Source organism: Salvelinus fontinalis, unplaced genomic scaffold (genome assembly GCF_029448725.1).
Source record: "Salvelinus fontinalis isolate EN_2023a unplaced genomic scaffold, ASM2944872v1 scaffold_0634, whole genome shotgun sequence".
NCBI classification, from domain to species: Eukaryota; Metazoa; Chordata; class Actinopteri; order Salmoniformes; family Salmonidae; genus Salvelinus; species Salvelinus fontinalis.
Window position 1 is genome coordinate 24,925 of NW_026600843.1, and position 70,212 is coordinate 95,136.

At 46.5% G+C, this 70,212-nt stretch overlaps 4 protein-coding genes and 1 pseudogene across 16 annotated transcripts; 3 read left to right on the forward strand and 2 right to left on the reverse strand.

Moving 5' to 3' along the window:
• The first annotated feature begins 12,034 nt into the window (after positions 1-12,034).
• On the forward strand, positions 12,035-23,985 carry LOC129846875 (protrudin-like). Of its 6 annotated transcripts, none has more exons than XM_055914667.1 (14): positions 12,036-12,361; positions 13,322-13,586; positions 14,326-14,396; positions 14,516-14,702; positions 14,899-14,994; positions 15,182-15,294; positions 15,725-15,846; positions 16,056-16,127; positions 16,519-16,548; positions 17,394-17,414; positions 20,546-20,687; positions 20,811-20,857; positions 21,191-21,272; positions 21,469-23,985. In XM_055914667.1, the coding sequence occupies exons 2-14, from the start codon at positions 13,327-13,329 to the stop codon at positions 21,531-21,533; spliced, it is 1,308 nt and encodes a 435-aa protein (XP_055770642.1). In that variant the 5' UTR covers positions 12,036-12,361; positions 13,322-13,326; the 3' UTR covers positions 21,534-23,985. The 6 variants fall into 6 exon arrangements, with proteins under 6 accessions (XP_055770647.1, XP_055770642.1, XP_055770643.1 ...); XM_055914668.1 differs by having other exon boundaries at positions 17,397-17,414; XM_055914669.1 differs by lacking the exon at positions 17,394-17,414 and having other exon boundaries at positions 12,037-12,361.
• A 2,842-nt stretch (positions 23,986-26,827) lies between these two features.
• On the forward strand, positions 26,828-36,246 carry LOC129846879 (golgin subfamily A member 7B-like). 2 transcript variants are annotated; one of them, XR_008758297.1, is made up of 7 exons: positions 26,828-26,944; positions 28,592-28,717; positions 28,785-28,937; positions 31,010-31,111; positions 31,670-31,925; positions 33,201-33,281; positions 35,212-36,246. XR_008758297.1 is itself a non-coding variant. In XM_055914681.1 (5 exons), exons 1-5 carry the CDS (start codon positions 26,933-26,935, stop codon positions 31,751-31,753), a joined length of 477 nt encoding a protein of 158 aa, XP_055770656.1. In that variant the 5' UTR covers positions 26,828-26,932; the 3' UTR covers positions 31,754-33,171. The 2 variants fall into 2 exon arrangements, 1 of the variants encoding a protein (XP_055770656.1); XM_055914681.1 differs by lacking the exons at positions 33,201-33,281; positions 35,212-36,246 and having other exon boundaries at positions 31,670-33,171.
• Positions 33,503-41,732, reverse strand: LOC129846877 (cartilage acidic protein 1-like). Of its 3 annotated transcripts, XM_055914673.1 has the most exons (14): positions 41,521-41,732; positions 40,032-40,228; positions 39,781-39,917; positions 39,478-39,634; positions 39,249-39,383; positions 38,937-39,073; positions 38,643-38,779; positions 38,431-38,513; positions 37,928-38,028; positions 36,833-37,001; positions 36,240-36,385; positions 35,231-35,270; positions 34,281-34,430; positions 33,503-33,863 (listed from the first exon to the last, which is right to left on the reverse strand). In XM_055914673.1, exons 1-14 carry the CDS (start codon positions 41,730-41,732, stop codon positions 33,757-33,759), a joined length of 1,908 nt encoding a protein of 635 aa, XP_055770648.1. In that variant the 3' UTR covers positions 33,503-33,756. The 3 variants fall into 3 exon arrangements, with proteins under 3 accessions (XP_055770648.1, XP_055770649.1, XP_055770651.1); XM_055914674.1 differs by lacking the exons at positions 33,503-33,863; positions 34,281-34,430 and adding an exon at positions 34,754-35,091; XM_055914676.1 differs by lacking the exons at positions 33,503-33,863; positions 34,281-34,430; positions 35,231-35,270 and adding an exon at positions 34,754-35,091.
• A 780-nt stretch (positions 41,733-42,512) lies between these two features.
• Positions 42,513-56,803, forward strand: LOC129846878 (coiled-coil domain-containing protein R3HCC1L-like). 5 transcript variants are annotated; one of them, XR_008758296.1, is made up of 8 exons: positions 42,513-42,754; positions 43,207-43,726; positions 44,785-44,978; positions 45,284-45,354; positions 45,845-45,940; positions 46,366-46,506; positions 54,296-55,754; positions 55,804-56,803. XR_008758296.1 is itself a non-coding variant. In XM_055914677.1 (7 exons), the coding sequence occupies exons 1-7, from the start codon at positions 42,513-42,515 to the stop codon at positions 54,349-54,351; spliced, it is 1,320 nt and encodes a 439-aa protein (XP_055770652.1). In that variant the 3' UTR covers positions 54,352-56,803. The 5 variants fall into 5 exon arrangements, 4 of the variants coding, with proteins under 4 accessions (XP_055770652.1, XP_055770653.1, XP_055770655.1 ...); XM_055914677.1 differs by having other exon boundaries at positions 54,296-56,803; XM_055914678.1 differs by having other exon boundaries at positions 54,301-56,803.
• Positions 56,804-63,646: 6,843 nt separating this feature from the next.
• LOC129846876 (lysyl oxidase homolog 4-like) overlaps positions 63,647-70,212 on the reverse strand; it is a 25,190-nt pseudogene continuing 18,624 nt past the window's right edge.

Below are 70,212 nucleotides of genomic sequence, written 5' to 3' on the forward strand. Positions count from 1 at the left end.
GCTGGTCCCAAGCCCGGAAGAAAGGAGGAGGGTTGGAATTGTGACATAAAAAAATCCAAGAATCGACAGAAGAAAGCTCATTTGTAGTTCTAAACATATTTAGGCTGTTTTTTACTCACTTTTTGTCTCTCCCACGGCGGTATTCCTCTCTCCTACAGCGTCCGTCACAATTACATGAACATGGCCAATGATGCAAATTTTGTGATGACGTCACTTAGCCAATGGCTGTCCTAAAAGTCGCTACTTTTCTTACTGAGGAGTTGGCAACACTGCTGGGCCGCCTGTGAGTGCTTAGGGACGGGGGTTGGGCCCACAGTAGCACCCGCTGCTCGTTGAGGAGAGTAAGAACGATATGTGCTTTCACGTCAGTCTCCAACAACACCAGAAAAAGTCACAAGATTTGTCGCTAGTCCCTTTTTTGAAAATGCGTTGCTAGAGGGGTCTGAATACTCGCTAAATATAGCGGCAAAGTTGGCAACACTGCGGCACAGTCCTCGTGCAGCAGTCCCTCCCAGCTGCAGTCAGGGCAGGAGATAATCACCCCTCCGCGTCTAGACTGCAAATGAATTGCAAGCCGCCACTGGCTGATCCTGCCCTGGCTTACATTTGAATAAAAAAACATTTATCCTGAATTAGGGCCAGACTAGTTAGCATAATTTTCTCACATTGCCATTGACAGTTTTTTCTATTGTCTCTTTTTGGTCGATTTGGTTTGTTAATGTAGATTGTATGTAAAAAATGTTATGGTTAAAAATGTTCATGTTTTACTGTGACTTAATATAGGCTCCTAAGTAGACCAATGTAAGAAATACCATTGTAATAACACAAGCATATTGCTATTACATTGTTATAACTAACTTCTTTCTTAAACAAGGTTCTCTCACATACTCACAAGCAGAAACTGAGACACACACACACCAGAGACAGATGGCTGACACAGAACATTCATAAACACTGATAAGGCAGGGAAGGCCTTGAGCAAGAGTGCTTGATACGGCTTCCCACGAGATAATGAGACACACACATAACCAAGGACTGAGGGCTGACGTAAATCTTTCATAAACACAGATAAGACAGGAACATCAACGCACACACAAAAACTCCTCTTCAGTCTGAACATTTCTGAAGACAAAGAACTCTACTCAGAGCCAATGGGACAGTGATACTAGCCTGAAGGAGACCTCGCCCAACTCATCAGAACCAACCAGAAGACCAGAACTTCCAGACTCAACCTACTTTCTGTGCTGTATAAAATGACTATGTATTTCTGTTATCTGGGCTCTGTCTGCAGGTTCCTTACGAGCCGAATGAACGAGTCCATGCATGTTTGTATCAGATATCTTTACCTCTGAATAAAACTGCTTTTTATTATACGAATATCCACCCTGTCCAGAGTCTCTACTTCGCCTCAGTTCTCCAGTAAACTTGTGTCATCAACACCAATAAGGTTAAAAACCATACCAAATTAAGAAAACTAAACTACAAAAAATAAAAATCTAAGTAACTCCGCCAGAGTATCTCTTTTGGGTCAGTTTTGCTGGTCCCAAGCCCGGATAAAGGAGGGTTGGAATTGTGACAAAAAAAAAAAAGAATCGACAGAAGAAAGTTTATTTGTAGTTCTAAACATATTTAGGGTGTTTTCTACTCACTTGTTGTCCCTCCTACGACATTATTCCTCTCTTTTACAGCGTCCATCACAATTACATGCACTTACGCAAATTAGGTGATGACGTCACTTAGCAAATTCTAGCGACTTTTAGGGCAGCCAATAGCTACTTTCCTTACTGAGGAGTTGGCAACACTGCTCTGAACTTTAGAGCTGTTACTGGTTGATGGTTTTTAGCTGCTGTTTGGTCGGTAAGACACGTGCGTTTTAATCTGAATTGAGAGCTGTTAGTAGACAGTATTTAGCGGCAGGCAGGTCGATGCAACACGTGTTTTACTCTAAACAGAGCACTGCTCTCTTGTAATTTGTGCATATTTGTGTTGATGCAATTTAAATTTACTTTTTCTTGTCATCAAGGATGCAGGCTGTACGCGTGAAGTACAGGGATTGTCAGACGCACATTTGTTATGAGGGGCAACTGACCATCAAATCTTTTTTGGAATGTGGCGAGTGAAAAGTTTCAAATTTCACACAATATCCTTTGGAACAACATACTTATACTGACACTTTAAATAGACTTACTGTCAAACTGATTGGTGATTTCCTTGCTGATAATGAATACAAAGCAAACTTGCGGCTCCCCAAATCACAGATGAGTCAAAGATTGGTGTATGTTTTAGGGAGTAGTCAAATTATGCTCAATTCATCATATTATTCACTATATCACATCACTATTATTTTGAAAGGCTGTTTTTCCATTGAAAGCCTATCCACCATACAAAGACTTAGGACCCAGTTCACGGTCTCTATGGCTTCCTCTACATGTGTCCAGTCTTTAGGCATTGTTTCAGGCTTTTACACTGAAAAATTAGGGAGATACACCACTTTCAATGAGTGGAAATTTCAGACATGAGCCAAGCGCTTGATCGGGAGCGCGCCTTTCTTGTTTCTCCTTTTCTATTGACGAAGCCTTTGTCCGGTTGAAATATTATTGATTATTTATGACAAAAACAACCTGAGGATGGATTTTAAACATCGTTTGATACATTTCTACGAACTTTTATTGTACTTTTTTTTTTGCTTTTCGTCTGGATGTTGTGAGCGCTCATTGTGCCTTTGGTTTACTGATCTAAACGCACCAACAAAACTGAGGTTTTTGGACATAAAGAGGGACATGATCAAACAAAACAAAACATGTATTGTCTAACATGGAGACCTGGGAGTGCAGGAATTCTGCCACCAGATGAAGATCATCCAAGGTAAGTGATTCATTTAATCGCTATTTCTGACTTTTGTGAGCCCTCTCCTTGGCTGGAAAATGGCTGTATGGTTTTCTGTGACTAGGCGCTTACCTAACATAATCACATGGTATGCTTTCGCCGTAAAGCCTTTTTGAAATTGGATACTGTGGTTGGATTTACAAGAAGTTTACCTTTAAAATGGTGTATTATACTTGTATGTTTGAGGAATTATAATTATGGGATTTCTGTTGTTTTGAATTTGGATCCCTGCAATTTCACTCGCTGTTGTCGAGGTGGGACGCTACCGCCCCACTGGTGCCAGACAGGTTAAGAATGTTCGTATAATCTGATGGTCTTGAAAGTTAGTTATATTTTCAGAGGTTCTTCAGTAAATAGCCCACCAAGTTGTGCTACATTTTGTACAGAATTTGGAACTTCAGAATTTAGGGCTGGTTTGCCGGACACAGATTAAGCCTAGTCCAAGACTAAAATGCTTGTTCAATGGATATTTGCCATTAAAAGTGCTTCTTAGTCCATTACTAGGCTTAATATGTGTGTGGGAAACTGCCCCTTTGAGTTTAAAACATGTTCTCACTGGCTTATTTTTTAATTAATCTCTTTGAGGAGATGGGTTCTGAATGATAAAAGGAGGATAATCCAATGATGATGCCTGAAGCTCTGAGATTAGCTTGATTATGGATATTTGTTTGTGACGCACTTCTGTACCCAGGGGAACAGTGCACAGATAAGGTGTCATGTTTTCCACCCGTCTCCCGGGTGGTGCAGTGGTCTAGGGCACTGCATCGCAGTGCTAGCTGCGCCACCAGAGTCTCTGGGTTCGCGCCCAGGCTCTGTCGCAGCTGGCCGCAACCGGGAGGTCCGTGGGGCGACGCACAATTGGCATAGCGTCGTCCGGGTTAGGGAGGGTTTGGCCGGTAGGGGTATCCTTGTCTCAGTATGTAAAAATGTAATAAAAATGTATGCACTCTACTGTAAGTCGCTCTGGATAAGAGCGTCTGCTAAATGACTAAAATGTAAATGTAAATGTATATCACTAGCTACTGTAGGTGTACAAAATTCACAAAGTTTATTTGACCACTGACAATCCTGTAAAACCGTAGCTAACATCTATATCAACTCAAAGTTGGAATTCTTTACTATTTAATTGTCTTTTCTTTCGTTTTTTGATGGCATGCGTTTAAAGTGTATAGTTGAATGCATTGTATGATATGTGACAACCTGATGGTCATTGGGGGCAAACGTGTCTGTCTATGTAAACTGAATTTAACTGCATATGAAATAATAATCACCATAACCCTACCCATAACCCCCCACTGCTGTCCTTCTCCTAGCAGACCTATCAAGCAAACGTAACGTAAGTTCCTTTATATGTATCTAATACGGTGATGCTGTCACTTGTCACTACACTCATCAGTCATGATAAAAAAAAAAAATTCTTGCCTCCTAAGATGGAAAATCTCTGGCCTCATCTCCCTGTCATGCACATGTTAAAGGCACTGTACAGGTACTGTACCTTTCTGAGTTGAGTTCTGGTGAGGTGTAGGTGGAAGACAAGTCTCTGGACACAATTCTGACGGTTGTCTCTCTCTTAGTGACTGAATGGGATGGATACAAATACAAAACAATGGTTGATGCTGCTGTCTGGACTCCCATACACAAGTATATCAAATCAAATGTATTTATATAGCCATTCTTACACCAGCTGATATATCAAAGTGCTGTACAGAAACCCAGCCTAAAACCCCAAACAGCAAGCAATGCAGGTGTCGAGGCACGTGTATTAGCCTCTCTTCATCACGCTCTGAGCTAACTCACGTCAACAAAAAATGCATTGTACAAAATGTACATGTTCATATTTTCAAAAGACTCACATTTCATTTTATAAATGTTGTACAGAAATAATTTGCTAGTAAATGCTAAATACTTCTTAAGAGTGCACTATTGTACCATTATACTGGAGGTACACTAATGAGGCAACAACGCCAATTTTGACATGCCCAGACAAGTAACAAAATGAACAACAGCTAAGTTAACTAATTAGCACATTAAACATGAAATATCAAATCGTCACATTTCACAACATACCTGCATGGAATGGATACAAAACCAAAGCAAAGGTTGATGCTGCCGTCTGGTCTGCCATACACAAGTATATTTGCCTGATAAAAGACAAAAGAGCGCAGAATTCCTGTCAGAACACTCACGCTGTCTGCACCTGAGACCCTCTCCCGCAAAGGTAACGGTGGCCGGGCAAGCCTTGCAAAGTTGCTATCAAAGTTGCACTCGAACATTATCCCCATTAACACTAATATATATATATTCCTAAAAACTGTAGCGCAACACTAAATCAATGACGATATAATTTTCGACTGTCTTTTGTGGACATTTGCGAACATGTGCATAAATAAGACCGGAGCGTACATAACACATACCTCTCCTCATCACGCACTGAGCAAACCGAGGAGTAAAAGCATGGCTCCCGTTGATGACCTCACAGCATAAACACAATTTAGAAAAGAAATACAATACAATAGTTCACTCTTGAAAATAGTGTAACACAACTCAAAATAACCTTAAAACAATAAATTATAATAAATATGAGGGATTTTCGGTGAAATACATCAAGTATATGTTATACCTGTAATACATACGTAGCATTTGCTTTGGCAGAGGTGTTGTTTTTTCTGGAGTTAAAATTATTTTCCTCTCAAGTAGTGAAATTAAATAATTTTTGAGTAATTATTACCATTTGCCGCTAGAGTGGGAGCAAAAATATAGATTAAATTATATTGGAGTAAAACAGCATGACCATGCCCACTAATGTTGGTTAATTTTAGATTTTGCCGCCATTGTCCATTTGCAAGTGTCTTGTGAATGGACAGAGTGGACAGATCGAGAGCGTGGATCTGCCGAACATCAGAAGTCATTCACAGAACCACAGAATTTCTTAATTTCTATACTTAGTTAGAATTCCAGGTAAATTCACTGTTATTGGTTAACTTTGTGTGCAAATTAAAACTGTTGAGCAACATTGCAGCTAGCTAACATTGTAGTGTAGGCATACTGTTACTGTGCGATTTGCATAGTCAGATGCTAATGTGAGCATCTAGCTAGAGCTAATTAGCTAGCTGGCTACAGTAACATTAAGTTATACCACTTTTAGTGGTTTATGGACAGTATATAAACTAAGTAACTCTGCCAGAGTGTCTCTTTTGGGTCACTTTTGCTGGTCCCAAGCCCGGATAAAGGAGGGTTGGAATTGTGACATAAAAAAAAACAAGAATCGACAGAAGTTCATTTGTAGTTCTAAACATATTTAGGGTGTTTTTTACTCACTTTTTGTCTCTCCCACGACATTATTCCTCTCTCCTACAGTGTCCATCACAATTACATGCACATGGCAAATTAGGTGATGCCGTCACTTAGCGACTTTTAGGACAGCCAATAGCTACTTTCCTTACTGAGGAGTTGGCAACATTTCTCTGAACTTGAGCTGTTACTGGTTGATGGTTTTTAGCTGCAGTTTGGTCGGTGCAACACCTACGATTTTCTCTGAACTTTAGAGCTAGACAATTTTTAGCTGCAGTTTGGTCGGTGCAACACCTGCGTTTTACTCTGAACTTTAGAGCTAGACAATTTTTAGCTGCTGTTTGGTCGGTGCAACACCTGCGTTTTACTCTGAATTGAGAGCTGTTAGTAGACAGTATTTAGCGGCAGGCAGGTCGATGCAACACGTGTTTTACTCTCAAAGCCCAACTCTGGTGGTATAAAAGCCCAGTTAAGTTCTGCACTGTTAGGGTCAGACCTGTTGAATGAGCAATTCTTCATTTATGGGCGCATCTGTAGTTTTAAGGATAAAAATGAATATGAAGATATTTTAACCTGCTCACTCAAACTGAATCATACTTTACTTTGGCCTGCTGGAGGTCATTTTGCAGGGCTCTGGCAGTACTCCTCCTTGCACAAAGGCGGAGGTAGCGGTCCTGCTGCTGGGTTGTTGCCCTCCTACGGCCTCCTCCACGTCTCCTGATGTACTGGCCTGTCTCCTGGTAGCGCCTCCATGCTCTGGACACTACGCTGACAGACACAGCAAACCTTCTTGCCACAGCTCGCATTGATGTGCCATCCTGGATGAACTGCACTACCTGAGCCACTTGTGTGGGTTGTAGACTCCGTCTCATGCTACCACTAGAGTGAAATCACCGCCAGCATTCAAAAGTGACCAAAACATCAGCCAGGAAGCATAGGAACGAAGTGGTCTGTGGTCACCACCTGCAGAATCACTTCTTTATTGTGGGTGTCTTGCTAATTGCCTATAATTTCCATCTTTTGTCTATTCCATTTGCACAACAGCATGTGAAATTTATTGTCAATCAGTGTTGCTTCCTAAGTGGACAGTTTGATTTCACAGAAGTGTGATTGACTTGGAGTTACATTGTGTTGTTTAAGTGTTCCCTTTATTTTTTTGAGCAGTGTAGTTATCTATCCTCTCACTCTCCATGTCTGTCGGTCTCTTTCTCGGTGTGTGTGTATGTGTACAGATGTACTCTGCTAGGGTCTTGGGTGGGCTGTAGCTGACCATGGTTCTGAAAGACAAACCAACGTGCACGGCTGTTACGCACGCCTCTATGAAAAGGGAACGCAACAGCCTGCTACAACTCAACTCCCCGTGAACCGAAAGACGTATGGACTGTAGGTGCAAGTAAGGATGACAAAGGCAGAGAGAGGTGTATTGTTTACAAGGAATTTATTCCTTCACACGGTAATTTTGGGGAGAAGGGTCTGGACGGAACCAAAGCAAAGAAAGTAAATATCAAAGCCCCCTCTCCTACCTTACCTGCCTACCCACTACCTACCTAACTAGCACCACCTGGTGCGCTAACCAAAATACAGGGGATGGTCCGCCCAGGTCTTACCTAGTGTGCCTAGACAGTGAATATACACTGCTCAAAAAAATAAAGGGAACACTTAAATAACACAATGTAACTCCAAGTCAATCACACTTCTGTGAAATCAAACTGTCCACTTAGGAAGCAACACTGATTGACAATACATTTCACATGCTGTTGTGCAAATGGAATAGACAAAAGGTGGAAATTATAGGCAATTAGCAAGACACCCCCCAAAACAGGAGTGATTCTGCAGGTGGTGACCACAGACCACTTCTCAGTTCCTATGCTTCCTGGCTGATGTTTTGGTCACTTTTGAATGCTGGCGGTGCTCTCACTCTAGTGGTAGCATGAGATGGAGTCTACAACCCACACAAGTGGCTCAGGTAGTGCAGTTCATCCAGGATGGCACATCAATGCGAACTGTGGCAAAAAGGTTTGCTGTGTCTGTCAGCGTAGTGTCCAGAGCATGCAGGCGCTACCAGGAGACAGGCCAGTACATCAGGAGACGTGGAGGAGGCCGTAGGAGGGCAACAACCTACGACCCTCCCAATCTGAGGATCTCATTTCAGCATGACCGGCATGACCGGTTTGGCGATGGGTCAGTCATGGTGTGGGGTGGCATTTCTTTGTGGGGCCGCACAGCCCTCCATGTGCTCGCCAGAGGTAGCCTGACTGCCATTAGGTACCGAGATGAGATCCTCAGACCCTTTGTGAGACCATATGCTGACACATGCACATTTGTGGCCTGCTGGAGGTCATTTTGCAGGGCTCTGGCAGTGCACCTCCTTGCACTAAGGCGGAGGTACCGGTCCTGCTGCTGGGTTGTTGCCCTCCTACGGCCTCCTCCACGTCTCCTGATGTACTGGCCTGTCTCCTGGTAGCGCCTGCATGCTCTGGACACTACGCTGACAGACACAGCAAACCTTTTTGTCACAGTTTGCATTGATGTGCCATCCTGGATGAACTGCACTACCTGAGCCACTTGTGTGGGTTGTAGACTCCGTCTCATGCTACCACTAGAGTGAGAGCACCGCCAGCATTCAAAAGTGACCAAAACATCAGCCAGGAAGCATAGGAACTGAGAAGTGGTCTGTGGTCACCACCTGCAGAATCACTCCTGTTTTTGGGGGTGTCTTGCTAATTGCCTATAATTTCCACCTTTTCTCTATTCCATTTGCACAACAGCATGTGAAATTTATTGTCAATCGGTGTTGCTTCCTAAGTGGACAGTTTGATTTCACAGAAGTGTGATTGACTTGGAGTTACATTGTGTTCTTTAAGTGTTCCCTTTATTTTTTTGAGCAGTGTATTACAGGTATATGTATGCCCGCCGGCCTCTTGCCTAAGCACTCCCTAGGTGCCTTCCCCTTCCCCCCTGGGAACAAATGAAACAGAATTACCTAAACAATTTCAATAATCAAAACACTGCGTTCTATTGACACAAAATACATAACCACTCAACCAATACAGGACACACTAATCATCTCCCTCTGAAAACAACCAACACAGTATATCAGCCTCCTCTCTCAGCCATCAGCCTCCTCTCTCAGCCATCAGCCTCCTCTCTCAGCCATCAGCCTCCTCTCTCAGCCATCAGCCTCTTCTCTCAGCCATCAGCCTCTTCTCTCAGCCATCAGCCTCCTCTCTCTCTCTGCATTCTTTTGAATAGAACACTGGCTTTTATATAGCTTCAGAAGGAGTCTAATCGGATACAGCTGTAACTTGACGAGGGGGCGGGGTCAGCTCCAATCATCAATGGGGCTGATCAATCAGCTGCTTGGGGAGAATTCAGGAAGCCATCTCCTGAAACACACACACACTCAAATACACAAACTACAACACAGAAACTGGGGAACGTAACAACGGCGCACATAGGACCTATCACAAGCACGACTTGGATGGACAATGGATTTAACTTATAGGCCCAATGTTGTTGACTGATTGTGCTCTAGTTAATCCATTAGGAATTTCTGAACACCATCAATTTCTAAAATATTTGAGGACACATGCAATTGTCATAGCCTACATATTATAATTAGAATAATGCAGGCTAGTGTGGTGGAGAAATCAGAATTAAAATCAAATACGTTTTTATTGGTCACATACACGTGATTAGCAGATGTTTCGGGCGGCAGCGTAGCCTAGTGGTTGGACTAGTAACCGAAAGGTTGCAAGATCGAACCCCTGAGCTGCCAAGGTAAAAATCTGTCGTTCTGCCTCTGAACAAGGCAGTTGACCCACTGTTCCTAGGCCGTCATTGAAAATAAGAATTTATTCTAAACTGACTTGCCTAGTTAAATTAAAATAAAATATGGGCCTGTCACCTGGGGCCCAGAGAGGGGAGAAGTCAGGCTTGTTCCTTGGCGTACACATCACTGACAAACTGCAATGGTCCACCCACACAGACAGTGTGGTGAAGAAGGCACAACACAATGTGGCTTGACATCTAAAACCCTCAGAAACTTTTACAGATGCATAATTGAAAGCATCCTGTTGGGCTGTATCACCGCCTGGTACGGCAACTGCACTGCCCGCAACCGCAAGGCTCTCCAAGATGGTGGTGCGGTCTGCCCAACGCATTACCGGGGACAAATTACCTGCCCTCCAGGACACCTACCTCACAGGAAGACCAAAAAGATCATCAAGGACATCAACCACTCGAGCCACTGCCTGTTCACAACGCTATCATCCAGAAGGCGAGGTCAGTACAGGTGCATCAAAGCTGGGACCGAGAGACTGAAAATCAGCTTCTATCTCAAGGCCATCAGACTGTTAAACACCCATCATTAGCACATTAGAGGTTGCTGCCTATAGGCATAGACTAGAAATCACTGGCCACTTTAAAGGAATGGAACACTAGTCACTTTAATAATGTTTACATATCTGGCATTACTCATCTCATATGTATATACTGTATTCTATACTATTCTATGGTATCTTAGTCACTTAATGTTTACATATCTTGCATTACTCATCTCATATGTATACACTGTATTCTATACTATTCTACTGTATCTTAGTCCGTCCCACTCTGACATATTTTGTCCATGTGTATATAGTCTTAATTAATTCCTACTTAGATGTGTGTATATGTTAGATATTACTGCACTATCAGAGCTAGAAGCATCAGAGCTAGAAGCATTTCGCTACACCCACAGTAACATTTTTAACTAGGCAGGTCAGTTAAGAACAAATTCTTATTTTCAATGACGGCCTAGGAACAGTGGGTTAACTGCCTTGTTCAGGGGCAGAACGACAGATTTTGTACCTTGTCAGCTCGGGGATTCGATCTTGCAACCTTTCGGTTACTAGTCCAACGCTCAAACCACTAGGCTACCTGCCGCCCCATGTAGCCTAGTGGGAGGAAGTGCAGCTGTCAACACCAGACTCCGAATGGAGACATTAGCTAAATAATATAGATAATTAAGATGTCTTATCTGCAGAATATGCTTATATGATTGAACTGTTGAAACTCTTGTTATTAGAATGTCTCCTTTCGGAGTCTGGTGTTGGCCGCTGCACTTCCTCCCTCATATGGGCCTCAAGTCATCTGGGGTCCAGAGAGAGGAGAAGTCAGGCTTGTCTATCACATGTCCCTGATGCTATGCAGAATATCAGAAAGGGAATATGGCAAAGGAGGTCAGAAGGAAACATTGTTTCCATATGTGAATGTGTCTTTACCTTTTGCAACCCATGTGAAGGGATGGCGTGAGTAATGACAACCAATCACTTGTCACCGCAATGTCTGTGCGTCAGTCACCCTCTCCTAGCAAGGTGACACTAAGTAACAACAAATGTCCTTTTAAGTTCTTAGTACTGAACAAAACAACAAGTTCCTTGTATTTGGGACCTAAAGTCTGACACAGGATGTGTGGGGTTAGTGTCTGGAACCATTGTACTTCATCTCTGAGGTCGCACCTATCCTGACCTATCCTGAGAGAGTATATAAGCTAGAGGCTCACTCCACTCAGTGAGCACTCACTGCATTCATGTGTGTTTGGTGTGACATGCTCCCTTACTAATAAGTTGTGAATAAATGCATATTGTGATTGGTGATTGACCTTCTTTCTCCTCATTATTGATTAGAATTTTCACAACTAGTCACTCTTTTTGTCAATACTATTATATTTTTCATAACACCGTTTTGGGTGAGTATCTTAGTAAAATATTTCATTTAGAGAGAAATGAGTGATGTAGCTCATAATTTCCCCCACAAATGGACCTCAGATTGACGTGATTTGACAGCTACGATATTTTCTCTCATCTACTCTCTCCCTCATCGGTTCGCTCTGCGTTCTATTAGCCAGTCGGATTTTATTGCGGAAGCGATTACTTTTCTCTCGCAGCTAGCAGGCAGGCATTATTTGCTGAAAACAAATACTTTCCCAAACATTTATACAGTACAAAACATCGTCAACTCAATAACCACGATTTGAGAAGCGAATACAGTTGATTGACTTCATAACAAGAAGACTGCGAAAACTGTCTAAACGGGTGTGTGTGACGCGTCTCTCCCTACATTCAGATCCTATCGTGTTGACGAGTAAGGATTGCTTTCACAGTCGCTAACTACGGGTTTTGACACTTTGCCTGCTAGTCAGGTAATGTTGCATTTCTTGTCTTATTATTCATATATATATTGATTGTTGCAAATATTACATGTTAATGTTATGTCAATCACCAGCTGGTTAGTTTAAGTTACAATTTCGCCAGGTGGCTACATGCGATTTGGATGACAGCTGTTGTTGTGTAACGTTAGACACTAACGTTAGAAAACACTAGCTATGTGTGACAACAATGTATTTTCATAAACATGTGATATAGAATCCATATTTAACAACGTAGTGTGTGGCCTGTTGCAGTCATATTGTTTCATGACCCACCCATTTCATGTCAGCCAAACACAAGTCGTTTCTCAGTAGCATTAGAAGATCAATGATTAAATCGTCCTTAAATCAGGTATGGTAGATTTACTTTGATCGTCCAGGTTCGTGATTGCCCCCTTCCTCTTTCCACTGATAGCTAGCTAGTGAGTGAGTGTTTGCACAGCGTAACATATTCAGGAAATGCTAACTAGAGCAACAGACGGACATAAAAATAAAATCTTAACATCTTATCTTGTTTCTCTGTGTTTCTCTGTCTTTTTATTTGATTTTATTTCACTTTTATTTCGCCAGGTAGGCTAGTTGAGAACAAGTTCTCATTTACAACTGCGACCTGGCCAAGATAAAGCAAAGCAATTCGACACATACAACAACAGTGTTACACATGGAATAAACAAACACACAATCAATAATGCAGTAGAAAACAAAAGTCTATATACAGTGAGTGCAAATGAGGTAGGATAAGGGAGGTAAGGCAATAAATAGGCCATGGTGGCGAAGTAATTACAATATAGCAATTAAACACTGGAATGGTAGATGTGCAGAAGATGAATGTGCAAGTAGAGATACTGGGGTGCAAAGGAGCAAGATAAATGTCTCTGTGTCTGTCTGTCTGTCTGTGTCTGTCTATGTCTCTTACTCCCTTTATCCAACCCACCCCCCCCTTCTCCCCTCTAGTCGGGATGAAGCCTGGAGTAGGGGCATGTCAGGACCCCTGTCAGGGTGGTCCGGGGGTGGGTGACAGGGGGGACGACACCCTGGTGTCTCTGCCCCCTAAAGACACCCCTGGCTCCCCCACAAGGTCACCCTCTGAGTTGGGAAGCCCTGGCCCCCGCCAGGTCGCGACCTTTGACCTGCTCAAGATGGTGGTGTCTTACAAGAGGATGGCGCTGTTTCTGGAGCCGCTCACTGACACGTTGGAGCTGGCCCGCTACCTACTGGGGTGAGAGGATACATTTACACACTGATCCAAGATCGGTTTTTAGTTTCTCCAATGGTGATAACGGATAGGACTTGGGAGAGTAGACTGATTCACGCTACCTACTGGGCTAGTGAAGGGAGTAGGATGAGGTTTCCTATGAGCCTAGACACTGACCTGTCAGATTTGAGTTTCTTCACCCTAATGGTTCCAGGGAGGGTATGCTGATCCTAGATCTGGGCTGTGAAGCTGGCACTCTACCTACTGGGCTAATGAAGGGAGGGTATGCTGATCCTAGATCTGGGCTGTGAAGCTGGCACTCTACCTACTGGGCTAATGAAGGGAGGGTATGCTGATCCTAGATCTGGGCTGTGAAGCTGGCACGCTACCTACTGGGCTAAGGAAGGGAGGGTAGACTGGTCCTAGATCTGGTCTGTGGCGCTGGCATGCGACCTACTGGGCTAATGAAGGGAGGGTAGACTGATCCTAGATCTGGGCTGTGGAGCTGGTCTGCAGGTGAGGCTTTTGCTCCAGCCCTGCTCTAATGGGTGTAGTTGTAGATACATGCCATCTTATTTGGTTTACTGTATAGTCATGAGTCAGTGTGTGATTTGTACAGCCTGCTACCTACTGGGGTGAGTCAGTGTTAACCCTAGACACTGATCGGAGTTCCGTTTTTAGTTCCTCCACCCTAATGGTTGAGAATAGGACTTGAGGACGCTAAACTGATCCTAGGTCAGTATGACTGTGTGGTGTATTGCAGGTGGAGGATGCCTCTGTGCTCACTACTGGTCTGTGTACTGCTCAACATCCTCTTCCTCACTCTGAGTGAAGGTGAGCTAATGCTGGTTAACACACACACTGCTATATGAACGACTACCACATACAACTGAGTGTGTATAATAATGTGATATATATCACATGTGACAGTCAGTTTCTCTCCTGCCCTCCAGTCGGGTGGTTCTCTGTGTGTGTTCTGGGGGTGTCTGCCCCGGCTGCCCTGGGTTACCTGCAGGACAGGTGTGGGGGCGGGGCTTCGGAGGTGGAGCAACAGAAGAGGCGGTGCCACGCGGTGCATCGTAAGGACCTGCAGAACGTTCAGCTCACCAGACAGGACGCCATGCTGGAAGTCAAGGACCTGTGAGTGAGTGAGTGAGTGAGTGTGTGTGTGAGTTTGGCCCTCCACTTTATAAAACCAAGTTCATTTATTTACTATCCCTGTGTGTGTGCCTGTTTGCGTGTACGCATGTGCGTGTCCGGGTGTGTGTGTGTGTGTGTGTGTGTGTGTGTGTGTGTGTGTGTGTGTGTGTGTGTGTGTGTGTGTGTGTGTCCACAGGTTAAAGCAGCTAGATGACCTGTTGTCTCATGCCTGCCTGTCTGCTGAGTCTGTCTACAAGCTCCTGTACTGGGAGAGCCACTCTGAGTCCTCCAGGTTAGCAACACTGTCTGTGTGTGTACTTGTTCTCCAGGACAGTAACTCAGCCACTCTACATTCACCATAGATATCATCACACATCTTATCTGTACTTACAAAGCATCCGAAAGACTGGTTAGGGTTGTTTGTGTGTGCCTGAGTGTCTCTCTCTGTCTCTCTATCCCATCTCTTCTCTGTCTCTCAGGTTCTATGGTGGCCTGTTAGCTGTATTGATGCTGCTGTATTCTGTTCCTGTGTGCTGGGTGCTGGCCTGTCTCACTACTGCCCTCTTCCTGTGGAACCGAGACTTCTGCAGGGGTTAGTACACACACATACAGTACCAGTCAAAAGTTTGGACACACCTACTCATTCCAGGGTTTTTCTTTATTTTTACTATTTTCTACATTGTAGAATAATAGTGAAGACATCAAAACTATGAAATAACACATATGGAATCATTATTCAAAGTAGCCACCCTTTGCCTTGATGACAGCTTTTTTGAAGAATCTCAAATATATTTAGATTTGTTTATCACTTTTTTGGTTACTACATGATTCCATATGTGTTATTTCATAGTTTTGATGTCTTCACTATTATTCTACAATGTAGAAAATAGTAAAAATAAATAAAAACCCTGGAATGAGTAGGTGTGTCCAAACTTTTGACTGGTACTGTACATGCAGACACACACTCAAGTGTTGGTTCTGTGTTCTAACAGCCTGGTTCCACTCTCCCTCTGTGTGTGTAGTTGTGTTGGACCTAAGGGAGGTGGTCCAGTCTGGCCAGAACCCATCCTCAGAAGGAGAGATGGACCACACAGAACCGGACCGCGGCAGCCTGGACCGGACTCCCACTGCTAGCAGCTTGGAGGTAAGGACAGAGAGAGAAGTGGTGGGGGGAGAGAAACGGGTAGGGAGAGAGAGAAGTGGTGGGGTAAGAGAAACGGGGGCAGGGAGGGAGCGAGAGGGAGGAAGAGGTGGATGTATGTAGAGTGTGTATATTTGGATTAATGGTGTACATTATTATGCAATAATCCTCTTATGTAACGTACATGTATGTCATTATTGTGTGGTGTGTAGGACCTGTCCCCGGGAAGCGTAGAGGAGGCTGAGGAGGCAGAGCCTGATGATGAGTTCAAAGATGCCATCGAGGTAAAAACTAAATCAACTGTTATCTCGGCTTTATTCCTTTGTCTTGTTATCTGACTGGTTTTTCATCCTGACCTCTCTCTTTGGCCAGGTCTTAGGCCATGTATTTTTGATTTGAAATAACTTTATTGGCAATTGCACCACTCTCACTCCGGCCATGTTTGAACACTGCATCCATTCCTTCCACTAAGTCTTCACAGATCTAACATGGTAGGATGGGAGAAACCAAGCAATCCACTAGGTCCACCTTCCTTTGACCTATCCATGTCATTGTCAAATCAGAAGGAAAAAGATTGTTGGAACACAGCTTCTTATCCTTCTGTCGCTGGCTGACAACTTCCTGTCCTTCTGATGATTCATTTCCTTTTCTGTTTCTACCTACCTCCCCTCTCAGTTGACTCAGGAGCCCCCTATCTCCCTGCAGGTGAGTGGCTCCCCCTGTCTGTCGGGCTGTGGTATTACAGCATTAGCAACAGGATACATTAACAATTGCGACAAATAATTTTGTTTTTATGTATGATAAAGTTCTGTGACAGTTCAACTACTCAGCCCAGTTACTAAGGTGTGTGTGTGTGTGTTACAAGCATTTCGCTACACCTGCATTAACATCTACTAAATATGTGTACGTGACCAATAAATTGTGATTTGAATTGAATATTTAGGACTATCTCAGACAGTTCAGTGTTACACGACGTCATGACCGTGGTCAAAGACCTGTAAGTGTGTGTGTGTGTGTATTGCAGTGGTGTGTGTTGCACAAGAGCTACACGAGGACGTGGAGAGAACCCTAGTTGTTATTAGCTGCTACACTGGAAGCGTAACGTTGGCGTGAGCAGAGCTCAAACCACCTCATCATATTGTTCAGTGAGCTGCACGTTCACATCGACACAATAGAAATAGACCACCAGGTTTCATGGAGGTGAAGCGTCTCGTGCTCTGCAGACGTTATGCATCTAGTGTAGCTGGCCAGTTCAGTATTACCCTCTCAGACAGCACAGTGTGTTTCTGCCGTGTTCATGTTAGATAGATGCGGTGTGTTTGTGTTAAAAATGGTTGTGTTAGATAGATATGGGGGGGTTGTGTGTGTAATCTGCTCCTGTGTGTGTGTTAAATGGATGTGTTAGATATGGGTTGTGTGTGTAATCTGCTCCTGTGTGTGTTTCTGAAGTGTTTATGTCAGATAGATACGGTGTGTTAGATAGATATGGGGGGGTTGTGTGTGTAATCTGCTCCTGTGTGTGTGTGTGTGTTCCTCACCATCCTAACAAGGAGACTCCCTTGGCTTTAGTGGTAAGTCTAGTTCACCCCCTTCCCTTACCCTGTTTGTGGTGAGAGGGAGGAGGGGCGTATAGGTTACACACCTCGGTTGGGTCCTGTCTGCATGGGTAGTGGAATGTCTATACGCCTTAGTGCTGTTGTTACCATCACTGGTTATGTTACCATTATGACATCAGGACTATAACTTCACATCTATACCACTAATGTCATTACATATACCACTAATGTCATTACACATACCACTAATATCATTACATATAGGACTAATGTCATTATATATATATACACCACTAATGTCAATACATATACCACTAATGTCAATACATATAGCACTAATGTCATGATATATAGCACTAATATCATTATATATATATATATATATAGCACTAAGTCATTATATAGATATATAGCACTGTCATGATATATAGCACTAATGTCATGATATATAGCACTAATATCATAGCACAGATAACCAGGTTTTCCAGAATTCCTGGTTCAAGGATTCCTGGATTTCCTGCTTATTATCTCCTGATTCTGCAAATCTTTTAACCAGGATTTTTGGGAAAGTTACTGTAATTTTGCAAACCTTTTTAAAGCACTAATCATCATTCATACAATAGGCCTCATTCTCAATGTAGTCTGGGCGTCTCTGCATTATTCCAGCAAACCATTGGATGAGCATGCTCTGAGCTGGTCACTGCACCTAAGTACACACCCAAGGGTGGTGTTGTAATGTGTGTGTATTGTGTGACGTGTGTTTCTAGCATGGTTGTGCACTTCACTGTAAGGATGCAAATAGGACACATCCATCCCATGCTACGTTGGGCTCTGGTCAAAAGTAGTGCACTAAGACGGCCTACCCCGGCCAAACCCGCTCAACGCTGGGCCAATTGTGCACTGCCCTACGGGACTCCCGATCACCGGCCGGATGTGATAATCATCTCTCATTGTGTAGAGACCAGGGTCTGGCCCTGGGGTCATCTCTCATTGTGTAGAGACCAGGGTCTGGCCCTGGGGTCATCTCTCATTGTGTGGAGACCAGGGTCTGGCCCTGGGGTCATCTCTCATTGTGTGGAGACCAGGGTCTGGCCCTGGGGTCATCTCTCATTGTGTAGAGACCAGGGTCTGGCCCTGGGGTCATCTCTCATTGTGTAGAGACCAGGGTCTGGCCCTGGGGTCATCTCTCATTGTGTAGAGACCAGGGTCTGGCCCTGGGGTCATCTCTCATTGTGTAGAGACCAGGGTCTGGCCCTGGGGTCATCTCTCATTGTGTAGAGACCAGGGTCTGGCCCTGGGGTCATCTCTCATTGTGTAGAGACCAGGGTCTGGCCCTGGGGTCATCTCTCATTGTGTGGAGACCAGGGTCTGGCCCTGGGGTCATCTCTCATTGTGTGGAGACCAGGGTCTGGCCCTGGGGTCATCTCTCATTGTGTAGAGACCAGGGTCTGGCCCTGGGGTCATCTCTCATTGTGTAGAGACCAGGGTCTGGCCCTGGGGTCATCTCTCATTGTGTAGAGACCAGGGTCTGGCCCTGGGGTCATCTCTCATTGTGTAGAGACCAGGGTCTGGCCCTGGGGTCATCTCTCATTGTGTAGAGACCAGGGTCTGGCCCTGGGGTCATCTCTCATTGTGTAGAGACCAGGGTCTGGCCCTGGGGTCATCTCTCATTGTGTAGAGACCAGGGTCTGGCCCTGGGGTCATCTCTCATTGTGTAGAGACCAGGGTCTGGCCCTGGGGTCATCTCTCATTGTGTAGAGACCAGGGTCTGGCCCTGGGGTCATCTCTCATTGTGTAGAGACCAGGGTCTGGCCCTGGGGTCATCTCTCATTGTGTAGAGACCAGGGTCTGGCCCTGGGGTCATCTCTCCCTGGTACCCTATAGATCAGAAACATTACCTCATGCTCTAGAATGTGGTCTCTTTAGGTTTTATCACCCAATCATAAATCTCCTGTCAGTGTTAAATCTCCCAGAGGCCCACTTTCAGTTCACACAGACACAATATTATAAGAACCCTCTATTCTGTTTCATTAAACAACCATTTGATGTTATAATACTGTAATTGCAATCTTGCAATTTTGATTTCATAAAAGTAGTGCACTATACTATAGGGACTAGGGTCTAAAGTAGTGTACTATATTTTAGGGACTAGGGTCTAAAGTTGTGCACTATATTATAGGGACTAGGGTATAAAGTAGTGCACTATATTATAGGAACTAGGGTCTAAAGTAGTGCACTATTTTATAGGGACATGGGTATAAAGTAGTGCACTATATTATATGGAAATAGGGTGTGATTGCGACTGTTATGACTACAGGTGAGGTCTTTTGCTGATTGGCTTCCAGCCCATCTACGGAGACAGGTGCAATGACGTCTGAGGGCGGAGCTTAAGGTGCCCCACCCCTTCCCAATACGTTTCTTGCCTGAGGTGTATCAGCCCTCGTCTTTCAGGGCAATATATAGGCACATATCTAGGATCAGCTTAGCCTCATCTAACACTAACCTTAACCATGAGGGTGTGAACTGTACAACTGATCTGGAGCATGTCTGGTAGCACGTTTCAAACTCATTCCACAGAGGTCCCAGGCTGCAGGTTTTCACTCCTTCCTTTCACTCCTGATTGATGAATTAAGCTCATTGGTTAGTTAGGAACTGGCCTCACCTGGTTGTGTAGGTCTTAATTGGACAGGAAAAACCCCAAAACAAACAGACTCTGGGCCCTCCATGGAAGGAGTTGGATTCCCCTGCCTTGGAGGATGTGTGGTTTTATGTTAGTGGGGTTTTGCTGCCTGTGTGCTCTCGACTCCCCCTGCTGTTGACGTTGAGAAACACATCCACCTAAACCATGAAAGAGAGGGGTTGGTGTTGGAGGAGCAGGGAGCAGGGGCTATGGTTGGTAGTTCCCACAAAGCTGCATCCTTTAACTGCTCTTTAGTAACTTAAACCTTCTCTCCCCCCCCCCCCCCCTACAGGAGGATGGTGACACAACGTCAGATTTGGACACCATCACCTCAGACAAGAACTTAAACCCCCCCCCCCCCCCCCCCTACAGGAGGATGGTGACACAACGTCAGATTTGGACACCATCTCCATCACCTCAGACAAGAACTTAAACCTTCTCTCTCTCCCCCCCCCCCTCCCTACAGGAGGATGATGACACAACTTCAGATTTGGACACCATCTCCATCACCTCAGACAACGGTCTGCTGAGTCGCAACGAGCCAATCCGCAGTAAGGTGTCCAAACTGACGGAGAAGCTACGCAAACGCTACCCCACCAACAACACAGGTCAGTCTACCCTTCATCCCTCATCATCTTCTTCCTCACCTCAGCCCTACTTAAGAGGTGGGTTTAGTATCTAGTCTTCAGATAGAAATTAAATATCCCCCCTCTCTCTCTCTCATCCCAAAGGTAACTGTTCCAGCTGCAGTGCTGTCTTCTCAGTGGTGAAGAGAAGGGTAAGAGCTTTACACCTGTTTTAAACTACCAATAAATACAATCATAAGTAATACTGTAGGTTGTTTAATAACCCTGTGTGGAACCTGGGGTGGGTCACAAATGGCATCCTATCCCCTATATAATCTACCACTTTAGAACAGAGTCCTATGGGCCCTGGTCACAAGTAGTGAACTATGTAGGTTGAGAGGAAAGTTTTGCGGTTAGAGTTTCACTTTACTTCCTGAATTCACCCACTTCATTTCAAATTGGCCCCAACCCTGGAAAAGGGTTCAGTTTAGAACATAACAAAGATGATGATGTCATCGTGACCTCTGTGACCTCTGCTGTTTCAGCGGAGCTGTAGTAATTGTGGCAACAGCTTCTGCTCCAGATGCTGCTCCTACAAGGTCCTCAAGGCCTGCATGGGTGTCACAGGTGAGAGAAACACACACACACACACACACAACATGCTATTATGGTATTTCTATACTGAAATGATAAATAAGGTCTCCGAAGACATCAGTTGATTTTAAAAACAAATTTCTATCTCTTCTATTTTACACCTTCTCTCATTCCCCATCACTCTCTGCATCCCCCTTTCTCATGTAATGTCTCTTTACCTCCCTCCCAGCTCCAGATGCCCAGAGAGAGACAGTGTTTGTTTGTGCTGTCTGCAACTCCACCCTCAGCAAGTGAGAAATGACTACCCCCTCCTACCCACTCATGGAGACCCAGGGATGGTACTGCCCCTCCTACCCAGGATTCGAAGCTCCTTGGCTGGGTAGAGCCCGCGGCAGATCAGCCTCTACCCCCCCTGGGGGGTGGTTCAAAACCCCAGGTTGTCTGGTTCTCTGGCTCCAGCCCAGGTGACCAGGGTTATTAAAATGAACCAGTCCCAAATGGCAACCTATTCCCTATAAATTACACTGCTTTTGCCCAGAGCCCTATGGGATTCCCTATAGGCTCTGGTCTACAGTAGTGGACTATATAGGGTGTCATTTTGGACGCTCCCCCAGACTCCCATCAGCTTGTGTTGCATTGAGATTTATCCTGTACTGTCATGGTGGTCCTGAGAATGCTGAGGTGTGTGTGTGTGTGTGTGTGTGTGTGTGTGTGTGTGTGTGTGTGTGTATTTGGATTGTATAAGATATGCTATAGATTGACCCTGTTATAACATTCATTATGTAATGGTTTTATATGTTGGTCCTAATGTTAATTTAATGGATGTAAAGACAGGATGCTAAATGGCATTCCCTAATCCCCATGGAGCATAACCTAACCCCATGGAGTGATTTCCTGAGGGAACCCAGAGCTGTGTTCAAATACTCATACTAGCTATACTATTTGTAAAGTAAATTGAGTATGTAGTATACTTATTGGTCATAGTATGCCAAAAGTTCCTGGATGTCGTACTAAATTCACCAAAATATGAAGTATACAAGCAGTGGACACTATTTCTGTGCTTTTAGGAACCATAATGCGATTCTTCAGAAAATGGGCGTGGCTTCACCAACGTTTTCAGATTTGAGGAAAATGGTTGACGAGAGCAGATACAAATGAATTCCCTTAAGAAAATGTTGAGCAATGTAATAAAGTAATGACTTTTCAAATAAGTGAAATGTTATGTTGGCTGACAATTTATTAGCTACGCTGTCCTTACGCACCGCAGCATGTCATTCAGCAGTATGTACCGGTCTGTTAGCTAGCTACCTAACGTTAGTTGGCTACTAATACATTGAACTTGCCAGGCAGTATATTAACTATCTAGCTAACTACCCAATGTTTATTGACTTGATTATTCACATCATTCTTAGCTAAGTGGTAGGGTCATTGTGCGTTCTCAATGGACATTGTTAATTCTGGCTATCTACTCTGATTTCAGAGCATCTCTCATCTGTGTGCCAGTGCACAGAATAGCTGAATAAAACGCGTTGAATATGGCCGGTGTCAGTAAGCATTGGCAAAAAAAAAAGTGTAATTAAATTGTTGCCTGTGTAACGGATGTGAAATGGCTAGCTAGTTAGCGGGTACGCGCTACTAGCGTTTCAATCAGTTACGTTACTTGCTTTGAAACCTACAAGTAGTGTTGCCCCTTGCTCTGCAAGGAGCGATGGACGCTTCGTGGGTGTCAGTTGTTGATGTGTGCAGAGGGTCCCTGGTTCGCGCCCGAGGTCGGGGCGAGGGGACGTACTAAAGTTATACTGTTACACCTGCAGCACAGTTAGTCACCAACACTCTGCATGAAATGAAAACAGCCTAACCAGCTCTGCTAGGGCAAGTAAAATGGTCAGAGTGAGGGTTTCTCATTTCTGAATGGAGGTAGCTAGCCAGTTAGCTTGGGAGCTTAACTGCCTAACCAGCTCTGCTAGGGCAAGTAAAATGGTCAGAGTGAGGGTTTCTCATTTGTGAATGGAGGTAGCTAGCCAGTTAGCTTGGGAGCTTGACTGCCATTGTGAAGACAGAACGCTCGGATCAACCCTACTCCTTGGCCAGAGCGTCTAGTGTGGGCTCCGAGACCGAAACGCTCTGAATTTACGAACGAACAATCTGACAACGCTCTGGATTTACGAACGCCCAGAGCGCATTCTGAGCGCTCTCTTGCACTCCATGGGTAAATTTACGAACTCGCCCCATATTGAATTTACAGACACAGCCGAAATCTTAAAATGTCTAGCAAATCATTTGTTATGCTAACAAGCTAGCAAGAGGTTGCATAGCAACAGCATCAATTTCTGGTAGACAGGCGAAGTGCTAGTACTCAACTGAAAGGATACCCTTCATTTACAGTATTCTAAAATGAACTAATAGTATGTAGTATATACTCATTAAGTATGTAGTATACAGGATGTTGGTATGAGTTTGAACACAGCACAGGTTTTAGATTGACACCTAAGAATGTACATGTTACACTTTTACCATTGTGATCACCTATATTCAATCCACTGAAAGTTTATATTTATCCAATTTATTGATTCATTCATTTGATTGATTATCTTGACAGAATGGAGGATTTTGTTTACTCTTCATTGCTTCAATAAACTAATGTGATTTTGAATGTTTGAAAAATAACTTATGGCATATTTTTCCTGCCTTTTTTCAGCCTAATTGTAGAGAGCTCTGTTTAAAAAAAATAAAACATTTAAAAAGAGAGCGTTCCCTGCAGGTTTGGTGCATCTGTTGGCGTTTCACTACCGTAGACTTAGGTAGACATTGTATCTGTCCCATTATGGCGTCTGTGAGAGCTAAGCAGCGCCATAGAGGTCATCTCCATTTTGAAGTAGTCCATTCTTCTTCTACTACTTCTATGAGTTGGTAAACAAACTGGAAGGGTGCACACTGCCACTTGCATTGTGTTGTTTGAACAGGTAATAAGCCAAGGTTGGTGATTTACTGCCACCTGCAGATATGGAGTGCTTGCTCAGGAGTATAATTCATCAGCTGATCCCTCGTGATGACCTGGATGGACTCGTGATCCTTCCTTAACCCATAGGTGGTCACACCCAGTTGACTACTTCAGAATGGTCCTCAATGGCACTGCCCATGCTAAAACACGCTTTTGGGCACTACTCAACCTAAATCCACCGCATGACAGAATGTGGTAGATTTGGGTTGTGAGTAGAGGAACCTGGAGCCTTCTGGCATGTGGTAGATCTGGGTTGTGAGGAGAGGAACCTGGAGACTTCTGGCATGTGGTGGATCTGGGTTGTGAGGAGAGGAACCTGGAGCCTTCTGGCATGTGGTAGATCTGGGTTGTGAGGAGAGGAACCTGGAGCCTTCTGGCATGTGGTAGATCTGGGTTGTGAGGAGAGGAACCTGGAGCCTTCTGGCATGTGGTAGATCTGGGTTGTGAGGAGAGGAACCTGGAGCCTTCTGGCATGTGGTGGATCTGGGTTGTGAGGAGAGGAACCTGGAGCCTTCTGGCATGTGGTAGATCTGGGTTGTGAGGAGAGGATTGGAGAGGAACCTGGAGCCTTCTGGCATGTGGTGGATCTGGGTTGTGAGGAGAGGAACCTGGAGCCTTCTGGCATGTGGTGGATCTGGGTTGTGAGGAGAGGAACCTGGAGCCTTCTGGCATGTGGTGGATCTGGGTTGTGAGGAGAGGAACCTGGAGCCTTCTGGCATGTGGTGGATCTGGGTTGTGAGGAGAGGATTGGAGAGGAACCTGGGCAGGTTCCTCCAATCTTCTCCTCACAACCCAGGGTGAATCTCAATAGTCTGAAGTAGCTTCCTTACTTTCCTTGTTTCCTTTCCTTACTTTGTCTTCCTTACTTTAACCTGTCTTCCTCCATATTGTTTCCACCTTTCCTATCTCCTCAAATCAGTTTGTATTACCAGAAGGAAAGGAAACAAGGAGATGAATGTACAGTCGTGGCCAAAAGTTTTGAGAATGACACAAATATTAATTTTCACAAAGTCTGCCTCAGTTTGTATGATGGCCATTTGCATGTACTCCAGAATGTTATGAAGAGTGATTAGATTAATTGCAATTAATTGCAAAGCCCCTCTTTGCCATGCAAATGAACTGAATCCCCCAAAAACATTTCCACTGCATTTCAGCCCTGCCACAAAAGGACCAGCTGACATGTCAGTGATTCTCTCGTTAACACAGCTGTGAGTGTTGACGAGGACAAGGCTGGAGATCACTGTCATGCTGATTGAGTTCGAATAACAGACTGGAAGCTTCAAAAGGAGGGTGGTGCTTGGAATCATTGTTCTTCCTCTGTCAACCATGGTTACCTGCAAGGAAACACGTGCCGTCATCCTTACTTTGCACAAAAAGGGCTTCACAGGCAAGGATATTGCTGCCAGTAAGATTGCACCTAAATCAACCATTTATCGGATCATCAAGAACTTCAAGGAGAGTGGTTCAATTGTTGTGAAGAAGGCTTCAGTGCGCCCAAGAAAGTCCAGCAAGCGCCAGGACCGTCTCCTAAAGTTGATTCAACTGCAGGATCGGGGCACCACCAGTACAGAACTTGCTCAGGAATGGCAGCAGGCAGATATGAGTGCATCTGCACGCACAGTGAGGTGAAGATTTTTGGAGGATGGCCTGGTGTCAAGAAGGGCAGCAAAGAAGCCACTTCTCTCCAGGAAAAACATCAGGGACAGACTGATATTCTGCAAAAGGTACAGGGATTGGACTGCTGAGGACTGGGGTAGAGTCATTTTTTCTGATGAATCCCCTTTCCGATTATTTGGGGCATCCGGAAAAAAGCTTGTCCGGAGAAGACAAGGTGAGCGCTACCATCAGTCCTGTGTCATGCCAACAGTAAAGCATCCTGAGACCATTCATGTGTGGGGTTGCTTCTCAGCCAAGGGAGCCAAGGGAGTGGCCTCACAATTTTGCCTAAGAACACAGCCATGAATAAAGAATGGTACCAACACATCCTCTGAGAGCAACTTCTCCCTACCATCCAGGAACAGTTTGGTGACGAACAATGCCTTTTCCAGCATGATGGAGCACCTTGCCATAAGGCAAAAGTGATAACTAAGTGGCTCGGGGAACCAAACATCGATATTTTGGGTCCAGGGCCAGGAAACTCCCCAGACCTTAATCCCATTGAGAACTTGTGGTCAATCCTCAAGAGGCGGGTGGACAAACAAAAACCCACAAATTCTGATAAACTCCAAGCATTGATTATGCAAGAATGGGCTGCCATCAGTCAGGATGTGGCCCAGAAGTTAATTGACAGCATGCCAGGGCGGATTGCAGAGGTCTTGAAAAAGGGTCAACACTGCAAATATTGACTCTTTGCATCAACTTCATGTAATTGTCAATAAAAGCCTTTTACACTTATGAAAGTAACATCTGATAAAAATATCTAAAGACACTGAAGCAGCAAACTTTGTGGAAATTAATATTTGTGTCATTTTCAAATCTTTTGGCCACGACTGTTGATATATAGACCACGCCCCGCGCCCTACCCCCTCGTGTGAGGTCCTCCCAACCCCCGCCGCTCTCTGCCCCCCCCCCCCCCCCCTCACATCCTCCCCCTCCGTCTCTTCCTCCCGCCCTCCAACCCGTACCCGTGTCCCAGTAAAGCGCTTTGAGCTCCGGGACTCGTCCTAGTAGCCTTACGCCGTCAGATGGAAACATGGCGACAGAGGTGAGAATGAATAGAATAATCTATCCTCTTCGTTAGCCTTATGTCTTTCCCTTTACCTCTATGGGCATATGGTTATATTGTCTTTCATATGAGCAGGTAGCCTTGTGGAGAGGGTTGTAACCTATATTCTGAACCGTTTGAATGGCTTTGTCAGTAACAGCAAGGTTAGCCCTGTGATAGAAAGGTTTGTGTAGCATACAATAATTTCAATCTCTGTTACCCAGCAACGATAGAAATCAGCACAACAGTTGTTTATTTACGTATAAAAAGTTAATTTCGAATATAACATTTGCTCAAACGGGTCAGGGAGGCAGGTTCATTTTGGCAAATAAATCGTCTGCTTTGATTAGAAATGGAAGCCTTGTCAATTTTAGCATTTCTTCGGTCACCCTGACCGACATGGTATGTGAATATCATATAAACCCTATATCATTATATTGCCATATTAAAGGCGTAGGAAGGCTACGTGCCTGAATAGAGGTTCGTTAGAGGAATTCTCTTTGTAGCACAAACAGCGTTTCCAAGGCAGGCTGTGTAGCCTATGCTACAACTTGTGCACGAGAACAGGGATAAACAAGCAATCCTCGTGCCGTTAAGCTGTTTTGGTGAAAGCAGAGCTCTTATTTTTTTGTCTCTAGTGTTCCGCCGTTAATCCGGTATAGGCAGACTGGCCCGTGCCAGTGCTGAAACCTACTAAAGAGATATCAGCACCGTGGACAGCAACCCATTGAGGTCAAGGAGAGAAAATCTCCGCGTTTACACGGATCTTTTCATTTCCGTTATTCGGTCCAACTGCCTTTCATTCAGCGACACATTGAGGAAACAAGCTTGACGAACCATAATAGCCTAAAATAGTTTCCCAAAGCAAGAAACTAGACTGGCCCACACACCTCCCCCACACATAAGTCCACAACTATGGACATCGAGCTTCTTTATGGGGGGGAAACGACCATTTGGTGCCATCGTTGGCCTATTGAGCCTTCTAACCCTGTTCTTACAGAGATTGATTTGTTGTGAGCTGTTCTGTGATGTTGGGCCTTCTTCTCTTGGCTCGTTTCCATGATCCGGCTGCTGTAGCAGTGTGCATGGTCAGGAGAGAGAGAGAGAGGGAGACAAAGAGATACAGAGAGAGGAGGGGAAGGGAGAGAAGAAAGGAGATAGAGAGAGGGGTAGGGAGAGAAGAAAGGAGAGAGAGAGAGGGGAAGGGAGAGAAGAGAGAGGGGAGAGGAGAAAACGAGAGCTACAGAGAGAGAAGACCAGTTAGAGAGAGAGGAGAGATACTGTGTCTGTGTCTGGGCCGTGATCCAACGGACCGCCAGACAGACTTTGATTGAACACCTCTCCTCTATCATCGTATACCTCTAAAGACTACATCAGCCACTGTTTGTATACATTACCTCTTGAACAGAGAGTATGTGTGTGTGAGAGAGAGCGAATGAGCAGTTTAGTTTTATTCTCATGGTGAGTCATACACACTGCTTCCTCAGAACCAGAAGGTTAATCCATATTAGAATTCTATCCACAATCTCTCTCTCTCGCTCCCCCTCTCTTCCTCACACTCCTTTCTCTCTCTCCTCTCTCTCCCCCCAAATATGGGTGGGTGGGTGTGTGTGCGCACGCACTCGCATGTGTGTTTGTGTCCTGTAGTTCCATAACCTCCAAGAGTTGAGGCACAGTGCATCTCTGGCCAACAAGGTGTTCCTGCAGAGAGACTACAGTGAAGGGACCACCTGCCGATTCCAGACCAAGTTCCCTTCTGAGCTGGAGAGCAGGGTGGGTAGTCTAACACACACACACACTAATGGCTGAAAAGACAGCTAACTGAGTGTCTCTCTGTCAGATTGAGCGGCCGTTGTTTGAGGACACAGTGAAGAGGTTGAATATCTACTATGCGGAGGCAGAGAAGATGGGAGGCCAGTCCTACCTGGAGGGATGTCTGGCCTGCGCTACAGCCTACCTCATCTTCCTCTGTATGGAGACGCGCTATGAGAAGGTGAGACCGGGCTAAACCACCACAATATAAACACAGTAGAACTTCAGTAAGAACACAGTAGAACCACACAGTAGAACCACACAGTAGAACCACCACACTAGAACAACCACTTGAACACCACACAATAGAAACAACCACAGTAGAACCACCACAGTAGAACCACATAGTAGAAACATTACGACCACAGTAGAACCACATAGTAGAACCACCACACTAGAACACCACAGTAGAACACCACACTAGAACACCACAGTAGAACACCAGAGTAGAACACCACACAATAGAAACACATTACAACCACAGTAGAACCACATAGTAGAACCTGAGGCCCAAAACACCAGTCTCAACGTCAACAGTGAAGAGGTGACATCTGGCCTTCTAGGCAGATTTGCAAAGAAAAAGCCATATCTCAGATTGGCCAATAAAAAGAAAAGATTAAAATGGGCAAAAGAACTTGTCTTTTCCGGACAAGCTTTTTTCCGGATGCCCCAAACAATCGGACAGGGGATTCATCAGAGAAAATGACTTTACCTCAGTCCTCAGCAGTTCAATCCCTGTACCCTTTGCAGAATATCAGTCTGTCCCTGATGTTTTTCCTGGAGAGAAGTGGCTTCTTTGCTGCCCTTCTTGACACCAGGCCATCCTCCAAAAGTCTTTGCCTCACTGTGCGTGCAGATGCACTCACACCTGCCTGCTGCAATTCCTGTGCAAGCTCTGTACTGGGGGTGCCCCGATCCCGCAGCTGAATCAACTTTAGGAGACGGTCCTGGCGCTTGCTGGACTTTCTTGGGCGCCCTGAAGCCTTCTTCACAACAATTGAACCGCTCTCCTTGAAGTTCTTGATGATCCGATAAATGATTGATTTAGGTGCAATCTTACTGGCAGCAATATCCTTGCCTGTGAAGCCTTTTTTGTGCAAAGCAATGATGACAGCACGTGTTTCCTTGCAGGTAACCATGGTTGACAGAGGAAGAACAATGATTCCAAGCACCACCCTCCTTTTGAAGCTTCCAGTCTGTTATTCGAACTCAATCAGCATGACAGAGTGATCTCCAGCCTTGTCCTCGTCAACACTCACAGCTGTGTTAACGAGATAATCACTGACATGATGTCAACTGGTCCTTTTGTGGCAGGGCTGAAATGCAGTGGAAATGTTTTTGGGGGGGGATTCAGTTCATTTGCATGGCAAAGAGGGACTTTGCAATTAATTACAATTCATCTGATCACTCTTCATAACATTCTGGAGTATATGCAAATTGCCATCATACAAACTGAGGCAGCAGACTTTGTGAAAATTAATATTTGTGCCATTCTCAAAACTTTTGGCCACGACTGTACTGTCCTCTTGCACAGTTGTGCACCGGGGCCTCCCACTCTTTCTATTCTGGTTAGAGCCAGTTTGCGCTGTTCAGTGAAGGGAGTAGTACACAGTGTTGTACGAGATCTTCAGTTTCTTGGCAATTTCTCGCATGGAATAGCCTTCATTTCTCAGAACAAGAATAGACTGACAAGTTTCAGAAGAAAGTCCTTTGTTTCTGCCCATTTTGAGCCTGTAATTGAACCCACAAATGCTGATGCTCCAGATACTCAACTAGTCTAAAGAAGGCCAGTTTTATTGCTTCTTTAATCAGAACCATTTTCAGCTGTGCTAACATAATTGCAAAAGGGTTTTCTAATGATCAATTAGCCTTTTAAAATGATAAACTTGGATTAGCTAACACAACATGCCATTGGAACACAGGAGTGATGGTTACTGATAATGGGCCTCTGTACGCCTCTGTAGATAGATTCCATTAAAAATCAGCCGTTTCCAGCTACAATAGTCATTTACAACATTAACAATGTCTACACTGTATTTCTGATCAATTTGCTGTTATTTTAATGGACAAAAAAAAGAGCTTTTCTTTCAAAAACAAGGACATTTCTAAGTGACCCCAAACTTTTGAACAGTAGTGTATGTTCCTTACTTTCTGTCATACTGTCCCCCTCTTTTGTTATTTCTTTCTCTCCGCCTCTTTCTGTTCTCTCTCGCTCTCCCCCTTTCCTCCCCCCTCTTTCTCAATCTCCCCTAGGTGTTGAAGAAGATAGGCAGATACATCCAGGAGCAGAATGAGAAGATCTACGCCCCCCGAGGTCTACTCATCACTGACCCCATCGAGAGGGGCATGAGGGTCGTATCCTTACAGCTACTACTGCTGCTCTGTGTGTGTGAGAGAGAGACAGATGAAGAAAAACAAAGACAGATGAAGAAAAAGGTAGAGAGATGAAGAAAAACAATATAGACAGAGAGAGAGTCAACAGTACACATGTATGGAGATTTAAAGAGGGAGAAAGAGATGGAGCGAGAGAGATGAAGAGTCAACAGTACACATGTATGGAGATTTAAAGAGAGGGAGAAAGCGAGAGATGAAGAGTCAACAGTACACATGTATGGAGATTTAAAGAGAGGGAGAAAGAGGTGGAGCGAGAGAGATGAAGAGTCAACACGTGGGCTCCCAAGAATAAGGATCTTGTACAGTGTGTGTGTATTGGATAGACCCAGACCCTCCTTATAGACCCAGCCCTTCCCTATAGACCCAGACCCTCCTTTCTCGACCCAGACCCTCCTTATAGACCTTTCCTTATAGACCCAGACCCTCCCTATAGACCCAGCCCCTTACTATAGACCCAGCCCCTCCCTATAGACCCTCCCTATCGGGGTGTGTTCCTTCCTTTAACCCCATCTTGTCCAGATAGAGATCTCGATCTATGAGGACCGAGGCTCCAGTGGCTCCTGCTCAGGTTCCAGCTCTACGTCCGGCAGCAGTGCTCGGTGACCGGGTACTTGTCACCTCCTCACCCCCCCCCCCCCCACCGGTCCCTGGAACGCTACACACAACCGCGGTGTTTGGTGACTGGGTCCACGGCACCTCTACCCCCCTGATCTCTGGAGCTCTACAACCCTGGTCCCTTAGAGAACCACCCCGACAGCAGTGCTTTTTGGACTGGGTATGCCTCACCTACCGCAACCACAACGGCCCTGACCGTAACAAACTTGAGCTAACCGACCGAACACTCGATCGCAACTGAACCACATGGACCGGAGCAGATCAAGCCGAATCTATCAACGTTGGGAATACTGATGATTTATAATTGCATTTTGGTTACGTCCCAAATGGCAGCTTTATCGGGCCCTGGTAAAATTTAATAAAAAGACACTATATTGGGAATAGGGAGCCATTTGGGACTCCTATAGTGCACTAGTTTGGGGCTTTGGTTAAAAGTAGTGCACTGTATGGAGGATAGTAGTGTACAAGATAGGGAATAGGCTGTCAGTTGACATGGAACCGTGATGGACTACTACACACCTACCTGCCTGCCTGTATTCATTCGTGCACATCGTAGTGAAACGTTTTAACCAGGGAAAACAGTTCTTATTGGGCAAGTTTCAGGTAGTCCCTCTACTGATCCAGTTTGTTTTCTGCCGTTTGGTGTCTTGTGAATAGGCCCACGACCCAGACATGTACTGTAGGAGATCTAGGGTACGGCCCAAATGGCACCCTATTCCCTATATAGTGCACTGATTCTGACCTGGGCCCTAGTAGTGCACTATATAGGGAATAGGGAGCCATGTAGCACTACACAGCTCAGCGGAGATGTGAACCACATGGATGGGCTGAAAGTAGCAAACAGATGAATGTAGCTCGTTCCATCCAGAGACATATATTCTAGCCTCTATAAATGGCTCTGGTACCATCCACTGGTCAGTGTCATAATGCAGCTTGGTATCAAACACTCCACAACCCAGCTAACCTCTTGTCTTGAAGCACCAGCTCTCCTAGATCATGATTATGCAAATACACAGCTACCTGTCTAGACGATGTAGCATCCTGTAACAGTGTTCTTCAGTCCTGGTGTTTTAGTGCTGGTCTGGAACAAAAGCCTGCACCAGGACTCTGTAAAATAAAGTAATGAACAATTCTTCCTGCACGTGCACAAACACTTCCTTCCTTTTTTGCTACACAAACCCTCCTCCAAAGAACCATAAACTGCCACAAACCCTCCTCCAAAGAACCATAAACTGCCACAATGTAATTATTTCCTGATGTGAAGTGTCTGCCTTTTTATTTTAAATCTGGGACATGTTTATGCAAAAGTAGAGAACTGGAACCTTCATAATGCTTGTTGTTGTTTGATACTCATGATCAGAAGAACTTTAATAAATAACTGCTGCTCTTCCATCGCTCCATTTTAACATGAATGTCATTCTTTTTCACTGTCAAGGAAAATACCCACTGGGCACCACTGGTTTTGAAATCCATGTCATCTCAGTGGAATAGACGTTGAATTGACTTCTCTAGTCTCGTAAGTATCTTCTCTCTCCCCAGAACCTAATCAAGCATCTGATGCAATTATGTGAGATTTTAGATTTGGGTTTCTAAGATTACATTCAGTATCACACAGTTCTCAAACTGTTACAGACAACATGCCTAAACGTCCCATTCACTTTCTGATTCTCCAGACCATCACAGATAATGATTGCCAAACGTCTTATTATTTGGTCCAACTGAGCATGCCGACCCACCCCCCCCCCCCCCCCAAAAGGGAAGTGCATAGTTGTCCAGTGTGGAGGTGTCAAGGGTCACTCCTTCTAGCAGCATACATGTCAAAGTTCATCCGGTAGGACCTTGACACTCCTGGAGCATCATTGGAGTCCATGGGAGGGCTGTGGTCAAAAGTAGTGCACTATATAGGGATTGACCAGGCTACAATTTGGGACTCAGTCAAGCAATCCCCATGGAGGCATGTGACTGAGAGGCCCTTAGCCTCATATCTCCATTCAGACCATGGAGAAGGCCAGTAGAAGTACGAGGGAGAGGCCAGAGAGGAGGGGCCCTGGCCCGGGGGATGAGGAAGAGCGGACCCCCTGGAAGAACGGAGCTACAGCTGCAGAGAGATGGAGAAAGAGGAGGGGAGGAGAAAGAAAGCAGGTCAGACTGCGTACTTCGGGTTAGTCTGAGGGTAGTAATGAGTGGGTAGTGTCTAGGGTTAGTCTGAGGGTAGTAATGAGTGGGTAGTGTCTAGGGTTAGTCTGAGGGTAGTAATGAGTGGGTAGTGTCTAGTGTTAGTCTGAGGGTAGTAACGAGTGGGTAGTGTCTAGGGTTAGTCTGAGGGTAGTAACGAGTGGGTAGTGTCTAGGGTTAGTCTGAGGGTAGTAACGAGTGGGTACTGTCTAGGGTTAGTCTGAGGGTAGTAATGAGTGGGTAGTGTTTGCAGGTAAAAGGACAGGGAACGAGGGAGAGAAGTAGGAGAGCACCAGGCATATCATCAGTCCCCTCCATCCCTCCTGCCATCTCTACTCACCCACACATGCCTTCCCGTCCTTAGTGGGCTTGTGGCCCCTGGCACATGTCTTCCTGGGGCCACAGTTATAGTGGCCGTAGGTGTTGATGCAGACTGGACGGCTCTTAGGGCACACTGGGGGCCCACTCTGTTGCTTACACTCATTGTTGTCTGGGGGGAGGGTTAAGGAGGGGGGTGTTAAGGATTTCATCCCCAACAAACATTTGGTTGATAAAATATTTTCATCAACTAAATATTTTCTTGAAAGAGAGTCTGATTCACTATTTGCTGTCTGGCACGGGGCAGGGGAAGGCCAGGGTGGTTGGTGAGGGAGAAGGGGGGAGGGGGGGGGGGTAGTGAGACAAGGGGAGGGTGAATAGAGGGGTTGGGGGCAGTGTGAGGGAGAAGGGTCAGATGGAGGGATGGAAAAGGTATGGGAATAATTGATTACGGATAAGATCTTGTGCTTTGAAAAGATTGTTGTATTCCATCAATGTTGTTTTATTGATTTATTAGGGATGGTTAATTATTCTAAAACAAATAAAATAACAAAAGGGAACAGTTTGACAAAGAAAAGTAGAACAATAAAAAGGTAACAACAAATAAAATAGCAAAAGGGAACAGTTTGACAATGAAAAGTAGAACAATAAAAAGGTAACACTCACAGAGAAGATGACACTTATGAAAGATGGAAGCAAAACAGAGATAATCTACTGGTTCAAATGACTAACAATATGGAGTGTCATTGGTCTTCGACGGTATACATTATCTTGATGACAAGGCATATTTTTTTATGTTGCTTCAAGGTATCTCATTCACTGCCCTCATATACCTGCAGAGATAGAGAGGGCCAGAGAGGAGAGAGAATGAGAGAGAGAGCGGAACTTAATGTATTAATCTGTATGTTTTACTATATTGTAAATGTTGTTATATTCCATCTATTCTCTGCCAGACAAGACAGATCTACATACCTGCACAGCGGCCATTCTTGACAGAGAATCCTTCCCCACACTGAAAAAGACCAGAATGTCAGTTCAAAGACATTTCCAGCTCCACCATTTTGAATGCTAACAGAATGACTGAATCATCAACTACACTTGTATTTCATCTGATGCTCTTGGGAGAAAGTCCAACATGCTGAGTACACCGGGCGTCTGCGTGTTGATTTTGTCCACCCACACCAGACGCGATCAGAACACGCAGGTTGAAATATCAAAACGAACTCTGAACCAACTATATTCATTTGGAGTCAGGTTGAAAAGCATTAAACATTTATGGCAATTTAGCTAGCTTGTTGTTGCTAGCTAATTTGCCCTATTCAGCTAGCTTGCCGTTGCTAGCTAATTTGCCCTATTTAGCTAGCTTGCTGTTGCTAGCTAATTTGCCCTATTTAGCTAGCTTGCTGTTGCTAGCTAATTTGTCCTGGGATATAAACATTGGGTTGTTATTTTACCTGAAATGCACAAGGTCCTCTACTCCGACAATTAATCCACAGATAAAAGGCTAAATCGAGTTTGTTTCTAGTAATCTCGCCTCATCAGGCTTCTTCTTTGGACTTTATATGGTGTTTGGCAAACAACTTTAAGATGCATTACCACCAACTGGACTGTGGAACTCAGTTCATCTTTCAATCACCCACGTGGGTATATGCTCCTAAAAACCAATGAGGAGATGGGAGAGGCAGGACTTGCAGCGCGACAAACAGAATCAAGGTCTATTTTAGCGCCTGGCTACGCAGACACTCATTGACGCGCGTGAGCAGTGTGGATGCAGTGATTGAATAACATGTATGTGTCCATTTATTTTGGAACGTGAGCGGTGCGGTCAGCATGTAACAGTTAGAAATCTCCACACAATGTAATTAAACAGAAACACTACTGTGGTCATAGGGTAAGAATGTAGCAGCTGGTGATGGATTGGCTGAAACTTTTACCCAAGGGTCATAGTTCATATGTCATGGTGTAAGTCCGCGGTGCGTACCTGGGTATCAGGGGTCAGCACAGACTCCTCCCCCTCTTTAGGGTAGCCAATCTCCATCACAGAGTTCATGTCACCAGGCTGCAGTGGGCGGGCCACGGAACGGCCATCCGGCCAATAGACCTCCACCACAGTGACCTCGTCCTTGCCTGTGAGCCAATGTGAAGAAAGTAAGATAAATACACAAGCTATCCAGAACTACTAGCTAATGTCTACAAGATATCTACTGCACAGGAGGTTGGTGGCACCTTAAATTGGGGAGAACGGGCGTGTGGTAATGACTGGAGCGGAATAGTATCAAATACATCAAATTATTTCAAGGTGTTACATGCCATTCCATGTGCTCCGTTCCAGACATTATTATGAGCCGTCCTCCCCTCAGCAGCCTCCACTGCGCCCTATGCACTTGTGGAGATCTGAGAGGATTTGATTGGTAGAAGCAGTATGGCGAAACTTTCACCTCCTAGCCAGAGGGAAAATTGGAGCAATTATCATATTGACTGCCCCTATTAAATCCTCTCAGATCTCTACAAGTGCATAGGGTCTAGGGGTCCATTTGGGATTAGGCCGTAAATGGGAAGTAAACAGGAAGTTACCCAGTCCAAAGTGGGCGACAGGCTCCATCTCACAGAGGTACCCCGAGCCGCTGTCGATGATGCGCATGAGAGCCCCGCTCTGATTGGTGTAGGCCGTGACCCGGGCCCCGCGGGCGAAGGAGCCGAACCGCGTGCGAGGGATTACACGCAGCCAGTGATTGGACGAGCCCTGTCAGGGTCAAAGGTCAGGGTAAAGGAGGGTAAAGCTGATGGGTCAGGAATATGTTGGGTGATATCATGGGCCCTGTTCATCCTCTCCTCCTTACTGACATATAAATATGATAAGAAACAAGGAGACACATTGATTTGTAATCATTGTCTTGCATCAAAATATCTAAATGAAATATCATGTGCTTGCAGTAACTCTCCACCAGGGGGCAGTAATGAGGTCGTGACCATAGAGAGAAAAAGGGATCTGGATGGATAGAACCCGTTGTAGCAGGATCAGTACTCCAGCACTGCTGTTCAATCACCAATATTAGCGTAGAGGTTGTTGTTGTTTTTTAACCCAAAATAAGAAAATTGACTACTTTAAAATGGAGAAAGCCCATGCTGTCACAGGAGCCATTATGGCTACACAGTATGGCTAGACAGTACACTGTCCTTCTCTCAGCACATATCAAAACTGCAGGCTAAAGTTAAATCTAGACTTGGTTTCCTCTATCATAGTCGCTCCTCTTTCACCCCAGCTGCCAAACTAACCCTGATTCAGATGATCATCCTACCCATGCTAGATTATAGGTCAGCAGGTAAGGGTGCTCTCGAGCGGCTAGATGTTTTTTACCATTCGGCCATCAGATTTGCCACCAACGCACCTTATAGGACACATCACTGCACTCTATACTCCTCATCTCTGTATACCCGTCGCACGACCCATTGGTTGATGCTTATTTATAAAACCCTCTTATTTTTTTAAATCCCAGCCCCCGTCCCCGCAGGAGGTCTTTTGGCTTTTGGTAGGCCGTCATTGTAAATAAGAATTTGTTCTTAACCGACTTGCCCTAGTTAAATAAAGGTTAAATTAAAAATAAATAAAAACATTATGGCAAAGACGCAAAGATATGCCGTCTATCTACCTCTATGTTAGTGACTGACCTGAGTGACCTTGAAGACAGAGATGGGCTGAGAGGCACTCTCCCCATGAGCCACCAGCAGGTCCAACTGACCGTCCCCGTCAAAGTCTGTTACCGTGGCACCTGTCAATCACAGAGTGAACACATCAAACGGCCAATCAAAAACAGGGCCTGTTTAGCCCTAGTAAACCAGGGGAACCACCTGAACCAGGTGTGTTGTAATTTATGTTTTTAACTAATACTTAGCAAAAACAGAAAACATTAGTTTAAGAATACTTTATTAATCTTGTATAAAAGGGGGGTCAAACTCCATTTCTTGAGTGCAGAGTGTCTGCAGATTTTCACTCCTAGTTTTCTTGATTAAAGGAAGGTCATTGACGAGTTAGGATCTCCTCTCACCTGGTTGTCAAGGTCTTAATTAGACACAGAAACAACAAAACCAGCTGATACACGGTCCTCCGGGAATTGAGTTTGACTCCCCTGTTGTATAGGGACCAAAAGAATGAGTCTGCATGGTGTGGTTACCTGTACCCCGGCCCTGTGGCTCTGCTGCCTCCCCCACGTTTAGCTCCTCTATCTGGGGGTCAGCACCAGCCCTCCTGGCCACCCTGGAGGAGCAGGCAGACAACACACATCAGAAACTCTTTCTATCTCTCACACACACACACACACACACACACACACACACACACACACACACAGTTCAAGTCAAAGTTGGTGTCAGGGGTCAGAGGTACCTAAAGAGCCTGTTGGGGGCGTGTCCTCTGTAGGCGATGTTGTTGAAGAAGATGTCCAGCTCCTGGTCATTGTCAAAGTCAGCAGCAATGACCGTCCGCACGGGAGAGGGAGAGGAGAACGGCCCACTGGCTATGTCCTGAGGAGGGAGCGAACAGAGAGGTTTAATGTCTTTGTTTCCATCCTTCCCCAGTCGCCCTCCCATTCCATCCACTTCCCTTCGATCTGTTTCACTAACCTCCCTCTTCCATCCTGCTTCAACCCCCACTCCAACCTCCCTCCATCCCCTCTCTCACCCTGAATCTCTGGTTGTTGTCCTGTAGGTACAGTCTGTGCTGGCCATTCCAGTTTCCGTAGACGATGTCAGTCTTCCCATCAGCGTTAAAGTCTGCCAGCGCCACGCCTCGGCCGTGCTGGTAGCGGTCCTCCACACCTACAGGGGGAGCCACATCACTGTCATCACAACTACTATGCAGAGATCATGGCTATGGTCCAATTATCTCTCCTTCCTCCCACACACCCCACCCTAGACACACACCCCACCCTAGACACACACCCCACCCTAGACACACACCCCACCCTAGACACACACCCCACCCTAGACACACCTGCCTGTTGAGCAATGTCAGTGAAGGTTCCGTCTCCATTGTTCCGGAACAGGAAGTTAGGTCCGTTCTCGTTGTCACAGAACACGTCAGAGCTGCTCTGGCTCACGATTGGTCCAACCACTACACCACGCCCACCTGGTGGGAGGAGACAGATACATAATATAGTAGGTATTAGTTTGAGATGGGTAAGCGCACACACACATTTCTTCCATTCACTCTTGTCCAGTACCTGTGTACTTGTTGACACCGGCCTGTGCTGCAACGTCAGACAGGGCGATGATGCCCTTGGCCAGGTCACTGGCTGCCTCGTCCATCTCTATCAGGGCATGGGGACCAACATTTCCACTGGCATAGTTAGCTACATACACAGCATAACGCCCTGTACCCTACAGTAGAGAGAAAGAGGGGGGTTAGAGAGGGCGGGGGGTACAGACATATAGACAACAGACAGACACGCACACAGATGGACAGAGAAAATAGTGAGAGGATGGATTGATGGATAATCAGATGGATAGACTGATGGTTTACATACTTTTCTGTCCACACATGCCACGGAGCGTCCTGCCATCCGATTGGCTACTCCTCGGCGCACGTTGATGTCATCACCCAGCAGGTCCTCGAAGCGTCCGTTACGGAACTTAAAGAGCTTGTCAGAGTATGTGGCCCGACCTTCCAAAAGAAGATTACTACTGACTACCAGAGTAACTGTTGTTGTTGTTGTTTAAGCATTGTTGTTAGTGTTGATGGTGTTTGTGTTTACCTGCTGTTATTATTGTTATTTACCAGAGTAAGCGTTGTTTGTATTGAGGAAGTAGATCTCCTCCCGCCCGTCCCCGTCGACGTCGCAGGCAGTCACCCCGATGGCGTTCCCCAGGGGGTCTCTCAGGGCGTAGAATGGAGAGCTGCGGTCATCCACCGCTATGTTCACCAGCCTCTGCTGACCACGGTCATACTTCAGGACCAGGTTAGGACCGTTGTACCTGAGAATGGTAGTGGAGAACATTAGTAGGTGTAGTGGAGAACATTAGTAGGTGCAGTGGAGAACATTAGTAGGTGTAGTTAGAACATTAGTAGGTGTAGTGGAGAACATTAGTAGGTGTAGTTAGAACATTAGTAGGTGCAGTGGAGAACATTAGTAGGTGTAGTGGAGAACATTAGTAGGTGTAGTGGAGAACATTAGTAGGTGTAGTTAGAACATTAGTAGGTGTAGTTAGAACATTAGTAGGTGTAGTTAGAACATTAGTAGGTGTAGTTAGAACATTAGTAGGTGTAGTTAGAACATTAGTAGGTGCAGTGGAGAACATTAGTAGGTGTAGTGGAGAACATTAGTAGGTGTAGTGGAGAACATTAGTAGGTGTAGTTAGAACATTAGTAGGTGTAGTTAGAACATTAGTAGGTGTAGTGGAGAACATTAGTAGGTGTAGTTAGAACATTAGTAGGTGTAGTTAGAACATTAGTAGGTGTAGTTAGAACATTAGTAGGTGCAGTGGAGAACATTAGTAGGTGTAGTTAGAACATTAGTAGGTGTAGTGGAGAACATTAGTAGGCGCAGTGGAGAACACTAATAGGCGCAGTGGAGAACACTAATAGGTGTAGTGGAGAACACTAGTAGGCGCAGTGGAGAACATCAGTAGGCGCAGTGGAGAACATTAGTAGGTGTAGCTAGAACATTAGTAGGCGTTGTGGAGAACATTAGTAGGTGTAGTTAGAACATTAGTAGGTGTAGTTAGAACATTAGTAGGTGTAGTTAGAACATTAGTAGGTGTAGTGGAGAACATTAGTAGGTGTAGTTAGAACATTAGTAGGTGCAGTGGAGAACATTAGTAGGTGTAGTTAGAACATTAGTAGGTGTAGTGGAGAACATTAGTAGGTGTAGTGGAGAACATTAGTAGGCGTTGTAGAGAACATTAGTAGGCGCAGTGGAGAACGCTAATAGGCGCAGTGGAGAACACTAATAGGTGTAGTGGAGAACACTAGTAGGCGCAGTGGAGAACATCAGTAGGCGCAGTGGAGAACATTAGTAGGTGTAGCTAGAACATTAGTAGGCGTTGTGGAGAACATTAGTAGGCGCAGTGGAGAATGACCAGGTTAGGGACGTTGTACCCAAGAATGGGTGTAGGTTGAGAATATTGGGTAATTTATGCATAGCCTGTAAAGTCCTATGGTCCAGTAAACTGTACTCAATGATGGCATTTGAATGCCCTCTCCAACTCTGTGGATCTCTCTTTATCTAACCCCCCCTCCCCTCCCCTCCCCTCCCCTCCCCTCTCACCCCGCCACCACCACCTCCAGGTCTCCGTCTCCGTCCACATCAGTAACGGCCATCCCATAGTTCAGCTGGGTGGGGTTGTGCTGGTTGTCAGGAGGTAGGACTGTCTCAGTCACCGACCGAAACATGGGCTCGGAACTCTGGGCCAAACCACGCCCACACAGCACCAGGAGGGGGAGGAGCAGGGGAAGACCCGCCCACCAACGCAGCAACATCACAACAATCTGAATAGAGATGGAATTGATCCAAATTCCCCAACTCTGCAACAGACACCAAACAGGCTTTTAGTTAAATATTCAAAAAGTGACAGGGTGTTTATATGTAACCTTAGACCACTATGTTAATACATGGTTTTAAACACCATATTTTGATATCAACATTAGAATCATGGGGCATGCATAGCATAGTATAGGCTACTGCAGAATATAGGTTGGTGAGAGCAGGTATAGCAGGCAGCACACTGAACAATAACAACGAGTCTACAGTGCATCATTTATATCATTACATCATAGACTCAACAGCCTCAAACTGCTAAATTCCTATTTACCCCTGTCCAAAAGAGCCTAATATGACAATTACCTATAGAAAATGGTGTGTACCAGTGTACAAAAGGGAAGACTTACCATAAATATGCAATGGACTATCATAGAGAAAAAACATACCTGCAGTGAATATCTCTTGCATAAGATTACGTCATGAGTTTTGCATGCACCTGCAACATTTTTAATTATACTACTATTATTATGTCGTTAGTTATGCAATACTGTAATCACAACTGTAATCCTGAGATTAACACTTATTTCAGAACATGGACCTACTGTATGAGGGTGTGCTGCTGTTTATTCATTTGGGAGAAGAAGAGATAATTACATTCAAACTCTGCACATAAATCTTACCTTATATCAGTTTTCAGCAGGACTCCAGTTGTGGAAGGACTCGGATGAGAAAAGGATACTGTATTCTAATCGTTGTGTAAATTGCCTTATACAATTTCGATGTTGTGGCTTTACGCAAGCACTTGTGTAAGTGGTTATCCAATCAGGGTGGAACGAATACTTTTAATATTCAGCGGTTCGACCAATGACTTGTCTTTTTTCAACAGAACTACAACTACCAGCAGCGATTTTAGTATTACGTCATATACATGCGACAGTATGTTTTTTCCCCTTCTTAAACTAAACATCCGGCGGTTTGTTGTTCGGTTGATATCTAGCCAAGTGATAAACTACAGATTAAGGTATTTTACTAATGCTTATACGTTTAAGATTTTAGGGAAATAATTGTATAGAATGTCTTGCTCTACAGTGCATTATGTGTTACGTGTATTCGGGTTATTACTAGTTAAACTGGATGCATACTGCTGCATAACGCAGCCAAGTCTAAATTATCACTCAAACACCCCGTTACTGACAACGAATTAGCAGAGAATGTAGTTAACCAGTTTGGACTTGTTTTTAATTTAGTACAGTATAGTTGTGTAAGATTTGTACATACAGTTTGAATGGTTCTAAGTACCATGGCGCATGCGTGCTAGCTATTAAATTACGGAGGGTGCTTATGCAACTTAACTAAAAAGAATTAGAGAGAGGGGCCTAACTACTCAATGAACCTTTCATAGGTATAATGGGTGCCATTTGGGATGAATCCTTAATGATTTGTTCTTCCTCCTTTCTCTTCCATGTAGGACAGTTGTATGGTGATGGAGGGGGAACAACCTCAAGAGGACTGCGCCCAACCCCAGCCCTCCGCGTCCTGCTCCAAGAAGCTAGACAAGCCCCTCTACCAGCCCAAGAAGAAGCAGGACGGCCCCAAAGATAAGGCCCAAATCCAGGGAGACGGCAAACCAAAGCCCAGGCCTCGCTACACGGACAAGGCCCGAAAGAATGCCAAGAACAAGAAGGACAAAGGAGGGAAGATGGGAGGAGAGGGAAATGGAGTCCTAAACGGTGAGGCCAAACTGGAGGAGACGGTAGAAGAAGGAGAAGGCGACGTGGGGCCACAGAATGACGGACAGGCTGCTACAGCCAACCAGGGAGGAGATGGAGATGTGGGTTCGCGACTGGAGACGGGGAGCAAGAGTTCTCCGTCTGAGAGAGAAGGGGGATCCCGGGAGGGGATACAGTCAGGCCCTCAGGAAGAGGAGGAGGAGAGCTGGGATGCTCTCTTTGATGACGAAGGAGAGTGTTTGGACCCCCATGTCCTAGAGGAGGTGAGGCTGCCTGTCTGTGTCTGTCCCTGTCTGTCAGGAGGTGAGTCTCTCTCTCTGTCTGCATCCCTAGAATACTGCTATAACACTCAGTGTATGTCTGCTACACGTTTGCTACTTATTAGTGGTACTATCGCTGCAATGCTGTTATTTACACATCTACTGTCCTGTCTATAGTTGGAAATCGTTAGGAGACTAGTAAGCAAAATTACTCTCTCATCCTCTCACTTTCTCACTCTCTCACCCTCACCCTCTCTTTCGCTCACCCTATCTCTCACTCACCCTATCTCTCACTCACCCTATCTCTCACTCACCCTATCTCTCACTCACCCTATCTCTCACTCACCCTATCTCTCACTCACCCTATCTCTCACTCACCCTCTCTCTCACTCACCCTCTCTCTCACTCACCCTCTCTCTCACTCACCCTCTCTCTCACCCACCCTCTCTCTCACCCACCCTCTCTCTCACTCACCCTCTCTCTCACTCACCCTCTCTCTCACTCACCCTCTCTCTCTCTCACCCTCTCTCTCTCTTGCTCACCCTCTCTCTCTCTTGCTCACCCTCTCTCTCTTGCTCACCCTCTCTCTCTCTTGCTCACCCTCTCTCTCTCTTGCTCACCCTCTCTCTCTCTTGCTCACCCTCTCTCTCTCTTGCTCACCCTCTCTCTCTCTTGCTCACCCTCTCTCTCTCTTGCTCACCCTCTCTCTCTCTTGCTCACCCTCTCTCTCTCTTGCTCACCCTCTCTCTCTCTTGCTCACCCTCTCTCTCTCTTGCTCACCCTCTCTCTCTCTTGCTCACCCTCTCTCTCTCTTGCTCACCCTCTCTCTCTCTTGCTCACCCTCTCTCTCTCTTGCTCACCCTCTCTCTCTCTTGCTCACCCTCTCTCTCTCTTGCTCACCCTCTCTCTCTCTTGCTCACCCTCTCTCTCTCTTGCTCACCCTCTCTCTCTCTTGCTCACCCTCTGTCTCGCTCACCCTCTGACTCGCTCACCCTCTGTCTCGCTCACCCTCTCTCTCTCTCTCTCTCTCTCGCTCACCTCTCTGCCCCCCTCTCTCTCAGCTGGCCATAAAGCAGGGCAGGAAGAAGCGGCCGGTGCAGGAGGCCAGGTTTGACTACTACAGCTTGGATCAGGAGAGAGAGGGGGACGATGACACTGAGCTCAGGGAGGATGAGCTGTCTAACATCATAGAAATCTACGACTTCCCCACAGAGTTTAAGACTGAAGACCTGGTCAAATCCTTCCAGGCCTACCAGTACGTACCAGCCTTTACTGTCTTTTTACGAGTCCTGAGGTTCAGTCAAATCTCATTCCACCCTAGTTCCTATCAATACACAGCGATGATCCGTCTCGTCAAGGGGTAGCCGAAGCTCCGTCTCGTCGAGGGGCAGCCGAAGCTCCGTCTCGTCGAGGGGCAGCCGAAGCTCCGTCTCGTCGAGGGGCAGCCGAAGCTCCGTCTCGTCGAGGGGCAGCCGAAGCTCCGCCTACAGTATGTGGTGGTGATGAGATGCTGAAGGTGTTTTTGTGTGTGTGTGTGTGTGTGTGTGTGTGTGTGTGTAGGCAGAGAGGCTTCGACATCCAGTTTGTGGACGATACACACGCCCTGGCTCTCTTCAACAGCCCCATAGCAGGTGAGTCACACAGCTTTTATAAAGGAAAGGAAAAGCCATAGACTGGTAGCTCTCTCCGACACAATCATTTATTCACACACCTCATCACAGGTGAGCTACACCTGACCACAGGGGAGGGATACAGCTGAACATGTTTCATACCTTATCAAAAACACCGCGTGTCTCTCTTCTGTCAAACTTTACTGAACATGTTTGGATGGTCAAATGAAGTAGTGGTCAACGTGTTTTAATAGTGGAGCTGACTTAGCTGTCTTCTCAGTCAACACTCAAGTCAACATCTGAGCTAAACATTTAGCAACTGAACTCTCTTTCTGTCTGTGCACGTGGGTTATTGTGCACGTGTGTGTGTGTGTGTGTGTGTGTGTGTGTGTGTGTGTGTGTGTGTGTGTGTGTGTGTGTGTGTGTGTGTGTGTGTGTGTGTGTGTGTGTGTGTGTGTGTGTGTGTGTGTGTGTGTGTGTGTGTGTGTGTGTGCGCGCGCGCGTGTGTCAGCTCGGGAGGCTCTGAGGACCAAGCACCCGCTGTTGAAGGTCAGGTCTCTGGCTAAAGCCTCCGTCACCACCAGGGCCAAGGCTCGCAGCTGCTCAGGTACTGACTATCCTGTCTTTCATTCATCTGTCCATCCTTTCCTTTATCCTCCATCATCTGACTCTGAGTATTTCTGGAACTCCTTCATTTTTGACCTGTTCTCTCTTTGTCTGTCTGTCTGTCTGTCTGTCTGTCTCTGTCTGTCTGTCTGTCTATTCTCTCTCTCATTTCTCCTGTATTCGCTCTCTCATTTCTGCTGTATTCGCTCTCTCATTTCTCCTGTATTCGCTCTCTCATTTCTCCTGTATTCTCTCTCTCTCTCTCATTTCTCCTGTATTCTCCCTCCTTCACCCCATTTCATTCTCTTCCTTGATTTCTTGTCACCTGTTGTGTATTCTTTGTCCTTCTTCCTTGCTTTCTTTTACTTTCTTTGCCCCCCCCCCCTTTCTCTTTCATTCCCTCAACACTCTCCCCTTCTCCTCCAGACTACCTGCTCCCTACAAAGGAGCGTCCCCAGACAAGTGCAGTGTTGGCCCGCAGGCTGGTGATGGGGGCGCTGGGCGTCAAGAGTCCCCAGAGCAAAGAGCACCGTGAAGCAGAGAGAAAAAAACTGCAAGATGCCAAAGGTACGTGATTTAAAGGGGCAATCTGGAATTCAAGAAATAATAACAACAGAGGTGACCCCGCCACTTTTTTTAGTAAACGGCTGAGGGATGGGGCTTGAGAAATGTAACCACTCTCCAATTCATAGACAGCTATTTATGCAAGGACTGTCCATCCATGACATCAGACTGATCGTTTTAACCATCCGTGACATCGGACTGATCGTTTTAACCATCCGTGACATCGGACTGATCGTTTTAACCATCCGTGACGTCGGACTGATCGTTTTAACCATCCGTGACATCGGACTGATCGTTTTTAACCATCCGTGACATCGGACTGATCGTTTTTAACCATCCGTGACATCGGACTGATCGTTTTAACCATCCGTGACATCGGACTGATCGTTTTTAACCATCCGTGACATCGGACTGATCGTGTTAACCATATTTTGAAGCATTACGGTGCATTCAGAAAGTATTCAGATCCCTTGACTTTTTCAACATTTTGTTACGTTACAGCCTTTTTCTAAAATGTGTATATTATAAAAACAAAAAATGTGCAATTTATTCAATTTGCAAAAATGTAAAAAAAAAAATTGCATTGTAATTATGGGGTGTTATTTATAGATCTATTTATTTAAACTCTTTTAGAATAAGGGGTTTTGATGGGGTACGACCAATGATGGGGGTAACCCTGGGTGACTGACAGGGGGTGCTGTTTGGAAGCCACTGCAAAGCCGTCTTGGTACTCCTGCATTGTAAAAATATATATATATTGGAAGCTATGGAAATGCATTTATTAATGTCTACATTAGTGTCTGACAAGCAGAATCTATTACAGAAACCTTAATGCATACTTTTAAATTAGATTATTCAAACAGGAACATAAAAATAATAGAATAAAAATGTTTTTTAGATTAGTGTACTAATCTTTCTGTCCCTAATATTGCAACAAAATATTTAAATACATGTAATTTTGTCCTTGAAACATTTAATTAAAATATTGTAGAATTCCATTCATTCCTATGGAGGACTGATCCCTCTGGGAAGTGCCAACATGGCTGACCGGTGGCATCAAAGCAAGTAATTAGCCAATACATAGCGTCAGCAATTCAGGGTTTATATACATCATTAGTAAGACGGTTGAGGTAAGCTGTCCTAGAGTGTTGCTACCACTAGGGGGTGGTGTTCTATCACTGATGTCTTTTCAGGACCATGAACCCGAAGAAGAGAGACTGAGGACAATGCCCTCATCTAGTGTTCTATAAACACACACACAAACACACACACACACACACTGCACGTCGTCCTGGAAATAGCTGCCAGTCATGTTGTTTTAAGTGTAGCCTTGCTTCCAAAGACCAGCTATTGGGGGGAAAGTAGTGTCCTGACGAGATACAAATATAGAACAGATTGTCAGGAAGAACTGACAACTATAGATGTTTGCTGGTGGTGACCTCTTCTTTCACTGAGAGAGAGAGGAGACGTGTGTGTGTGTGTGTGTGTGTGTGTGTGTGTGTGTGTGTGTGTGTGTGTGTGTGTGTGTGTGTGTGTGTGTGTGTGTGTGTGTGTGTGTGTGTGTGTGTGTGTGTGTGTGTGTGTGTGTGTGTGTGTGTGTGTGTGTGTGTGTGTGAGTGAGAGAGAGAGTCCTGAGAGGTTTGGTTTCTGGTTAGACAGCTGACACACACACTCTCCCGTCTCTCTGGCTAAAAGTTTCCTTGAGTTCTCCTCACGCCCTGTGTTGACGGGCAGAACCTCTACTCTATAATTTCTCTGGTGTTATTTCCCCTCCCAGAGGATTTATAAGTGGACACATTCAGCCGGGAGGACCAGTCCACTCTGGTGTTATTTCCCCTCCCAGAGGATTTATAAGTGGACACATTCAGCCAGGAGGACCAGTCTCTCTGGTGTTATTTCCCCTCCCAGAGGATTTATAAGTGGACACATTCAGCCAGGAGGACCAGTCTCTCTGGTGTTATTTCCCCTCCCAGAGGATTTATAAGTGGACACATTCAGCCGGGAGGACCCGTCCACTCTGGTGCAGTTGGCACCTACTACCAAAGGCACTGAAATATTTTGTCTTGCCCATTCACCCTCTGAATGACACACAAACACAATCCATGTCTCAAAGCTTAGAAATCCTTCTGTAACCTGTCTCCTCCCCTTCATCTACACTGAAGTGGATTTAACAAGTGACACCAATAAGGGAGTAGACATTCACCTGGTCGGGAGGGAGACAGACGGATGGCTGCTTATGGAACTGACTTTGTTTTGTGGCCTGGATAGCTGTAGTGCTCTACTGTTCTCAGATGAACATGTCGATATGTGATCATAGACATTATGTGTCTGTGTGAAGCTCTGTTTAGATTGTTCTAGACAACTAGCGCTCCCTCCCCCTGGTGCCCAGGGAGCACACGACATTGAAAATATCTCTTTTCAACCCCTAAAATACGTATTTTCGACCAAAGAAGACATATTTTCAGCCATAAAATACATATTTTCAGTATTTTCAACCAGAAAATACATATTTTCAACATATTTTCAACCCCAAAAAGATATTATAAGGTGGGATGTGTTTTCTATACAGTAACATCCTGTAATCATATACAGTCTTCTATGATTCATACAGTAGACGTCACCATATAAGTTGTATATTCTATGTGTACTTCAGTGTGGTGATTAGATTCATTAGGATCCCCGTTAGCCGACACCAATGGAGACAACTAGTCTGACTGGGGTCGGACACATCATGAAAAATACATTACAGACAAAACACGACTTTACAGTTGACATTTAAAGACATGAACATGTCCTGTGTGTCTGTCAGTTACACGCCTGTGTTACCATGGAGACGTGGAGCTGTTCTCTCTGCTGACTTAAAGGTTATACATGGAACATTTCATCTTGTAACTAGCGCCAAATGTACATGACATACCAGAACCAGCAGAGGAATACAAGTCCACGAGAGAGAAACATGACATACCAGAACCAGCAGAGGAATACAAGTCCACGAGAGACATGACATACCAGAACCAGCAAAGGAATACAACTCCACGAGAGAGAAACATGACATACCAGTACCAGCAAAGGAATACAACTCCACGAGAAACATGACATACCAGAACCAGCAAAGGAATACAAGTCCACGAGAGACATGACATACCAGAACCAGCAGAGGAATACAACTCCACGAGAGAGAAACATGACATACCAGAACCAGCAAAGGAATACAAGTCCACGAGAGACATGACATACCAGAACCAGCAAAGGAATACAAGTCCACGAGAGACATGACATACCAGAACCAGCAGAGGAATACAACTCCACGAGAGAGAAACATGACATACCAGAACCAGCAAAGGAATACAAGTCCACGAGAGACATGACATACCAGAACCAGCAAAGGAATACAAGTCCACGAGAGACATGACATACCAGAACCAGCAAAGGAATACAAGTCCACGAGAGAGAAACATGACATACCAGAACCAGCAGAGGAATACAACTCCACGAGAGACATGACATACCAGAACCAGCAAAGGAATACAACTCCACGAGAGACATGACATACCAGAACCAGCAGAGGAATACAAGTCCACGAGAGAGAAACATGACATACCAGAACCAGCAGAGGAATACAAGTCCACGAGAGACATGACATACCAGAACCAGCAAAGGAATACAACTCCACGAGAGACATGACATACCAGAACCAGCAGAGGAATACAAGTCCACGAGAGAGAAACATGACATACCAGAACCAGCAGAGGAATACAACTCCACGAGAGAGAAACATGACATACCAGAACCAGCAAAGGAATAGAACTCCACGAGAGAGACATGACATACCAGAACCAGCAAAGGAATACAAGTCCACGAGAGACATGACATACCAGAACCAGCAAAGGAATACAAGTCCACGAGAGAGAAACATGACATACCAGAACCAGCAGAGGAATACAACTCCACGAGAGACATGACATACCAGAACCAGCAGAGGAATACAACTCCACGAGAGAGAAACATGACATACCAGAACCGGCAAAGGAATACAAGTCCACGAGAGAGAAACATGACATACCAGAACCAGCAAAGGAATACAACTCCACGAGAAACATGACATACCAGAACCAGCAAAGGAATACAACTCCACGAGAAACATGACATACCAGAACCAGCAAAGGAATACAACTCCACGAGAAACATGACATACCAGAACCAGCAAAGGAATAGAACTCCACGAGAGAGAAACATGACATACCAGAACCAGCAAAGGAATACAAGTCCACGAGAAACATGACATACCAGAACCAGCAAAGGAATACAACTCCACGAGAAACATGACATACCAGAACCAGCAAAGGAATAGAACTCCACGAGAGAGAAACATGACATACCAGAACCAGCAAAGGAATACAACTCCACGAGAGAGAAACATGACGTACCAGAACCAGCAAAGGAATACAAGTCCACGAGAGAGAAACATGACATACCAGAACCAGCAGAGGAATACAACTCCACGAGAGAGAAACATGACATACCAGAACCAGCAAAGGAATACAACTCCACAAGAAACATGACGTACCAGAACCAGCAAAGGAATACAACTCCACGAGAGAGAAACATGACATACCAGAACCAGCAGAGGAATACAACTCCACGAGAGAGAAACATGACATACCAGAACCAGCAAAGGAATACAACTCCACGAGAGACATGACATACCAGAACCAGCAAAGGAATAGAACTCCACGAGAGAGAAACATGACATACCAGAACCAGCAAAGGAATACAAGTCCACGAGAAACATGACATACCAGAACCAGCAAAGGAATACAACTCCACGAGAAACATGACATACCAGAACCAGCAAAGGAATAGAACTCCACGAGAGAGAAACATGACATACCAGAACCAGCAAAGGAATACAAGTCCACGAGAAACATGACATACCAGAACCAGCAGAGGAATACAACTCCACGAGAAACATGACATACCAGAACCAGCAGAGGAATACAAGTCCACGAGAGAGAAACATGACATACCAGAACCAGCAAAGGAATAGAACTCCACGAGAGAGAAACATGACATACCAGAACCAGCAGAGGAATACAACTCCACGAGAGACATGACATACCAGAACCAGCAGAGGAATACAACTCCACGAGAGACATGACATACCAGAACCAGCAAAGGAATACAAGTCCACGAGAGAGAAACATGACATACCAGAACCAGCAAAGGAATACAAGTCCACGAGAAACATGACATACCAGAACCAGCAAAGGAATACAACTCCACTAGAGAGAAACATGACATACCAGAACCAGCAAAGGAATACAAGTCCACGAGAGAGAAACATGACATACCAGAACCAGCAGAGGAATACAAGTCCACGAGAAACATGACATACCAGAACCAGCAGAGGAATACAACTCCACGAGAGACATGACATACCAGAACCAGCAGAGGAATACAACTCCACGAGAGAAACATGACATACCAGAACCAGCAGAGGAATACAACTCCACGAGAAACATGACATACCAGAACCAGCAGAGGAATACAAGTCCACGAGAGAGAAACATGACATACCAGAACCAGCAGAGGAATACAAGTCCACGAGAGAGAAACATGACATACCAGAACCAGCAAAGGAATACAACTCCACGAGAAACATGACATACCAGAACCAGCAGAGGAATAGAACTCCACGAGAGAGAAACATGACATACCAGAACCAGCAAAGGAATAGAACTCCACGAGAGAGAAACATGACATACCAGAACCAGCAAAGGAATACAAGTCCACGAGAGAGAAACATGACATACCAGAACCAGCAAAGGAATACAAGTCCACGAGAGAGAAACATGACATACCAGAACCAGCAAAGGAATACAAGTCCACGAGAGAGAAACATGACATACCAGTACCAGCAAAGGAATACAACTCCACGAGAGACATGACATACCAGAACCAGCAAAGGAATACAACTCCACGAGAGAGAAACATGACATACCAGAACCAGCAAAGGAATACAACTCCACGAGAGAGAAACATGACATACCAGAACCAGCAAAGGAATACAACTCCACGAGAGAGAAACATGACATACCAGAACCAGCAAAGGAATAGAACTCCACGAGAGAGAAACATGACATACCAGAACCAGCAGAGGAATACAACTCCACGAGAGAGAAACATGACATACCAGAACCAGCAAAGGAATACAACTCCACGAGAAACATGACATACCAGAACCAGCAAAGGAATACAAGTCCACGAGAGACATGACGTACCAGAACCAGCAAAGGAATACAACTCCACGAGAGAGAAACATGACATACCAGAACCAGCAAAGGAATACAAGTCCACGAGAGACATGACATACCAGAACCAGCAGAGGAATACAAGTCCACGAGAGACATGACATACCAGAACCAGCAGAGGAATACAACTCCACGAGAGACATGACATACCAGAACCAGCAAAGGAATACAAGTCCACGAGAAACATGACATACCAGAACCAGCAGAGGAATACAACTCCACGAGAGACATGACATACCAGAACCAGCAGAGGAATACAACTCCACGAGAGACATGACATACCAGAACCAGCAAAGGAATACAAGTCCACGAGAAACATGACATACCAGAACCAGCAGAGGAATACAACTCCACGAGAGGCATGACATACCAGAACCAGCAGAGGAATACAACTCCACGAGAGAGAAACATGACATACCAGAACCAGCAAAGGAATACAACTCCAAGAGAGAGAAACATGACATACCAGAACCAGCAAAGGAATACAAGTCCACGAGAGACATGACATACCAGAACCAGCAGAGGAATACAACTCCACGAGAGAGAAACATGACATACCAGAACCAGCAGAGGAATACAACTCCACGAGAGAGAAACATGACATACCAGAACCAGCAAAGGAATACAACTCCATGAGAGAGAAACATGACATACCAGAACCAGCAAAGGAATACAAGTCCACGAGAGACATGACATACCAGAACCAGCAAAGGAATACAAGTCCACGAGAGAGAAACATGACATACCAGAACCAGCAGAGGAATACAACTCCACGAGAGACATGACATACCAGAACCAGCAGAGGAATACAACTCCACGAGAGACATGACATACCAGAACCAGCAGAGGAATACAAGTCCACGAGAGAGAAACATGACATACCAGAACCAGCAGAGGAATACAACTCCACGAGAGACATGACATACCAGAACCAGCAGAGGAATACAAGTCCACGAGAGAGAAACATGACATACCAGAACCAGCAGAGGAATACAACTCCACGAGAGACATGACATACCAGAACCAGCAGAGGAATACAACTCCACGAGAGACATGACATACCAGAACCAGCAGAGGAATACAACTCCACGAGAGACATGACATACCAGAACCAGCAAAGGAATACAAGTCCACGAGAGAGAAACATACTTTTTCCAACGCTTGTGAATGTAGATATTTTTTTACCGCGACTAGCCAGTCTGGCTGTTCTGTTTCTTGTTTAAGAGGTTGACAAAAACATCAGCAACACGTTTCTTCACGTCCGTGCGACAGATGTGTTTTGGATAATGATACGGGAAGAGGCAGTGCTGAGCCTTTTGGGACTTCTCTAAGTGTCTTTCACAAAACCGTGAAGAAACGATGGCTAATATATTACATGTTGCTCCTTTAAAGTGGAACTAGTCTTTGTCTTTATGATAGTATTGACTACTACTAGTAGTATTGATCTGCTCTCCTATCAACCTGTCTGTCCTGTCTTTCAGAGCAGAAGCGTCTGGCAGCTAAACAGAGAGACGACGCCTGGGAAGGGAAAGCCTGACGGAGAGGAACCACTTCCTGGCTTCTGCCCTCCATCCCATCCTCCCTTCACCGTAGGGACTAGACACACCTCTGTTCCCTCTGTTCTCCATCCCATCCTCCCTTCACCGTAGGGACTAGACACACCTCTGTTTCCTCTGCCCTCCATCCCATCCTCCCTTCACCGTAGGGACTAGACACACCTCTGTTCCCTCTGTCCTCCATCCCATCCTCCCTTCATCGTAGGGACTAGACACACCTCTGTTCCCTCTGTTTCCTCTGTCCTCCATCCCATCCTCCCTTCACCGTAGGGACTAGACACACCTCTGTTCCCTCTGTTCCCTCTGTCCTCCATCCCATCCTCCCTTCACCGTAGGGACTAGACACACCTCTGTTCCCTCTGTCCTCATCCCATCCTCCCTTCACTGTAGGGACTAGACACACCTCTGTTTCCTCTGTCCTCCATCCCATCCTCCCTTCACCGTAGGGACTAGACACACCTCTGTTCCCTCTGTCCTCATCCCATCCTCCCTTCACTGTAGGGACTAGACACACCTCTGTTCCCTCTGGCCTCCATCCCATCCTCCCTTCACCGTAGGGACTAGACACACCTCTGTTCCCTCTGTCCTCCATCCCATCCTCCCTTCACCGTAGGGACTAGACACACCTCTGTTTCCTCTGTCCTCCATCCCATCCTCCCTTCACCGTAGGGACTAGACACACCTCTGTTCCCCCTGTCCTCCATCCCAACCCTCCCTTAATCGTAGGGACTAGACACACCTCTGTTCCCCCTGTCCTCCATCCCATCCTCCCTTAATCGTAGGGACTAGACACACCTCTGTTCCCCCTGTCCTCCATCCCATCCTCCCTTCACCGTAGGGACTAGACACACCTCTGTTCCCTCTGGCCTCCATCCCATCCTCCCTTCACCGTAGGGACTAGACACACCTCTGCCCCCCCCTCCCCCTACACAGGGCAGCTGTACTGAAGCCACACTGGACTGAACAGAACTGAACTCAGCCAAAGCCCAGAGTTTGTTTGCAGAAGTTTTTCTCTTGAAACCTGGTCAGCTTTAGATTAATCATCACTACTAACATTGATAACAGAGTCATATGGAGGTTAGGGGGTCATATGGAGGTTAGGGGGTCATATGGAGGTTAGGGGGTCATATGGAGGTTAGGGGGTCATATGGAGGTTAGGGGGTCATATGGAGGTTAGGCGGTCATATGGAGGTTAGGGGGTCATATGGAGGTTAGGGGTCATATGGAGGTTAGGGGTCTACCCGAACGCTTGTTTTCGATGGGGTCTACCTGAACGCTTGTTTTCGATTTCCGTTGCAAAACGTTTTGCTACGGTGTGCACTAATGAATACAACCCGGGTCCATACAACGTAAAGGGGGGAGAATCTAGTATGTGTTCAGAGAGGTCCCATCATACAACGTAAAGGGGGAGAATCTAGTATGTGTTCAGAGAGGCTCCCATCATACAACATAAAGGGGGGGGAATCTAGTATGTGTTCAGAGAGGTCCCGTGCAGAGTAGCCAGGGTTATTATGGATGAGCGTATTGAACAGGGATGAGCTGCAGGGTTTTGCACCCGCCCATCACTAAAACACCTGCTGTGCTGAATCAACTAATTCATGAAGAATAGTTTCATGTGTTTTTTTTAGTGGTGGGCTGGAACAAAACCCTGCACACATACAGCACACTGTTGGCCCTGTGTAAGACGTGATGTTGTCCATAACCACCAGCGGATGCTAGACAGTGACAGTTAAACAGTAAGGTGATGTACCCTCCAGGGTTGGGGTCAGTCCCATTTAGATTCCAGTCAGTTCAGAAACTGAATCGCTTTCCAATTCCACATTGATCCTCATTGAAAAGCATTGAGGAGAGGTGGAATTGGAATTTCGCTGTACTTCCTGAATTGACAGGAATTCAAATGAAACTGACCCCAACCCTGATACCCTCCAATTCTGTTTTTATTTACTTTTTATATTGTTTTATTACCAGCTGATGGGGAGGAGCTAATTATGACCTAATTTATGTTACATGTATTAATCTTATAAAAAAAATGTATCTTGAATCATCCTCCCCCAGTTTCTGCTCGTGTTAAAGCACACTGTTTGCGGGGCAGTGTGTCAAGCGTCTGAGTAGGAGAGCTGATCTAGGACCAGGACCCAACCTGTCCATATAATCTTATTCATTGTGTTCTAAAAGGCCAAACTGATCCTAGATCAACACTTCTACCCTGAGACGAATGAGACATCGGGGCCCAGCTATCTAACGGCTTAATAATGACGAGAGAGGACCCATACACCAAATAACATTATGATGACGTCTCCGTTGCACCCTAACGTTTGTAAAAATGTTTTTGTAAAAACAATGTATTTTCTTTTCCTATTGTATTGTTCAGTGAACAGGGTTTGTCACTGTTTTTCTCTTATTGGTGGTTTAATAAATCAATTTTAAACTCTTTGTCCTGCTTCTCTCTCTCTCTCCGCCCTGCCTCTCTCTCTCCGCCCTGCCTCTCTCTCTCTCCGCCCTGCCTCTCTCTCTCTCCGCCCTGCCTCTCTCTCTCTCTCCGCCCTGCCTCTCTCTCTCTCTCCGCCCTGCCTCTCTCTCTCCGCCCTGCCTCTCTCTCTCTCCGCCCTGCCTCTCTCTCTCTCTCCGCCCTGCCTCTCTCTCTCTCCGCCCTGCCTCTCTCTCTCTCTCCGCCCTGCCTCTCTCTCTCTCCGCCCTGCCTCTCTCTCTCTCCGCCCTGCCTCTCTCTCTCTCCGCCCTGCCTCTCTCTCTCTCCGCCCTGCCTCTCTCTCTCCGCCCCGCCTCTCTCTCTCTCCGCCCCGCCTCTCTCTCTCTCTCCGCCCTGCCTCTCTCTCTCTCCGCCCTGCCTCTCTCCGCCCTGCCTCTCTCTCTCCCTCTCTCTCCACCCTGCCTCTCTCTCTCCCTCTCCGCCCTGCCTCTCTCTCTCTCCGCCCTGCCTCTCTCCGCCCTGCCTCTCTCCCTCCCTCTCCGCCCTGCCTCTCTCTCTCCCTCTCTCTCCGCCCTGCCTCTCTCTCTCCCTCTCTCTCCGCCCTGCCTCTCTCCACCCTGCCTCTCTCTCTCCCTCTCCGCCCTGCCTCTCTCTCTCTCCGCCCTGCCTCTCTCCGCCCTGCCTCTCTCCCTCCCTCTCCGCCCTGCCTCTCTCTCTCCCTCTCTCTCCGCCCTGCCTCTCTCTCTCCCTCTCTCTCCGCCCTGCCTCTCTCTCTCCCTCTCTCTCCGCCCTGCCTCTCCCTCTCCGCCCTGCCTCTCTGCTTGTTGCCTCTCAATTTCAATTCAAGGGGCTTTATTGGCATGGGAAACATGCTAACATTGGCAAAGCAAGTGAAGTAGATAATAAACAAAAGTGAAATTAACAATAATAAATTAACAGTAAACATTACACTCACATAAGTTCCAAAACAATAAAGACATTTCAAATAGTTAAAGTACAAAAGGGAAAATGAATCAACATAAATATGGGTTGTATTTGCAATGGTGTTTGTTCTTCATTGTTTGCCCTTTTCTTGTGGCAACAGGTCACAAATCTTGCTGCTGTGATGGCACACTGTGGTATTTCACCGAGTAGATATGGGAGTTTATCAAAATTGGGTTTGTTTTTGAATTCTTTGTGGATCTGTGTAATCTGAAGGAAATATGTGTCTCTAATATGGTCATACATTTGGCCATATTACTCGCTCCTTGCTGCCTCTCTCTCTCTCCTTGCTGCCTCTCTCGCTCCTTGCTGCCTCTCTCTCTCTCCTTGCTGCCTCTCTCGCTCCTTGCTGCCTCTCTTGCTCCTTGCTGCCTCTCTCGCTCCTTGCTGCCTCTCTCTCTCTCCTTGCTGCCCCTCTCTCTCTCCTTGCTGCCTCTCTCTCTCTCCTTGCTGCCTCTCTCTCTCTCCTTGCTGCCTCTCTCTCTCTCCTTGCTGCCTCTCTCTCTCTCTCTCTTTGCTGCCTCTCTCTCTCTTTGCTGCCTCTCTCTCTCCCTCTCCTTGCTGCCTCTCTCTCGCTCCTTGCTGCCCCTGTCTCTCTCGCTCCTTGCTGCCCCTGTCTCTCTCGCTCCTTGCTGCCTCTCTCTCTCGCTCCTTGCTGCCTCTCTCCTTGCTGCCTCTCTCTCTCTCCTTGCTGCCTCTCTATCTCTCCTTGCTGCCTCTCTCTTGCTCCTTGCTGCCTCTCTCGCTCCTTGCTGCCTCTCTCCTTGCTGCCTCTCTATCTCTCCTTGCTGCCTCTCTCTTGCTCCTTGCTGCCTCTCTCGCTCCTTGCTGCCTCTCTCCTTGCTGCCTCTCTATCTCTCCTTGCTGCCTCTCTCTTGCTCCTTGCTGCCTCTCTCGCTCCTTGCTGCCTCTCTCTCTCTCGCTCCTTGCTGCCTCTCTCTCTCTTGCTCCTTGCTGCCTCTCTCTCTCTCCTTGTTGCCCCTGTCTCTCTCGCTCCTTGCTGCCTCTCTCTCTCTTGCTCCTTGCTGCCTCTCTCTCTCTCTCCTTGTTGCCCCTCTCTCTCTCTCTCCTTGTTGCCCCTGTCTCTCTCGCTCCTTGCTGCCTCTCTCTCTCTCCTTGCTGCCCCTGTCTCTCTCGCTCCTTGCTGCCTCTCTCTCTCTTGCTCCTTGCTGCCCCTGTCTCTCTCTCTCCTTGCTGCCACTCTCTCTCCTTGCTGCCTGTCTGTTTGTGCATATTTTATTGTTTGAGTTGGGAGCAATTCCATTCCAACTCCTGTCAACTCCTGTCATTGGATGAACATTGCCCTTTAAAAGGTGCATAGATGAAAAAGCGCGATGGGATTGAATCCCGGCCCGTACGGACCCTCGACAGTGATGCCGAGTCCGTCTGTAAGCCAGAAACACTATGGAAACGGAACAAGAGAATAAACATAGAACTGAAGGAAACAGCCACTATGACACCCACCCACCCAGCCAGCCACCCACCCAGCCCTGCCCTGCCATAGCGTGATGTGAGATCTGTGGTCAGACCATGATAATATCAGAGCTTTAGGCTTTATGAGGAGGTAACGTGCCACGGGGCTGCCAGCTTGGCAATCACACTCTAACGGGTCCTCCAGCCGGGCTGCTTCGGGCTTGTCCCAATCCACACTTTCATCTTCAGTCTTGAGAACCACAGACACACACACATACGTGGTGGAGGTCTTTATAGGGAGAGATGCCAGCTGTCATGCCAACCCAATGCCCACATGTCATGGTGTGGAGGTTGGTAGGTTGGAACACACAGTAGTTACCAAGCAACCGTTTAACCACAGTGTCAACCATGTGTTTAAGACTGGAGGGAGGAAGAGGACGACTGAGTCCCAAATGTCACCCTATTCCCTATGGTGTGCGCTACCTTTGACTAGTGCCCATATAGTGTAGTGCGCGGAGTCATGGCGTTTCTGGTGAGAGATCCCTAATACTGCTAAGATGGGGATTTATGTATGTAAATTGTAATGTATTTTATCTGTAATGTCTTTTTTCGTTATGTGTCGGACCCCAGTAAGACTAGCTGTCGCCATGGTGATCCTAATCAATCACCTCGAAGAGAAAAGGAGAGGAAATAGGAGGAGGAGGAGGTGATGGGGGACGGGAAGAGGAGGACTGGGAGGAGAGGGAATAGGAGGAGGTGATGAGGGACGGGAAGAGGAAGACTGGGAGGAGAGGGAATAGGAGGAGGAGGAGGTGATGGGGGACGGGAAGAGGAAGACTGGGAGGAGGAGGAGGAGGAGGTGATGGGGGACAGGAAGAGGAAGACTGGGAGGAGAGGGAATAGGAGGAGGGGGAGGAGGTGATGGGGGACGGGAAGAGGAAGACTGGGAGGAGAGGGAGGAGGAGGAGGTGATGGGGGACGGGAGAGGAAGACTGGGAGGAGAGGGAATAGGGGGACGGGAAGAGGAAGACTGGGAGGAGAGGGAGGAGGAGGAGGTGATGGGGGACGGGAGAGGAAGACTGGGAGGAGAGGGAATAGGAGGAGGAGGAGGTGATGGGGGACGGGAAGAGGAAGACTGGGAGGAGAGGGAATAGGGGGACGGGAATAGGAGGAGGAGGAGGTGATGGGGGACGGGAAGAGGATGACTGGGAGGAGAGGGAATAGGAGGAGGAGGAGGTTATGGGGGACGGGAGAGGAAGACTGGGAGGAGAGGGAATAGGAGGAGGGAAAGAGAAAGCAATAGGAAGGAGAGGAAGTTGAATCGAACTCACGTTGCTCTGCCAGTCAATATATCCTCTATCCTTCTCCAGTTAATGTAATGACCCGGGTCGTATTTATTAGTGCATAACGTTTTGCAACGGAAATCAACGATGTAGATTCCTCATTGGACAAGTTCAGTTTGCGCCTCACTATTTCGGTCTGTTTTCTTCCGTTTTGGCGCTGAATGAATATGAATCAGATCTGGGGCTTGTTGAATACACGGGATGCCTGATGTGTATTCTTAGCCTCTGGCGGTTGTTTATTTGAATGTGGCCTAAATAAGCCTTTTCTGACTACAGCATTTCAGCTATAGTTAGACACTGACTAAAACTTAAACACACTCATCTCAGCATGCCGCAGCTAAAATAAGCAGCATATTGAGTGCGTGCCCTAATTGGTTGAGTAAAAGCGGACATGTCCCAGTGTGTCTGAGGTTGGAAACGGCAGTAAAGCCTCTATGTTCCCTAGGACAGGATGGAGGTCAAGGCTCTATATCCACATGGCTCTTTTTGAATGAATGAAAGGTTTCTCACGATTTATTATGAGGAGTTTAAATGTACATTTATATAGCTAATGATAGTATTAATCATCAAATGTTATACACTCAAATGACCAGATACCAAAAGATCCATATCGTTTGGAAATCTGATGTTTATTGTTCTCCACCATTGCCAAGTATCAGGTGCACTACTTATTAGGTACAACCACTGTGCCTCACAAATGGCACCCTATTCCCAAAACAAAGTGCACTACTTTTAACCAGAGCCCTATGTGCAACGGTCACAATATATCTACCTGTATGATGAGGTTCACTGGTGTTAAAACAGACTGATGACAGCAACTACAGGATTTATCGTAATAAAACATAAACAATACAAAACTAGCGTTGCAAAAACAAATAAAAAAATCTGGTAACTTTTCCAAAATTCCCGGTTGTAGGAATCCTATATTTCCCAGATTTCCTGCTGATTCCAGGAATCTTCCAACCGCGGTTGCTGGAAAACCTGGGACTCGTGGGAAAGTTACCAGAATTTTGCAACCTTATGAAAAACACAACTACAAAAGGGACAAAACGTTTTAAGTCAAAAGTACATAATATTAAAGTATAAATTACAAACCTACAGGACAATACTCTAGAGAGGTCATTTTAAACAACATTTGCAAAACATTACAATATAGATTTTTTTTTAAAGGCTAAACGTTAGCACCATGAAAAATACTTGTCAATGTAATTTCCATATAACAAAAAACACACCGTTTTTTTTTTACAGTGAATACTGCATTTGTATTGCATAAATACTGCATTTGTATTGCATAAATACTGCATTTGTGAAGTAGATATATGAAAGCACATGAAGGATAGTTTTTAAAGGAAGTAGGTGATCTGATTTGATGATGGATGGACAACAGGCAAGAGGACGAGAGAATCTACCAAGGCCCGGTTTCCCCAAAACATCTCAAGGATCCTACGGTTCTACGATAAACTGGGCCTCAAGATGCTTTTGGGAAACCGGGCCCTGATCAATCACTAAGGCTATGGCCAGACAGAAAGTTTGATGCTTTTGGGAAACCGGGCCCTGATCAATCACTAAGGCTATGGCCAGACAGAAAGTTTGATGCTTTTGGGAAACCGGGCCCTGATCAATCACTAAGGCTATGGCCAGACAGAAAGTTTGCGTGAGAAAACAATGGCTTTAGCCAATGGTTTTTCAATGGAGGGCATCCCGTTGATGGAAAATGGACAACTGAGATGATTGTCTTTAGAAAGAAAACGTACAAGATGACGGCCTTGAAACTCCTCCAAAAATAGTTGACTTGAGTTGAACTTTTGACAGACAAAAACGGACAACAATAAATGCGAATCCAATTTCATACGTTTCCATGCGTCTGTTATACTATCTTATAAGATCATGACTGAGATTGAGAAGACAATAGACAACTTAAAGGTAGACTCAGCCATATAACATACACATACACAGATATAAACAGAATTCAAAATGTCTGCAAGCAGGAAGACACCCTTGTTGTTTACAAGGCCCTACTTCATAAACTTCCGTCTTATCTAACACCTGAGTTACTTAACCCGTTCACAGGCTTGGTTAACTCTTGAGGTTCCTCGAGTCTCCAGCAAGCTAGGTAAATCTGCTTTTAGTTTTTAATGCACCGTATTGCTGGAACAAAATTCTAAATACATTTCATCTTGATGTTCTGGTGCCGTTCGGGCAATTGAAAGTATTGATTGGGGTTTTATTTGTGGATGAATGTAACCGTTTTTCTGGGTGATTTGTGATGTTTTATTTGTGCTTCCCACGACTGTTCTTGTATTCTAATGTGTGTATACATATTTTGTGTTTAATGTGTATATTTATGTTGTATCATACAGGTCGCATTTGGTAAAGAGCCTTAGGTCCTAATTTTTTGTATGAAAATGTATAACAATGCCATCTTACTGAGTGTACCTTTAAACAAGGTAGCTTTGCCCCATTGTCACTAAATAGGTACAACCATCTTATACAATATACACAGTTTGTGATTTGATGAACATACATGTAATACTCATTCATGTACCTTAGTGTAACCTTCCTATGTATCACAGGAGGCTGGTGAGGGGAGGACGGCTCATAATAGTGGCTGGAATGGAGTGAATGGAATGGTATTAAACACATGGAAACCACGTGTTTGATGTGTTCGATTCCATCCCATTTAATTCCGTTGCAGCCATTACTATCAGCCCATCCTCCCCAATTAAGATGCCACCAGCCTCCTGTGCTACATAACCATAGTATGTCTGAATCTTAGGGAACTACCCTGTTGTTTTTCCGTCATTTCAAATCTGTAAATAACTCCGCGTTGCCATGGTGACACCTGACACGTGACATCTTGATACGTTCCGATTCCAACTGAGAAACGTGTCACAACTACCCATAAGTCCTGTATACGTCTCTGTCTATACTCTCTCTCTCAGAGATATGGTTAGCGATGGTGAAGGTGCAATGAATGCTTGACGTTCAGGTGATTCTTTCTTTGACCTTTTCAGAAACAATTCCCCCCTTCCCTCCCCTCTTCCTTCCCCCCCCCCCCCCTCCCTCCCACAGTCCATTCCCTCCCCTCTTCCTTCCTCCCCCCTCCCTCCCACAGTCCATTCCAACCCCGGCTTCCTGGTTCTCCTCCGGCTCCTCTCCCCTGATTGGGTGAGTTGAGATGAGCTGTGGTTCCGAAGCTCTGCCCTGAGAACTCCCATTGGTTGATTGGTTGTTCTGAAGTCTCTCATTCGCTGTTCTGTTGGATGGAGATCCCCCATTAGTTATTCTGTTGTTCCGTTGGTTAGAGGAAGTTGTTGGTGATCTGACGCTGGTGCTCAAACAGATCCTCCACCTCTGGACTGTATGCATCACCTGAGAGAGAGAGAGAGAGAGAGAGAGAGGGAGGGTGGGAGGGAAGAGAGAGAGAGGGAGAGGGAGAGAGGGAAGAGAGAGAGAGGGAGGGAGGGAAGAGAGAGAGAGGGAGGGAGAGGGTGGGAGGGAAGAGAGAGAGGGAGAGGGAGGGAGGGAAGAGAGAGAGAGGGAGGGAGGGAGGGAAGAGAGAGAGAGGGAGGGAGGGAAGAGAGAGAGAGGGAGGGAGAGGGTGGGAGGGAAGAGAGAGAGGGAGAGGGAGGGAGGGAAGAGAGAGAGAGGGAGGGAGGGAAGAGAGAGAGAGGGAGAGCGACAAATATTAGAATACATTTTTTGTGTGGATATGAAGTAGAAATTGATTGGGAGAAGTAACGGAGTGAAGGAGGGATGGAAGTCCTGTGGTTGGTCAGTGTGGGTAAAGCAGCCCCCTGAAGGAGGGATGGAAGTCCTGTGGTTGGTCAGTGTGGGTAAAGCAGCCCCCTGAAGGAGGGATGGAAGTCCTGTGGTTGGTCAGTGTGGGTAAAGCAGCCCCCTCACCTGCGTGGCAGCCGAACATGAAGACGCGTCCCCCATCGTACTTGCAGCGGCAACGCATCACGTTGTTCTGAAAGTCTGACTCAGCCATGTCCAACGAGGGGTTCACTTCCACCTGCAGGGAGGGACAGAGGACAAATGAATGGTGGGAGGTGTCAGATGTGTGTGTGTGTGTGTCAGGTGTGTGTGTGTTAGGTGTGTGTCAGGTGTGTGTGTGTGTGTGTGTGTCAGGTGTGTGTCAGGTGTGTGTGTGTGTCAGGTGTGTTTGTGTGTTAGTTGTGTGTGTGTGTGTGTGTGTCAGGTGTGTGTGTGGCATAACGTGGGCGGTTACCGCTTGAGTTATAAGAGGAGGATGAAGTTGCCCCTAGATACTCAGTTCAGCTTGACTTCTCCCTAATGGTTTGGGTTTAGTGTTGGTAAACTGATCCTAGATCTGTGCCTAAGGGAACTTCTATACGGAGTGGGTCTGTGGGACAGGGAGTAGGATGATGTTGTTCCTACACTGATCTAAGGTCAGTTTTGTGGTTGTCCTCCTAATGATAAGGTTGGGATTGGGGAAGAGTAACCTGATCCTAGATCGGTGCCTAAAAGGGCAACGTCGATACCCGGTGTGTGGTTAGGAGACGATGACAACTATGTTTGGTTGAGCTAAAACTATCAGCCTATCATTAAGATGTAGTCATGGTAGGTTGGTTGGCATTGTTTTTCCATTCACTCTGTTTCCCATACATTAAAACATGCATGTGACTTTTCCAGCCTCATGAAAGACAAAACCGACAGCATCATTCCATAAAGCTGCACTCTTTCATTTTCTACACTCCATCTTTCCATGAAAAATAAACAAATGACAATAAATCATAAAAGTATTCATAATTATGAAACATGTTCATTTAGTTTTCTGGCTAATTTGTTTCAAGCTCTTTATGTATTTTCTCTTGGCAAGTTTAAAAGGCCTATAAGCACATATTTTATATGGCCTGTTTAAAACAGAATCATATTGACTTGGCCACAATACAAGCTCTTTTACAAGCGTTCATGCAAAAATGTTAGACAGGTTATGAAGGTTCCTGCTAATATCATTGTGTTCTTCGCTGTTCCTAAGTGTGTGTGTGTGTGTGTGTGCGTGCCTGGGTGTGTGTCAGAGGCCAGCAGTGTTGGGTGACTGATTCCTAAATGACAGTGCAGTCAGAGACCGTGACAGTGGGGTTGATGTCAATCAGAGACCGTGACAGTGGGGTGGATGTCAGAGACCGTGACAGTGGGGTGGATGTCAATCAGAGACCGTGACAGTGGGGTGGATGTCAGAGACCGTAACAGTGGGGTGGATGTCAGTCAGAGACCGTGACAGTGGGGTGGATGTCAGAGACCGTGACAGTGGGGTGGATGTCAGTCAGAGACCGTGACAGTGGGGTGGATGTTAATCAGAGACCGTGACAGTGGGGTGGATGTCAGTCAGAGACCGTGACAGTGGGGTGGATGTCAGTCAGAGACCGTGACAGTGGGGTGGATGTCCATCAGAGACCGTGACAGTGGGGTGGATGTCAGTCAGAGACCGTGACAGTGGGGTGGATGTCAGTCAGAGACCGTGACAGTGGGGTGGATGTCAGTCAGAGACCGTGACAGTGGGGTGGATGTCATTCAGAGACCGTGACAGTGGGGTGGATGTCCATCAGAGACCGTGACAGTGGGGTGGATGTCAGAGACCGTGACAGTGGGGTGGATGTCAGTCAGAGACCGTGACAGTGGGGTGGATGTCCATCAGAGACCGTGACAGTGGGGTGGATGTCAGTCAGAGACCGTGACAGTGGGGTGGATGTCAATCAGAGACCGTGACAGTGGGGTGGATGTCAGTCAGAGACCGTGACAGTGGGGTGGATGTCAGTCAGAGACCGTGACAGTGGGGTGGATGTCAGTCAGAGACCGTGACAGTGGGGTGGATGTCAGTCAGAGACCGTGACAGTGGGGTGGATGTCAGTCAGAGACCGTGACAGTGGGGTGGATGTCATTCAGAGACCGTGACTGTGGGGTGGATGTCCATCAGAGACCGTGACAGTGGGGTGGATGTCAGTCAGAGACCGTGACAGTGGGGTGGATGTCAGAGACCGTGACAGTGGGGTGGATGTCAGTCAGAGACCGTGACAGTGGGGTGGATGTCAGTCAGAGACCGTGACAGTGGGGTGGATGTCCATCAGAGACCGTGACAGTGGGGTGGATGTCAGTCAGAGACCGTGACAGTGGGGTGGATGTCAGTCAGAGACCGTGACAGTGGGGTGGATGTCAGTCAGAGACCGTGACAGTGGGGTGGATGTCATTCAGAGACCGTGACAGTGGGGTGGATGTCCATCAGAGACCGTGACAGTGGGGTGGATGTCAGAGACCGTGACAGTGGGGTGGATGTCAGTCAGAGACCGTGACAGTGGGGTGGATGTCAATCAGAGACCGTGACAGTGGGGTGGATGTCAGTCAGAGACCGTGACAGTGGGGTGGATGTCAGTCAGAGACCGTGACAGTGGGGTGGATGTCAGTCAGAGACCGTGACAGTGGGGTGGATGTCAGTCAGAGACCGTGACAGTGGGGTGGATGTCAGTCAGAGACCGTGACAGTGGGGTGGATGTCATTCAGAGACCGTGACTGTGGGGTGGATGTCCATCAGAGACCGTGACAGTGGGGTGGATGTCAGTCAGAGACCGTGACAGTGGGGTGGATGTCAGAGACCGTGACAGTGGGGTGGATGTCAGTCAGAGACCGTGACAGTGGGGTGGATGTCAGTCAGAGACCGTGACAGTGGGGTGGATGTCAGAGACCGTGACAGTGGGGTGGATGTCAGAGACCGTGACAGTGGGGTGGATGTCAGTCAGAGACCGTGACAGTGGGGTGGATGTCAGTCAGAGACCGTGACAGTGGGGTGGATGTCAGTCAGAGATCGTGACAGTGGGGTGGATGTCAGTCAGAGACCGTGACAGTGGGGTGGATGTCAGTCAGAGACCGTGACAGTGGGGTGGATGTCCATCAGAGACCGTGACAGTGGGGTGGATGTCAGAGACCGTGACAGTGGGGTGGATGTCAGTCAGAGACCGTGACAGTGGGGTGGATGTCCATCAGAGACCGTGACAGTGGGGTGGATGTCAGTCAGAGACCGTGACAGTGGGGTGGATGTCAGTCAGAGACCGTGACAGTGGGGTGGATGTCAGTCAGAGACCGTGACAGTGGGGTGGATGTCAGTCAGAGACCGTGACAGTGGGGTGGATGTCAATCAGAGACCGTGACAGTGAGGTGGATGTCAGTCACAGACCGTGACAGTGGGGTGGATGTCAGAGACCGTGACAGTGGGGTGGATGTCAATCAGAGACCGTCACAGTGGGGTGGATGTCAGAGACCGTGACAGTGGGGTGGATGTCAGTCAGAGACCGTGATAGTGGGGTGGATGTCAGTCAGAGACCGTGACAGTGGGGTGGATGTCAATCAGAGACCGTGACAGTGGGGTGGATGTCAGAGACCGTGACAGTGGGGTGGATGTCAGAGACCGTGACAGTGGGGTGGATGTCAATCAGAGACCGTGACAGTGGGGTGGATGTCAATCAGAGACCGTGACAGTGGGGTGGATGTCAGAGACCGTGACAGTGGGGTGGATGTCAGAGACCGTGACAGTGGGGTGGATGTCAGAGACCGTGACAGTGGGGTGGATGTCAGTCAGAGACCGTGACAGTGGGGTGGATGTCAATCAGAGACCGTGACAGTGGGGTGGATGTCAGTCAGAGACCGTGACAGTGGGGTGGATGTCCATCAGAGACAGTGACAGTGGGGTGGATGTCAGAGACCGTGACAGTGGGGTGGATGTCAGTCAGAGACCGTGACAGTGGGGTGGATGTCAGTCAGAGACCCTGACAGTGGGGTGGATGTCAGTCAGAGACCGTGACAGTGGGGTGGATGTCAGTCAGAGACCGTGACAGTGGGGTGGATGTCAATCAGAGACCGTGACAGTGAGGTGGATGTCAGTCACAGACCGTGACAGTGGGGTGGATGTCAATCAGAGACCGTCACAGTGGGGTGGATGTCAGAGACCGTGACAGTGGGGTGGATGTCAGTCAGAGACCGTGACAGTGGGGTGGATGTCAGAGACCGTGACAGTGGGGTGGATGTCAGAGACCGTGATAGTGGGGTGGATGTCAGTCAGAGACCGTGACAGTGGGGTGGATGTCAGTCAGAGACCGTGACAGTGGGGTGGATGTCAATCAGAGACCGTGACAGTGGGGTGGATGTCAGTCAGAGACCGTGACAGTGGGGTGGATGTCCATCAGAGACAGTGACAGTGGGGTGGATGTCAGAGACCGTGACAGTGGGGTGGATGTCAGTCAGAGACCGTGACAGTGGGGTGGATGTCAGTCAGAGACCCTGACAGTGGGGTGGATGTCAGTCAGAGACCGTGACAGTGGGGTGGATGTCAGTCAGAGACCGTGACAGTGGGGTGGATGTCAATCAGAGACCGTGACAGTGAGGTGGATGTCAGTCACAGACCGTGACAGTGGGGTGGATGTCAATCAGAGACCGTCACAGTGGGGTGGATGTCAGAGACCGTGACAGTGGGGTGGATGTCAGTCAGAGACCGTGACAGTGGGGTGGATGTCAGAGACCGTGACAGTGGGGTGGATGTCAGAGACCGTGATAGTGGGGTGGATGTCAGTCAGAGACCGTGACAGTGGGGTGGATGTCAATCAGAGACCGTGACAGTGGGGTGGATGTCAGTCAGAGACCGTGACAGTGGGGTGGATGTCAGAGACCGTGACAGTGGGGTGGATGTCAGAGACCGTGATAGTGGGGTGGATGTCAGTCAGAGACCGTGACAGTGGGGTGGATGTCAATCAGAGACCGTGACAGTGGGGTGGATGTCAGAGACCGTGACAGTGGGTTGGATGTCAATCAGAGACCGTGACAGTGGGGTGGATGTCAATCAGAGACCGTGACAGTGGGGTGGATGTCAGAGACCGTGACAGTGGGGTGGATGTCAGTCAGAGACCGTGACAGTGGGGTGGATGTCAGTCAGAGACCGTGACAGTGGGGTGGATGTTAATCAGAGACCGTGACAGTGGGGTGGATGTCAGTCAGAGACCGTGACAGTGGGGTGGATGTCAATCAGAGACCGTGACAGTGGGGTGGATGTCAGTCAGAGACCGTGACAGTGGGGTGGATGTCAGTCAGAGACCGTGACAGTGGGGTGGATGTCAGTCAGAGACCGTGACAGGGGGGTGGATGTCATTCAGAGACCGTGACAGTGGGGTGGATGTCCATCAGAGACCGTGACAGTGGGGTGGATGTCAGTCAGAGACCGTGACAGTGGGGTGGATGTCCATCAGAGACCGTGACAGTGGGGTGGATGTCAGAGACCGTGACAGTGGGGTGGATGTCAGTCAGAGACCGTGACAGTGGGGTGGATGTCCATCAGAGACCGTGACAGTGGGGTGGATGTCAGTCAGAGACCGTGACAGTGGGGTGGATGTTAATCAGAGACCGTGACAGTTGGGTGGATGTCAGTCAGAGACCGTGACAGTGGGGTGGATGTCAGTCAGAGACCGTGACAGTGGGGTGGATGTCAGTCAGAGACCGTGACAGTGGGGTGGATGTCAGTCAGAGACCGTGACAGTGGGGTGGATGTCAGTCAGAGACCGTGACAGTGGGGTGGATGTCATTCAGAGACCGTGACAGTGGGGTGGATGTCCATCAGAGACCGTGACAGTGGGGTGGATGTCAGTCAGAGACCGTGACAGTGGGGTGGATGT

Bases quoted from the DNA above. Each gene is read 5' to 3' on its own strand.
- LOC129846875 (XM_055914667.1), top strand. From the start codon at position 13,327: ATGAAGCCTGGAGTAGGGGCATGTCAGGACCCCTGTCAGGGTGGTCCG. The intron at 13,587-14,325 runs GTGAGAGGATAC...GGTGTATTGCAG, and splicing joins CTGGCCCGCTACCTACTGGG to GTGGAGGATGCCTCTGTGCT. The intron at 15,847-16,055 runs GTAAGGACAGAG...TGTGGTGTGTAG, and splicing joins CCACTGCTAGCAGCTTGGAG to GACCTGTCCCCGGGAAGCGT.
- LOC129846879 (XM_055914681.1), top strand. The intron at 28,938-31,009 runs GTGAGACCGGGC...AATCTCCCCTAG, and splicing joins TGGAGACGCGCTATGAGAAG to GTGTTGAAGAAGATAGGCAG. The intron at 31,112-31,669 runs GTATCCTTACAG...CATCTTGTCCAG, and splicing joins TCGAGAGGGGCATGAGGGTC to ATAGAGATCTCGATCTATGA.
- LOC129846877 (XM_055914673.1), bottom strand. From the start codon at position 41,732: ATGTTGCTGCGTTGGTGGGCGGGTCTTCCCCTGCTCCTCCCCCTCCTG. The intron at 38,029-38,430 runs GTAACCACACCA...TGTGATTGACAG, and splicing joins GCCACAGGGCCGGGGTACAG to GTGCCACGGTAACAGACTTT. The intron at 33,864-34,280 runs GTGAGTAGAGAT...ATCTCTCTGCAG, and splicing joins GGACGGGAAGGCATGTGTGG to CTGTAGCTCCGTTCTTCCAG.
- LOC129846878 (XM_055914677.1), top strand. From the start codon at position 42,513: ATGTTGTGGCTTTACGCAAGCACTTGTGTAAGTGGTTATCCAATCAGG. The intron at 45,941-46,365 runs GTACTGACTATC...CTTCTCCTCCAG, and splicing joins CAAGGCTCGCAGCTGCTCAG to ACTACCTGCTCCCTACAAAG. The intron at 46,507-54,295 runs GTACGTGATTTA...CCTGTCTTTCAG, and splicing joins AAAACTGCAAGATGCCAAAG to AGCAGAAGCGTCTGGCAGCT.